The sequence below is a fragment of the Solanum stenotomum genome, chromosome 4 (assembly GCF_019186545.1).
Source record: "Solanum stenotomum isolate F172 chromosome 4, ASM1918654v1, whole genome shotgun sequence".
NCBI classification, from domain to species: Eukaryota; Viridiplantae; Streptophyta; class Magnoliopsida; order Solanales; family Solanaceae; genus Solanum; species Solanum stenotomum.
In genome coordinates this window covers 41,234,119-41,306,207 of record NC_064285.1, presented here as the reverse complement: position 1 = coordinate 41,306,207, position 72,089 = coordinate 41,234,119, and the positions used below count along the sequence as shown (strand labels likewise).

At 35.9% G+C, this 72,089-nt stretch overlaps 2 long non-coding RNA genes across 3 annotated transcripts; both read right to left on the bottom strand.

Annotated features, from left to right (window-relative positions):
* Positions 1 to 21,055: 21,055 nt before the first annotated feature.
* Positions 21,056 to 48,543, bottom strand: LOC125863093 (uncharacterized). Of its 2 annotated transcripts, none has more exons than XR_007446102.1 (4): positions 48,501 to 48,543; positions 36,737 to 36,854; positions 32,861 to 32,889; positions 21,056 to 21,134 (listed from the first exon to the last, which is right to left on the bottom strand). It is a non-coding gene; the product is annotated as an uncharacterized LOC125863093 (long non-coding RNA). The 2 variants fall into 2 exon arrangements; XR_007446101.1 differs by lacking the exon at positions 32,861 to 32,889 and adding an exon at positions 25,345 to 25,373.
* LOC125863096 (uncharacterized) lies at positions 42,665 to 48,335 on the bottom strand. The gene is made up of 3 exons (XR_007446105.1): positions 48,259 to 48,335; positions 46,651 to 46,679; positions 42,665 to 42,696 (listed from the first exon to the last, which is right to left on the bottom strand). It is a non-coding gene; the product is annotated as an uncharacterized LOC125863096 (long non-coding RNA).
* Positions 48,544 to 72,089: the final 23,546 nt, after the last annotated feature.

The following is a 72,089-nucleotide window of genomic DNA, read 5'->3' as shown; positions in this document are numbered from 1 at the left end:
TGGGGTATTATAGTCTTAGAGGTTTTCAACGGTTTAAGTTTTCTTAGGGTTTAGGGTTTTTTTATGTTTCATATGGTTTGGGGTTTAGGGATTAGTCCTATGGTTTAGAGTTAAGGATTTAGAGTTTCTTAACGAATAGGATTATGCGTTTAGGATGTCTTAGGGTTTGGGTTTAGGTTTTAGCACTATGGATTAGAGTTAAAGATTTAGAGTTTATTAGTGTATACGATTTGGCGTTTAGGATTTCTTAGGGATTGTTTTTTAAGGGTTTTTAGGGTTTAGGGTTTAAGATTTACTTGGGTGTTTTTAGGTTTAGGGTTTTTAAGGGATTTTAGGATTTTTGTGATTTTTTATGATTAAAGGGTTTTTAGGGACTAAAAGCCTCTAACTGACTAGAGATGCTGGGACATGCCCCCAGCTAACTCTAGCAAAACTTAAACTAAAATGGAAAACTGAATACAAAACATGTTAATCGTCCTCGAAGAATAAAGACTCACCGCTGATATTGCTGAATACGGATCGGGAACTGATCTCCATGTGATTTGCACGCTGAGGACATGATCCTACATCACGAGAAAATGTAGCGTAGAATATGTGTCAGTACTTGTAAGGTACTGAGCATTCATGATAGGATAAAGCTGAACAAATATATATAACTGAATAAAGCATATTGAACAATGATATAATATGAATATCATAAGGGTTTAGGTAATTGGTTTAAGGTATTTAGGTTAGGGTTTAAAGTTTAAATTTATCTAGGATTATTTTAGGTTGAGTGTTTTTTTCTATTTTGGATTTTAAAAGATATTTTAGGATCATTATTGTTTTTAAAGTTTAGCGGTTCTTAGGGCTTAGGGTTTTTAGATTAAGGATTTTTTTTAGGGTTTTTAATGTTAGTTTTAGGGAATTTTAGTTTTAGTGGTTTTAAAGGTTTTTAGAGTTTTTTTGTATGTAGGTTTTTCTTAAGATTTAGGGTTTCTTAGAGTTTCATAAGGCTTAGTGTTGGGGGTTTATCCCTAAGGTTTAGGGTTTATGTTTCTTATGGTTTGAGTTTAGCATTTAATGTCTCCTAGGTTTATTTTGGGTCTTTTAGGGTGTAGGATTTAGTGTTTAAGTGATTTAGGTTTAGGATTTTAAAAAGTTTTTAGGGTTTTTTTAGGGTTTCTTTACGTTTAGGGTTAAGGCCAAAGGTTTAGGGTTTAGGGTTTAGGCCCTAAGGTTACGGGTTTAAGGTTAAGAGTTTTTTAAGGTTTATGGATTTTTTAGGTTTATGGTTTCTTAGGTTTTTTTAAAATTTTGGATTTCTTAAGATTTAAGATTTCTTAGGATTTAGAGCATAGTATTTTAAGTTTAGATTTGTTTAGGGCTTATGGTTTTAAAGGGATTTATTGTGTTTTTTGGGGTATTATAGTTTTAGAGGTTTTCAAGGGTTTAAGTTTTCTTAGGGTCTACGATTTTTTTAGTGTTTCATATGGTTTGGGGTTTAGGGATTAGTCCTATGGTTTAGAGTTAAGGATTTAGAGTTTTTTAGGGTATAGGATTATGCGTTTAGGATTTCTTAGGGTTTGGGATTTTTAAGGGTTTTTAGGGTTTAGGGTTTTGGGGTTATGATTTTTAGAGTTTTTTTAGGTTTAGGGTTTTAAAGGGTTTTTATAGTGTCTCATAAGGTTTAGGGGATTTAAAGTTTTGTTTTTTAGGTTTTTTAGTGTTTAGGTTTTCATAGTGATTTTTAGGGTTTAGGGTTTCATAGGGATTAGGGTTTTTTTAAACTCATTTTTACGGTAAATTATGGTGTAGAGCTTATTGTTTTTTTAGGTTTATATAGGTTTAAAGTTTAGAGTTTCTTATGGTTTACGGTTTAGTGTTTCTTCGAGGTTTTCAAGTTTCTTAGCGTATGTTAGGGTTTCTTGGTTTAGGTTTTCTTAGGGTCTAGGGTTTAGGTTTTCTTAGGGTCTAGGGTTATTTTAGTGTCTCATAAGGTTTGGTGTTTAGGTTTTAGCCCTATGGATTAGTGTTAAAGATTTAGGGTGTCTTAGGGTATAGCATTTAGCGTTTAGGATATCTTAAGGTTCTATTTTTTAAGGGTTTTTAGGGTTTAGGGTTTAAGATTCTCTTGGGTGTTTTTAGGTTTAGGGATTTTAGGATTTTTGTGATTTTTTACGATTAAAGGGTTCTTAAGGACTAAAAGCCTCTAACTGACTAGAGATGTTGGGACATGCCCCTAGCTAACTCTAGCAAAACTTAAACTAAAATGGAAAACTGAATATAAAACATGTCAATCGTCCTCGAAGAACGAGGACTCACCACTGATATTGCTAAATACGGATCGGGAACTGATCTCCACGTGATTTGCATGCTGAGGGCCTGATCCTACATCACGAGAAAATGTAGCGTAGAATAAGTGTCAGTACTTGTAAGGTACTGGGTATTCATGATAGGATAAAGCTGAACAAATATATATAACTAAATAAAGCATATTGAACAATGATATAATATGAATATCATGAATAAGGGTTTAGGTAATTGGTTTAGGGTTTTTAGGTTAGGGTTTAAAGCTTAAATTTATCTAGGATTATTTTAGGATCATTATTGTTTTTACAGCTTAGGGTTTTAGATTAAGGAATTTTTTTAGGGTTTTTAAGATTTGTTTTAGGGAATTTTAGTTTGTGGTTTTAAAGGTTTTTGGAGCTTTTCTTAGGATTTAGGGTTTCTTAGGGTTTAGGGCTTCTTAGAGTTTCACAAGGCTTAGAGTTTCAAGTGTTTTAGGTTTAGGGTTAAGGTCAAAGGTTTAAGGTTTAGGGTTTAGGTCCTAAGCTTTCGGGTTTGAGATTTAGGGCTTCGGGTTTAAGGTTAGGAGTTTTTAGATTTATGATTTTTATGGTTAGGCTTTTTAAATGTTTTGAGGGTTTCTTTGGTTTTTTTTTAAGATTTTGGGTTTCTTAGGATGTAGGGCATAGTATTTTAAGATTAGGATTTTTTTGGGCTTAGGGTTTTAAGTTTATTGTGTTTTTTGGGGTATTTTAGTTTTAGTGGTTTTCCAGGGTTTTAGGGTATAAGGTTTTCTTAGGGTCTAGGGTTTTTTTTTAGTGTTTCACAACGTTTGGGGTTTTGGATTTAGCAATATGTTTTAGAGTTTAGGATTTAGAGTTTCTTAGGGTAGATAAGATTTAGCGTTTTGGATTTCTTAGGGTTTGGTTTTTTAATGATTTTTAGTTTTAGGGTTTTGGGCTTAAGATTTTCTAGGGTTTATTTTGGATTAGGGTTTTAAAGGGTTTTTACGATTAAAGGGTTCTTAGGGACTTAAAAGCCTCTAACTAGAGATGCTGGGACATGCCCCCAGCTAACTCTAGCAAAACTTAAACTAAAATGGAAGACTGAATATAAAACATGTTAATCATCCTCGAAGAACGAGGACTCACCACTGATATTGTTGAATACGGATCGGGAACCGATCTCCACGTGATTTGAATGCTAAGGACATGAACCTACATAACGAGAAGATGTAGCGTAGAATATGTGTCAGTACTTGTACTGAGCATTCATGATATGATAAAGCTGAACAAATATATATAACTGAATACAACATATTGAACAATGCTATAATCTGAATATGATGAATAAGGGTTTAGGTATTTGGTTTAGGGTTTTTAGGTTAGGGTTTAGAGCTTAAGCTTTTCTAGAATTTTTTTAGGTTAAGAGTTTTTTTCGATATATGATTTTTAAAGATATTTTAAGAATCATTATTGTTTTTATGGTTTAGGGTTCTTAGGTCTTATGGTTTTAGATTAAGGAATTTTTTTAGGGTTTTTAAGGTTTGTTTTAGGGATTTTTAGTTTTATGGTATTAAAAGGTTTTTAGGGTTTTTTAGTGGTTAGTTTTTCTTAGGATTTAGGGTTTGTGAGAGTTTAAGGCTTCTTAGAGTTTCATAAGGCTTAGGGTTGGGGGTTTATCCCTAAGGGTTAGGGTTTATGTTTTTAATGGTTTGAGTTTAGTATTTAAGGTCTCCTAGGTTTATTTTGGGTCTTTTAGGGTGTAAGATTTAGGGTTTAATTGTTTTAGGTTTAGGGTTTAGGTTTGTTAGGGTTATGAAATTTTAATGGTTTCTTAGGTTTAGAGTTTTTAATGTTTTTTTTTATTGTGATTTTTTAGGGTTTAGGGTTTCTTAGTGTTTTTTGGGGTTTAGGGTTAGAGTTTTCTTAGGGTTTGGGTTTTGGGATTATGGTTTTTTAACGGTTTACGATTTAGGGTTTCTTAGGGTTTAGGGTTCAGGGCATAGAGTTTGAGATTTAGGGTTTCTTAGGTTTAGGGGTTTTAAAGTTTTTTGTTTAGGTTTTTTAGGGTTTAGGTTTTCTTAGTGATTTTTAGGGTTTAGAGTGTTTTTTAAATGTTTTTTAGGGTAAATTATGGTGTAGGGCTTGTTGTTTTTTAGGTTTTTATAGGTTTAAGGTTTTTAAGGGTTCTAAAAGTGCTTTTTTTTTTAGAGTTTTAAAAGGTTTTTAAGGTTTCATATGGTTTAGGGTTTAGGGTTTCTTGTGTATAAGGTTTCCAAGGGTTTAGGACTTAGGTTTTAGGGTATTAGGATTTATAAGGGTTTAAGGTTTAGAGTTTCTTAGGGTTTACGATTTAGTGTTTCTTCAAGTTTCCTAGAGCCATACATTGTTGTATGTATTAGGATTTATAAGGGTTTAAGGTTTAGAGTTTCTTAGGGTTTACGATTTAGTGTTTCTTCGAGTTTCTTCATGTTTCCTAGAGCCATACTACTGTTCCTCTATACAACAGCAGTAAGATGTGAGCTAGAGCTACCACAAATTTAGAGAAAACATTGATTGGGAGAGCAAAAACCACCTGGAATATTTACTTGGCGTTCACAAAGTTTCCAGAACTTTTGAAGATTGGATTCATCTGGAGAGTACCCCAAAGCCAAAAAAAAAACTGAATTAATCAAAAGAGAACATAGAAGGCACTAACAGGAGAGCAGTGAACATAGAAGTTTGAAATAATGGTTACCATACATACAAGTTGACTTGCACGAAGACCTTCTGGAGATTTAGTAGTCAGTAAGGACTCAAGTAGTTCAAACAAGGCGCTGCGCTTGGAGATAAAGGAAGATATAGATTGTTCCAGGACTGATCAAGAGTTTATGATAGTGTAGCCTGACATGTAGATGCAAGTTAAGAAGCAGAAATCCAATAAGTTGAACAGTAAGTCAAAGCAGTTGAGTATTGGCAAGACTACAAAACAGAATTTCTCAAACTACAATATACCTACCTCATCATTAATACTTCTGAAGTTTTTGAAAGTCTTTGTAAGATCTTTATGGAAGCTTTCGATGGAAATTTATCTTGACAAATGAAGTTCATACACCTTTTCAAGTAAACAAGCAATGAATATTCATCACAATCCTACAAAAATGTAACAAAAATAGATCTTTCTATTAAATGAAATAAGAAGTGTTACCTGTATGACAGCCATCCACCAAGTTTCACTGCCAAAAATATCCTTTAGTGCCTAGGAAGTAGTTCAAGTTTTTCCCATTTCATCCATTGAGGGCAACCAGACTTCTCAGGTCCATATGTTTTTCTCAACTCCATATGCATGTAAATAAGGTCCTCCGTCATCAGTTTCCGTAGTCTAGAAGTTGCTTCCATTGCATATATCAGATGAGATTACCACATCAAAAAAGATTTTTACCAGCATAAGGTTCATTGTATTTATAAATGCAAGAAAATATGCTTTTTATCACCTATGTTCTGATGTCGTCGAGGTTGGTAAGAAATGGTCACCCTAGCATACCCATCGAACTTGAGATTAGTACCATATCTATGGAATAAATATTCCAAAGCTGCAAGTTTTTTACAGTTTCAAACCAAGGCTCAGCATGTATTAAACTTTCGAATCAAGAAGCTCTGAAACTTCCTACCTTACAGACTCCGAATTTGATGAACTTTGGCCTCTATGAATTGAAGCTTTCTCATCAAGCAGGGAAGAAATAACAATTGGATACAACTAGGGATGAAAGGTCCATAGGGTAGTCAAGTAACTCTCGAAACTCACATATATTAACTATGTGGCATGGTGGGAAGTAGTAGCCCGTGCCCTCACTTAAACATGCCTGCAAATGTTGGAATCAGTGAACATCATGTGAGTATGTACTCTAATAATATGCAGGAAAGGGAAATATGCAGGAAAGGCAAATATGCAGAAAAGGGAAGAGACTTACATACTTCATGGAATTGAAGAGTGCTAAAAATTTCTCAGCTACCAGGATATCTTACTGTTCCAAAGGATATCAGCCTATAAAAGAAAAAAATAATAAGAAAAAACGGGAACTTAAAAACATATATGGGCAGTATAAAAAAAGTTGTCAAACACATGTACAACCCGTTAAACTTGTCCTTAAATTTCATTTTGGCACTCCAACTCAACCTTGTTCCATTTTAACCGTTCAACTCCAATTTTTATGTTCCATTTTAACACATTTATTTTATTATGTGCATGTTAGACAAGTGAAAAAACATCCAATTACATACCTTCATGTGTTTTATTTTCTCCATATCATCCGGGTTAACCTAATTCTATTACAAATCCTTTAATTATTTCCCTCCAAAAATGAAAAGACTTTCGTAACCTACTCTTCGGAGAAACCTTTCAAAACAACAATCCTTCCTTAAATCCCCACCCTTAGAACATGCACTTCTGTGTACGTTGCACATAAATTTCAAGATAGGATTTTATCTCAACCTAACAAACTTTGGGAGATTCAGGAATTGGTAAGGGATCAGTTGGGTTTGTATGTAGGGAGGACTGTTTGTTATAGAGCCAAGTGCAACGTAATGAGTCAGTTCAATGGGTGATTGGAATTTGGAATTCTCTAGATTATGTGACTATGCTGACATTATTAAGAAGACAAATCTTGGAAGTCCTTGTTGGGTTAGGACAGACACAGTTACCGTCTATGTTCCGTGGTACATGAATAATCTGACTGCTCACTCTATTATCAAACTCCAACTATAATAAAACGTCTTAATATTATTAGAAAAATGTTAAACATGGTAACATGAAAATATACAAAAATGGCACCTCTTCCACTAAATTATACTATTAAGTAATCTGGATGTATTTGACCAACTGACCTGATTTAAGACAAGCATACAGGTCAAGAAAAAATGTAGCACAAAGACACCGCTAAAACAGTACAGATATACCAGGTTGCAGACATATCACCAACTTATTGTTTCACAAGCACTTTCTTGGAGTCCATTCTCAGGTGTAAACGATGAAGTTTGAAGCAAAAATATAACTTTAGTAAGATTCTCAGAGAGTATCAACAACAACAACTAAAGAACCTCACCTTTTGTGCTTTGGTGTGATACTTCTTTTTAATATAGTAGCAGGAACAATCTTCTCCAAAACTGCCTTCCTAGTTGACGCAAAAAGTAGCCGAATTAGGTTTGTTGAATCTTCATCACTTAATTCAGCCGATAGCTCTTCTTCCAAAAGCATAGACAAGATACGTTTCAATCCTATAAAGACATAATTTTCAAGTGAATATTTTCTTCAAACACAGAACAAACACAGGGATCCATGATAAGAAGGACAGAGACCTTTCTAATGTTTTCCTATGATAAAATAGGAATATAGCTGTCAAATCAATAAAAATAGAAAATGCCTATAAAGGCAAGTTGAAGAAAATAATAGTCTAACCAAACTACAGACAAAAAACCACAGGGAAATACGGGACAAATTCAGAAATTATACAGTAACTTATAACGTCTTTCAAACAAAGTTGAGCCACTAAAAGACTAGGCTCACTGAAAGTTGTAGGGAGATACTACTCTAACCAAAACTATATACAATTTTCATGTTGCGATGTAATGTTCCACTCTATTGAGCAGACAACTCATTTGCAAGAGCATATCCTTGTGTGTAGAAATGATTGAAGACTATGACAGACTTAAACTAGGATATCGAATTTAGGATGAAAAGGGTGTGTGCTTGTATTGGTGGGAAAAATTATGACATCCCTGCATCATGTGTTCCTCATTTTTTAAGGTACGCTATTTCTCTGTGGTTGTATCACCTAAAACATAAGTGGAAGTAGCAGAGTAGTTCTGGTAAGTTGGAACACACTAATTGATGAATCACAAGAAGTGTCACAAAAATAGATCTTTCTATTAAATGAAATAAGAAGTATTACCTGTATGACAGCCATCCACCAAGCTCTGTCATTTCACTGCCTAAAATAATATCTAGTGCCCTAGGAAGTAGTTCAAGTTTTTCCCATCTGATTCATTGAGGGGATACCAGACACTTCAGGTCCATAGGATTTTCTCAATTCCATATGCATGGAAATAAGGGCATCCATGATCAGTTTCCCAAGACTGGAAGCTGCTGCCGTTGCATATATCTGATGAGTACACCAAAGCTTCTAGCTCCGTGGATGATGCAAGGGTTGCTTTCCTGAACAACCACCACTGTTCTGATAAAATAACACAACTAGACCAAGAAAAACAACAAACTCAATTAACCAAAAGAGAACATAGAAGGCACTAACAAGAGATAAGTGAACCTAGAAGTTTGGAATAATGCTTACTCTACATGTAAGTTGACTTGCACGAACACCTTCCAAAGATTTAGTAGTCAGGAAGGACTCAAGTAGATCAAACAATGCACTGCGCTTGGAGATAAGGAAGATGAAGATTGTTCCATGACTGTTCCAGCGTTTAAGATAGAGTGTAGCCTGCAAACAGGCAGATGCATGTTAAGAAGCAGAAATCCAATAAACCTAAACAGTAAGCCAAAGAAGTTGGGTAATGGCAAAACTACAAAAAAAAAAAAAAAAAATTCAAACTACAGTATACCCACCTTCTCATCAATACTTCTGAAGTTCTCGAAAGTCTTGCACGATCTATTTTTTTATAACCGAGAAATCATTCTGTGACACTCCCTTTGGACCAATCATAGCCTTCTAAACTCAGTGGATAATGCTCCCTCTCCTCTACCCTTCTCCACTTAAATACCGGGCTTCGCTTTGGTGTGGGGATTGAACCTGTGACCTAAGCCTCAAATCCTCCACCTTTTCCCACTAGAGCTAATCCTTGGGAGGAGTTTCTGCAAGATCATTATGCAAGCTTTCGATGGAAATTTGCCTTGACATTTGAAGATCATCATCCAACCTTTTCAAGTTTACAAGCAGTGAAAATTCAGCATCACCATCCTGCAATAACAAAAATTGCACATTTAACAAAAACGCATCAATAAAACAAAGGGCACATACATCAACTTCTTTTATATGCATATTCATGTTTGAGAGGCTGAGTTAGGAGAGGTTGGAGCAGACAAAGGTTTTAAAGGTTTTAATGACATTAACAGGCTAAACAAACGAGACAAGTATGCTGGAAGATTGGGGGTGGAGAGATACACATTACTTCACATTAAAAGTGATGCAAAAGCCATGAAAATCACTCAACATTATTCGAATTATTTAACATATTCTATCATACAATAATAAATATACTTCATATGCTCTCTATTTGAGTTGATAAAAACAAAAGGAGATTCAATGCAGGCTATCATACAATGAATCAGTTTTAGTCTTGCGCTACCTCCTCATATGAAATGTTCTAAATTGAATTCTCATGGGGACGGCCTAGTGATTGTGACAGGGAACTTTGAGGTGCTTTGGACCAGAGCTAATTAATCACAATGAGGTCCAACTACTACTGTTGCTGCTGATGTTAATGCTTTCTTTGTTTTCCTAGAGGGCTGTTAGTTTTGGTAATGGAGAAATAATGCAAGAGGCTCAGATTATGTCATGGGGCTTTCAGTTCTTTGTGCCCAGCATAGCTGCAAATTCCCAGAAATTCAAATTGCCCCGCCAAGACACCAGCTACAGAACTCCAATGCCCGACTCAAAGAGCTCAGCAAAACTATCATCATAGCCTCATTGTTTCCTCTTGCTGACTTTATGAGTGTGTGACTCTGTTTGAATTGCATTGGAACACACCCAGTGAGGACCAAACTAGCACAACCGAAACATGTGCACAACGAATTATAGACACAAGAATTATGCATAAGCATAAACAGTCGTCTAGTTTAAATTTAAAGCAAAAATAAGTCACGATAATGTAGATGGTCATCCACACGGAGAAGTTCAACGCAAAGAGAAATCACTAGAACGTCCGAGCTGGTCATCCACACAGAATCATCTCTCACGGTATTATATTATTTTATAATTTTCTTGTATATTTCGAAGCACTGTTGGTCTTTTTAGTTATCAATGGAGAAATCATGGGCAGAGTAGAGAGGGGCAACCACCCTTTACAGAAAATCCCAATCTCTCTAATGCCTCGTTCTTCTTTCTTTCTTGGCTATGCTCAGCAGATACTGAACAAATAAGATTACACATTAAGACTGCAAAATGATTTATAGATTGTAGTAGAAAATCGCAGGTTCAACATATCTCAAAATTGAACCACGGAAAGATTCTCTCTCTTTCTTTTCAAGGAAATGGGGATCAGATGTATGCTATGATAAGGAAAAATAGAAGTCAATCCCGCAATGGCTGCAAACACCGGTTGCATGCAAGAGACAGAAGCAGCAATAACAACCCATACTGGATCATCATCACTGTTTCTTTATGTACATTTTATCAACAGTCAACAACGTAAAACAAACACACAGAAGAAACACAAAGATCTCAGAGTTTACATGTTAAATCCATTTTGGTTTTTACAGTGTTTGCTTTTTCATAAACAAGGGCTGTTGGTTTTTTTATAATGGAGGAAAATCAGTGGCGCAACAGAGGGGCAACCACCCTTTATAGAAATTCCACTCACTGTTTGCCTCATTTCAGGGGTAACCTTTTCCCATTTGGGGTAAATTCCGTGGCTTGACAGCTAAATCATTGGCATATCTGAGAAGACCCTAGAAATCCCCCAAAATAAGCAGGAACTTGACTAAAATGAACACTAAAATGAACTTTTTCATGTTCTCCCTATATCCAAAACTGACAAGAAACTGTAAATATTTCCAAGTCTTGAAATCTAATAACACACACATACATATATATATGTTAGTTTCCCTTCTTCTAACCATCTAAATAATGAAGAACACGTGGATCTGATCCGTATAAACTTGGAATAATACAAAGTTGAAAAAGAAAACCCATAAAATTTTGACAAAAAAAGTCCTCAATCTTCTACTGCTTGTCGGTCCAGAGGTAACTCCAAGAAACAAACAACAGAGATGAGAAAAGACCGAAAGGTAAATTTTGCAAATGCTCTCAGACACGAACTCCAAGGTAGAAAGTTAGAAGTCCCTTCCGGGCTTCTGATTCCACTCTGGCGGTCGTACACCGTCAGAGATATCTTTGTCCTTTCCGCCTTAGCTCTTTTCTTTGTGTTCGAGATGGAAAATAGCATTTTTTTCAAAATGGGGGGGAAGTCTTGTGAGATTATAGACTCTTTGACGGGCAACAGGGGTTTGGTTCGATTGGGTGGAGAGTTCGAAACACTCCAATAGCAGAGTGATCCTCAACAGAGGTACTTTGTTATGGCTATGCAAGAAGTTTCGCGAAGCATCAACAAATAGGGGGAAAAGTTTCAAGTCATGGAGATGCAAGGACATCACCACCTATATTTATTGTACTCAAAAGTTCAATAAATTTGGGATGTACATCTCAGTTATTACAGTAAAAGGACTCAGCAGAACAGTTATCATAGTTCCAGAGAACAAATTTAATGAAGGTTGGGAGAATCTAGCAGACAGGATGGAAGCTTTTATTACAAAATTCTCAAGCACACAAGGTGCATACATTACAGCAGGGAAAAGTAGCAAAACATTTACAGGAAAAGGGAACTACATAGGTGCCATTAAAAAAAGTAAATGGAGCCAGGAGGGGACTGCAGCAAGGAAGGAGAACCAGGAACAAACTAGAAGTGAAGACAATGCACTACTGCATAAATGCCTGGTTGGAAAGTTTACCGGTGGAGAAGAGGCCCCTCTACGCAATGAGGTGAGAAGATGGGCAATGCAGACCTGGAGAGGGATCCCAAATATCCAAGTATATGATATGAATGGATTCTACTTTCTCTTTGAGTTCCGAACAAGGAAAGTCGCTGAGTGTATTCATGGGAGAATGGAAAAGACAAGGTCAAGTTTTAGAACTCATATGGTGGTCGCCAACGATAAGTGCTCTGCCGGAATCCCTCCATCTTGATTGGTTCTGGATCAGAGTACTGGGCCTACCACTACATTTGTGGAACTCAGAGGTGATGAAGCAGATCGGAGATGCATGTGGTGGATGGCTGGAAAATGAAGAGACGGAGCTCAAGAATCATCTTAGATGGGCGAGAATTAGGGTTAGAGGTCCAAGACAGAAAATTCCATCAGAGATAGAAGTTGTTGACGGCAAGTCAGCAACTTCATCTATTCACTTCCGATATGGTGTGAAGCTCCGGCATTGTACCAGAAAATGAAGGTGAACATAGGATGCAACAGAGAGGACATACTAGGTTCTAGCTCTGTCCTTGACACAACAAAGAAACCAGCAGATAATCATGGAAAGGAATAGCCTTTATTGAGTAAGACTTTTTGAAATCTGACTTATATAAGGAAAGGGAAATAATAGCTGGAAAGGATCATGTGCCAAGAGGTGACCTTTCACTGCAGATGGGCCCCAGTTTGAGTGCATGTGAGGAAAGAGGAATAATAGCTGGCAAGGACTATGTGCCAATAGGAGATCTCTCACTGCAGATGGGCCCTAGTTTGAGTGCTTGTGACTTGCACATGGAAGCTTTAATTGTGGAAAAGCCTAATAACTTAGAAATTGGGCCTGTAGAGCCCAATAACACAAATTTGGACTCACTGCCCACAAAGGGGAAATTTATCTCAACCCCAAGGAGTCAGGATTCCAGTAAAACAAACAAGCTCTTTACAGAACCTTTTGTTGATCAATTATTCACAATGGCAGATGCTTTTGCGGGGAGGAATTTTGTCCTATTCAATGGAGAAAAGGAGAAAGGGCTCTGCATGGGGAAAAAGAAGAAGGGGGGAAGCTGACAGAGGGGTAACCAACTTTTACTAAAAAAAGCTAAGGGTGATGCTTCTACAAAGAGTTTGGTAATCCGTAAGGATGAAGTCAAGAAAAAACAAGGAGACGTTGTGGATGATGATTTCTCTGAAGCTTTAGAAGGCATGTATAACGAACATGAACCAATCCCATTACAGATTGATAATAGTGCAACTGAAGAGGAGGCTTCAATAGAAGCAACTAAATGGGTACAAGCCAACATGATCAAATTGAGTCAGCAATTTGGGGTGGATATCAGAAGGAAGCTTTGGAACTACTAATGAAGCTAGATCGAAGAAGGGAGGAAAGGAAGAATAAGTACTTCAGGGATCTCATCTCCAAAATATACCGTTCCAAAAGAAGTTAGGAACCTATTTTTTTATGTAAATTTCAAGAATGAGGAACCTAGAACTAGAGGGAGAATTCTAACTCTCACTCATCAATGAGAGTCAAGTTAATCTCCTGGAATGTTAGGGGGTTGAATGGGGGAAGTAAGAGGGAGTTGGTGAGAAAGCTTCTTCAACAGGGGGGGCTGATGTCTCTGTGTTGGTAGAAACAAAACTTGATGGTCAGATAGACAATGTTATTCAGAGTATATGGCACAATAGATGGATGGGAAAGATCCAAAAGGATGCTCAGGAGAACAGTGGGGAATCCTAATTCTTTGGGATAAAAGAATTTGGAATGGGGAGATGGTGGTGGATGGCAACCAATGCATAACTGGCAAGTTCACCAGTTTAATTGATAATTGAAGCTGGCATTTGACTGGTGTGTATGCTGACTGCAATAGAGTAACTAGGAGGACTCTGTGGCAAGAGTTGATCAATGTGAAAAGTACATGTGGCCATGGATAGTATGTGGTGACTTTAATGTCACTAGATATCCTTCAGAGAGAACAAACTGCCGCAGGTTAAGTGGGAGCATGGCTGAATTTTCCAATTGCATAGAGGAATTAGAATTAGTGGATCCTCCTTTATTTGGAGGATCCTACACTTGGAGAAGGGGTGAGGATTTTGATTGTGCCTCCAGAATTAATAGATTCTTACACACTGCAGAATGGGGGGAGAGCTTCTCTCAAATCAAACAAACCATTCTACCAAAGTTGAAATCTGATCATAACCCCATTTGCTGACTTGTGGAAACTGGGAATGGAAAAAATCTTATTTCAAATTTGAAACTTGGTGGCTAGAAGTTGATGGTTTCAAGCAAAAAGCCATAGAATGGTGGGTTTCTTTCAATATAAATGGCAGACCAGGCTATGCGTTGGCAGAAAAGCTGAAATTGCTCAAGGGGAAGTTGAAGGAGTGGAGTAGAGAACACGGGAAACTGGAGGCAAAGAAAAATATTTTGGCCCAAATATCAAACTGGGAAGCTGTGCAGGAAGTAAGACCACTCACTGATGATGAAGTGATGCAGAAGACTCACCTGGGTTTGGAATATGAAGACGTAGCAAAAAATGAGGAGATCGCTTGGAGATAAAGGTCAAGGATCCAATGGCTGAACAGGGAGACAAAAATACAAAGTTTTTCCATAGAATTGCTACTGCAAACAGAAGGTTCAATTCTATAGATCAACTAAATGTGGATGGCACTGAAATAAATGATCCTATCAGTATAAAAGAAGCGGTGTAGACTTTCTACAAAGAGCTATATAAAGAGACTGAGCAATGGAGACCAGATCTAAATCTACATGGAGGAACAAAAATTACTGACGAAGAACAGGCATGGTTGCATAGACCATTTGAAGAAGAGGAAATCCTGAAATACCTTAACATGTGTGCTATGGAGAAGGCTCCTGGTCCAGATGGTTTCCCAATAGTTTTCTTCAAAACTTTCTGGGACACCTTGAAGAAGGACATCATAGATACTGTCAATTTTTTCCACACCACCCAAACTTTTGAGAAAAGCTTCAATGCAACCTTCATAGCATTAATTCCAAAGAAACCAGGTGCCACAGAGTTAAAAGACTATAGACCTATTAGTCTAGTAGGGGGGATTTACAAAATCATAGCTAGAATTCTAGCTGAGAGTCTCAAAACAGTGGTAGATAAGCTAGTCAACAACCGTCAGATGGCATTCATACAGGGAAGACAAATCATGGATGCTGCATTATTAGCCAGTGAGTGCATAGATGCAAGAAGGAAAAATGGTATTCCTGGAATAATGTGTAACTTGACACACAAAAAGCTTATGATCATGTGAACTGGGACTACCTCCTCAATATTCTAAGGCAAATGGGATTTGGAGATAAATGGGTGAAATGGATGGAAGTTTGTATCAAAACAGTTAGATTCTCTGTTCTTGTGAATGGTGAGCCTATTGGGTTTTTTGCCTCTGAAAGGGGTTTGAGACAAGGAGATCCACTCTCTCCTTTCCTATTTATTTTAGCTATGGAGGGGTTTGACAGTATGATGAGGATTGCAATCCAAAAGAGATGGATCACAGGTTTCCAGAATGGGAGAGGGTAAGGAGATATGCCATCTATTGTATGCAGATGACACCATCATATTTTGTGAGCCAACAGTGGATCAAATTAGGTTTATCAGACTAATTTTAATACTCTTTGAGAGTGCTTCAGGGTTGAGAGTCAACTGGGGAAAGAGCAGCCTTTTTCAAGTTTTGGAGGTTCCTCAGGTTCAGAGCTTTGCCAACATACTAGGATGCAGAATAGAAAAGCGACCAACCTTTTTATTATAGCTATGGAGGTATTTGACAGTTTAATGAGAAAAGCGTTGAAAAATAATTGGATCAGAGGCTTCAATATAAGAAACAAGGCAAATGAGAGTATGGAGTTGACACATTTATTGTATGTTGATGATACAATAGTGCTTTGTGAAGCAAACTAGGAGCAATTATGCTATTTTAAGAGTGATTCGTGTAGTTTTTGAGGCTTGTTCTGGACTCAAGGTTAACTGGAGAAAAAGCAGTATCCTTCCTGTAAAAGAAGTTCAACAGATTCAAACACTAGCAAACATCTTGAGGTGCAAGGTAGAGAAGCTACCAACAGTTTATCTAGGCATGCCATTAGGGGCAAACCATAACGCCATTACTATTTGGGATGGAATTATTGAGAAGACTGAGAGGAAGTTGGCACTTTGGAAGTCTCAATACCTTTCATTGGGAGGTAGAGTCACTTTAATAAACTCTGTGCTAGATTCCTTACCAACTTATGTGATGTCCCTTTTCCCTATACCTGGTGAGGTGATCAAAATTCTAGATGCTTTGAGAAGGAATTTCCACTGGCAAGGAAATAAAATTGAGAGCAGTTTCAATTTAGTAAAATGGGTAGAAGTTCAACAAGGGAGGAATTATGGGGGTCTGGGAGTAAGGAAGCTCATGTTACATAACAAAAGTCTGCTAAGCAAGTGGCTATGGAGGTACAACCAAGAGGAGCATGCACTATGGAAAGAGGTTATACAACACAAATTCGGCCAAGAAGGGGAATGGTGTTCAGATGAAGTAACAACCACTTATGGAGTGGGAGTTTGGAGGACTATCAGAAGCTTTTGGCCGACTCTAGAAGTTAATACAAAAGTTAAAGTTGGGAGGGGGGATAAGGTTTTATTCTGGAAAGAAGACTGGATTGGTCAAGGATCTCTTCAAAGTTTGTTTCCTGGACTTTATTCTATCAGTATGCATCCGGATAGCAAAATTAGTGAGATGTGGTCTCAACAAGGGTGGAATTTGGTATTTAGAAGGTTGTTAAATGACTGGGAGATAGAAGGGGTAATTGAACTACTGAATATGATTGAAAGCTTTCCAGGCACTAATTTGGAAACAGCCAGTCTATTATGGAGACAACACCCAGATGGAAGTTTCTCTGTCAACAGATTGTACAAATGGGGTCTATCAGTAACTGGAGGAAGGAAAACAGGGCCATGGAGTGCTATTTGGAAGAGTGTGGCTCCCTTTGTGAAGTGTTTTGTCTGGCTTGTAGCTAGGAGAGCCTGTTTGACGCATGAAGCATTACAGAAAAGGGGCATCAGGATAGCCTCTAGATGCTTACTATGCAAAGAGGCACTGGAAACCAACAAACACTTATTTTTGCATTGCAAAGTAACAACACAAGTATGGGCTTTATTCATCAATTTAGCTAGCTTAAACTGGTGTATGCCAGAACACACAACAGATTTATTGAGTTGTTGGATCAGAAGGGGGGGCAGCAAGAGTCAAAAGAAGTGGTGGAGTACAGTACCTGCTTGTATCTGGTGGAATATTTGGAAGGAAAGGAATCAGAGGGTTTTTGAAGGAAAAGAATGCTCAATACAGAAGATTAAATGGAAAGTAATTACTTCCTTAAGTTTTTGGTGTAAAGAACAAAATATAGAAGAGGAAAACCAATTAGTTGATTTCGTAGGTTCTTTGTAAGTATTTATGTTTCTTTTATCTTCTTTTTTTCCTCTCTTCTTTGTTAGTACTTTTGGAGGTGGCCAGCATAGCCCTTAATGCTGAGGAATACAAGTTACCCATTTCAAAAAAAAAAAATACCAACCACTTATCTTGGTATGCCCCTAGACTATAAACACAAAGCACTAGAGATATGGGATGGGATTCTAGAGAAAACTGAGAGGAAGTTAGCTAAGTGGAAGGCCCAGTACCTATCAATGGGGGTAGATTGATCTTGATAAACTCTGTCCTTGATTCACTACCTACTTATGTGATGTCACTTTTTCCAATCCTAGCAAAAATGGTGAAAAAACTGGATAAGATGAAGAGGTAGTTTTTGTGGCAAGGGAATAAAGAGGGGAAGGGTTACTGTTTGGTGAAATGGGAGACAGTGTTGCTTAGTAAAAAAGATGGGGGTCTGGGAATCAGAAACATTAGGCTGCAAAATGAGAGTCTTCTATTGAAATGGTTATGGAGATACATCAATGAGGATAAGGCTTTGTGGAAGGAAGTCATTGTGTCTAAGTATGGTGAAGCTAGCCCATGGTGCACGAAAATTGTAACTGATACCTATGGAGTGGGAGTATGGAGAACAATTAGGAATTTATGGCAATTAATGGAAGACTATTTGCCTCAAGGTTGGCAATGGGGCAAAGACAAAATTTTGGAGAGATAGGTGGTTTGATCAAACTCCTTTAAAGGAGGCTTTCCCTGACCTATTTCTTATTTGTGTAAACCCTGAGGTGACAATCCAAGAGTGCTGGTCCACACAGGGGTGGGATATCTCTTTTAGGAGGCGTTTAAATGATTGGGAGATAGAGAGGGTAGCCCTGTTACTGGGAAAAAATAGGGCAAGTTTCTATTAGCAGTACAGAGGTTGATATACCTCTTTGGAAACACAATGGTAATGGGATTTTCTGTAAAGAGTGCCTACACAAGAGGTCTCCAGGTGACTAATACAAATACTCAATGCAATTGGCATTATTTCTGGAAAGCAGCATTCCTACCAAAGTTAAGTGTTTCACTTGGTTGGTTATCAAAAGGGCCTGCCTAACCCAAGAAGTGCTACAGAAGAAGAAAAGACAATTGGTTCCTAGGTGTTTTCTGTGTATGGTGACTGAGGAGACAAACAAGCACCTTTTTTTGCATTGCAAGTACACTGCTCAGTTGTGGAATTTGTTTCTCAACATTACTGGCTATAGCTGCGCCATGCCTGAGCAAACATCAGACCTTCTTAGCTGCTGGATGAAAAGAGGGGGAAGTAAGAGCCAAAAGAGATGGTGGAGATTGATTCCCTCATGAATATGGTGGTCAGTATGGAGGGAGAGAAATGCAGATGTTTCGAAGATGGGTCCAATCCCATTCATTAAGTCAAATGGAATTGTGTTGTATATTTACTCTTTTGGTGTAAACAATTATGTATAGAAGATACTGATAAGATTATAAATCTGATAGGGAGTCTGCAGTTTACCTTTTTGGTGGTGGCCAGCATATCCTTAAAGCTGAAGAATACAAACTTCCCTGTTCCAAAGAAAAAAAGATGAGGAAAGTTTGTTCAAACTCCACAGCAGAAACCCTAGATTTTGTTTACAGAGAAAGTAGAGGAGAAAAGGGTGAAATAGGAAAACTCACTCTTAGCTGTGCAATCTTATGCTGTAGACAACAAAGTGCAACTCGAACTTAAGCCTAATGAGAAGCACAGAATTAGAGTCAAATGTAAAAGCAAAATACTATGCAGATGGGAGATATATGCAAGCACTGACAGGAATTCTGGTGACTTTATTGTGAAGAAGTACCACCCATTTAATCGCTGCCCAATTAAAAACAAGAACAAGTTATGCACTTCTGTGTACGTTGCACATAAATTTCAAGATACAATTGTATCTCAACCTAACATAAAACTTTGGGAGATTCAGGAATTGGCAAGGGATCAGTTGGGTTTGTATGTAGGGAGGAGGACTGTTTATTATAGAGACAAGTGCAGGGTAATGAGTCAGTTCATGGGTGATTGGAATCTGGAATTCTCTAGATTATGTGACTATGCTGACATTATTAAGAAGACAAATCCTGGAAGTTCTAGTTGGGTTAGGACAGACACAGTTGCCATCTATGTTCCATGGTACAAGGATAATCTGACTGCTCACTCTATTATCAAACTCCAACTATAATAAAACGTCTTAATGTTGTAAAGATGGTAACATCAAAATATACAAAAATGGCACCTCTTCCACTAAATAATACTAGTAAGTAATCTGGATGTATTTGACCAACTGACCTGATTTAAGACAAGCATACAGTTCAAGAAAATTGCAGTACAAAGACACCCCAAAAACAGTACAGATATTCCAGGTTGCAGAAATATCACCAACTTATTGTTTCACAAGCACTTTCTTGGAGTCCTTTCTCAGGTGTAAACGATGAAGTTTGAAGCAAAAATATAACATTTAGTAAGAGTCTCAGAGAGTATCAACAACAAGAACTAAAGAACCTCACCTTTTGTGCTTTGGTGTGATATTTCTTTTTATTATTACTAGCAGGAACAATCTTCTCCAAAACTGCCTTCCTAGTTGACGGAAGAAGTAGCCGAATTAGGTTTGTTGCATCTTCATCACTTAATTCAGCTGATAGCTCTTCTTCCAAGAGCATAGACAGGATACGTTTCAATCCTGTAAAGACATAATGTTCAAGTGAATATTTTCTTCAAACTCGGAACAAACTCAGGGATCCATGATATTCTGACCCTTCTTAAGTTTTCCTATGATATACCTGTCACATCAATAAAAATAGAAAATGCCTGTAAAGGCAAGTTGTAGAAAATAATAGTCTAACCAACTACAGATAATTGTATTATAGCATTAATACTAAAAACAATAGGGAAATACAGAACAAATTCAGAAATTATACAGTAACTTATAACGTCTTTCAAACAAAGTTGAGCCACTAAAAGACTAGGCTCACTGAAATTTGTAGGGAGATACTACTCTAACCAAAACTACATACTATTTTCATGTTGCGATGTAATGTCCACTCTATAGAGCAGACAACTAATTGGCAAGACCATATCCTCATGTTCATAGAAATAATTAAAGACTATGACAGACTTACACTAAAATATCGAATTTAGAATGAAAAGGGTGTGTGCTTGTATTGGTGGGAAAAATTATGACATCCCTGCAACATGTGTTCCTCATTTTTTAAGGTACGTTATTTCTCGGTGGTTGTATCACCTAGAACATTTACATCTAAGCACAGCTAGCATTTTAAAACATAAGAGGAAGTAGCAGAGTAGTGCTGGTAAGTTGGAACACACTAATTGATGAATCACAAGAAGAGTGACAAAAATAAATCTTTCTATTAAATGAAATAAGAAGTATTACCTATATGACAACAATCCACTAAGCTCTGTCATTTCACTGCCTAAAACAATATCTAGTGCCCTAGGAAGTATTTCAAATTTTTTCCATCTGATCCATTGAGGGGATACCAGGCACTTCAGGTTCATAGGATTTTCTCAATTCCATATGCATGGAAATAAGGGCATCCATGATCAGTTTCCCAAGACTGGAACCTGCTGCCGTTGCATATATCTGATGAGTATACCAAAGCTTCTAGCTCCGTGGATGATGCAAGGGTTGCTTTCCTGAACAGCCACCACTGTTCTGAAAAAATAACACAACCTAGACCAAGAAAAACAATTCAATTAACCAAAAGAAAACATAGAAGGCACTAACAGGAGATAAGTGAACCTAGAAGTTTGGAATAATGCTTACCCTACATGCAAGTTGACTTGCACAAAGACCTTCCGGAGATTTAGTAGTCAGGAAGGACTCAAGTAGATCAAACAATGCACTGCGCCTGGAGATAAGGAAGATGAGGATTGTTCCAGGACTGTTCCAGAGTTTAAGATAGAGTGTAGCCTGCAAACATGCAGATGCATGTTAAAAAGCAGAAATCCAATAACTTAAACAGTAAGCCAAGAAGTTGAGTATTGGCAAAACTACAGAAAAAAAAGAATTTTTCAAATTACAGTATACCCACCTTCTCATCAATACTTCTGAAGTTCTCCAAAGTCTATGCAAGATCTTTTATTTTTGATAACCGAGAAATCCATTTGTGACCCACCCTTTGGACCAATCATAACCTTCTAAACTCGGTGGATAATGGGAACCGCCCCTCTACCCTTCTCCACTTAAATACCGGGTTTCGCTTTGCATGGTGTGGAGATTGAACTTGTGATCTAAGACACAAATCCTCCACCTTTTTCCACCTCCACCTTTTCCACTAGAGTAAGCCTTGGGGGGAGTTTCTGCAAGATTATTATGCAAGCTTTCGATGGAAATTTGCCTTGACAATTGAAGATCATCATCCAACCTTTACAAGTTTACAAGCAGTGAATATTCCGCATCACCATTTTGCAACAACAAAAATTGCACATTTAACAAAAACGCATCAATAAAACAGTCCCCTTCAATTTGTTAAGGGCACATACAATATCACCTCTACAGATGTATGCTATGACTGATCCCTTTGACCCTATAACTGGGAGGGAACGTGTCACATTAGAGGTGAACGATCAGAGGTGTCCTCTAATCACCACGACGAGGCGGGTCCCTCTTTTAGTAGACTCAGCTATGAATATTCATTCAGAAATGAATGCCGGGCTTTTTCTTTCACTGCTAACCCCATTTTCAACATGCTGAAACTTTCTGTTTCGTCGAGCCCCGAGCTTGTGGTCGTCCTTTGAGTGTGGGTTCAATTGAATGAATCTGTCAAGTCAAGGAAATCGTACGTAGCAGCAAGGATGGTGCACCGCCTATTTAAGGCTGCAAACACCGGTTGCATGCAAGAAACAGAAACAGCAATAACAAGCCATACCGGGTCGCCACACCAAGATCCATATTAGATAATATCAATGCACAAATTGATTACCCCAGAAATAGAAAAATCATCATCACTGTTTCTTCATGTACATACCATCAACAGTCAACAACGTAAAATAAACACATAGAAGAAACACAAAGATCTCAGAGTATACATGTTAAATCCATTTTGGTTTTTACAGTGTTTGCTTTTTCATAAACAGGGGCTGTTGGTTTTTCTATAATGGAGGAAAATCAGTGGCGCAATAGAGAGGCGCAACCACCCTTTACAGAAAATCCCACTCACTGTTTTGGGTAACCTTTTCCCATTTGTGGTAAATTCCTTGGCTTGACAGCTAAATCATCGGCATATCTGAGAAGACCCTAGAAATCCCCCAAAATAAGCAGGAACTCGAGTCTCGACTAAAATGAATACTAAAATGATCTTTTTCATGTTCTCTCTACATCCAAAATTGACAAGAAACTGTAAATATTTCCAAGTCTTGAAATCTAATAACACACACATATATATATATATGTCAATTTCCCTTCTTCTAACCATATAAGTAATGAAGAATACGTTGATCTGATCCGCATAAACTTGGAATAATACAAAACCTATAAAATATCGCCAAAAAAAGTCCTCATTCTTCTACTGCTTGTCGGTCCAGAGGTAACTCAAAGAAACAGACAACAGAGATGAGGAAAGTTTGTTCAAACTCCACAGCAGAAACCCTAGAAACCCTAGATTTTGTTTATAGTGGAAAAGAGGGATGAAATTAAAATGGAGGTCTGATTTGTTTTGGTTTTCTCTCAGCTTAGTACGGACAAAGAAAGAAAGGAAGAGAAATAAGTGTGTGTGTGGTGGTCGTGAAACCAAAGGAGGAAAAGGAGAAATAGGAAAAATTACTCTTAGCTGTGCAATCTTATGTTGTAGACAACAAAGTGCAACTCGAACTTAAGTCTAATGAGAAGTACAGAATTACAGTCAAATGTAAAAGCAAAATACTATGAAAATGGGAGATATATGCAAGCACTGACAGGATTTCTGGTGACTTTATTGTGAAGAAGTACCACCCATTTCATCGCTGCCCTGCTAAAAACAAGAACGAGTTATGCACTTCTGTGTACGTTGCACATAAATTTCAAGATAGGATTGTATCTCAACCTAACATAAAACTTTGGGATATTCAGAAATTGGCAAGGGATTAGTTGGGTTTGTATGTAGGGAGGAGGACTGTTTGTTATAAGAGCCAAATGCAGGCTAATGAGTCAGTTCATGGGTGATTGGAATCTGGAATTCTCTAGATTATGTGACTATGCTGACATTATTAAGAAGACAAATCCTGGAAGTTCTTGTTGGGTTAGGACAGACACAGTTACCATCTATGTTCCAAGGTAAAAGGATAATCTGACCGCTCACTCTATTATCAAACTCCAACTATAATAAAACGTCTTAATGTTGCTAGAAAAATGTTAAAGATGGTAAACTGAAAATATACAAAAATGGCATCTCTTCAACAAAATAATACTAGTAAGTAATCTGGATGTATTTGACCAACTGATCTGATTTAAGACAAGCATACAGTTCAAGAAAATTTTGCAGCACAAAGACATCGCTAAAACAGTACAGATATACCATGTTGCAGAAATATCACCAACTTATTGTTTCACAAGCACTTTCTTGGATTCCATTCTCAGGTGTAAACGATGAAGTTTGAAGCAAAAATATAACATTTAGTAAGAGTCTCAGAGAGTATCAACAACAAGAACTAAAGAACCTCACCTTTTGTGCTTTGGTGTGATATTTCTTTTTATTATCACTAGCAGGAACAATCTTCTCCAAAACTGCCTTCCTAGTTGACGCAAAAAGTAGCCGAATTAGGTTTATTGAATCTTCATAAAATAATTCAGCCGATAGCTCTTCTTCTAAGAGCATAGACAGGATACTTCTCAATCCTGTAAAGACATAATTTTCAAGTGAATATTTTCTTCAAACTCGGAACAAACTCAGGGATCCATGATATTCTGACCCTTCTTAAGTTTTCCTATGATAAAATAGGAATATAGCTGTCAAATCAACAGAAATAGAAAATACCTAAAAAGGCAAGTTGTAAAAAATAATAGTCTAACCAAACAACAGACAGAAAACCACAGGGAAATACGGGACAAATACAAAGTTTATACAGTAACTTATAACGTCTTCCAAACAAAGTTGAGCCACTAAAAGACTATGCTCACCAAAACTACATACTATTTTCATGTTGCGATGTAATGTCCACTCTATTGAGTAGACAACTCATTTGCAATAGCATATCCTCATGCACAGAGAAATGATTGAAGACTATGATAGGCTTAAACTAGAATATCGAATATAGATTGATAAGGGTGTGTGGTTGTATTAGTGGGAAAAATAATGACATCCCTGCATCATGTGTTCATCATTTTTTAAGGTACGTTATTTCTCTGTGTTTGTATCACCTAGAATATTTACAACTAAGCACAACTAGCATTTTAAAACATAAGTGCAAGTAGCAGAGTAGTTCTGGTAAGTTGAAATACACTTATTGATGAATCACAAGAAATGTGACAAAAATAGATCTTTCTATTAAATGAAATAAGATGTATTACCTGTATGACAGCCATCCACCAAGCTCTGTCATTTCACTGCCTAAAACAATATCTAGTGCCCTAGGAAGTAGTTCAAGTTTTTCCCATCTGATACATTTATGGGATACCATACTCTTCAGGTCCATAGGATTTTCTCAATTCCATATGCATTGAAATAAGGGCATCCAAGATTCGTTTCACAAGACTGGAAGCTGCTGCCGTTCCATATATCTGACGAGTATACCAAAGCTTTTAGCTCCGTGGATGATGCAAGGGTTGCTTTACTGAACAGCCACCACTGTTCTGAATAAATAACACAACCTAGACCAAGAAAAACAACAAACTCAATTAACCAAAAGAGAACATAGAAGGCACTAACAGGAGATAAGTTAACCTAGAAGTGTGGAATAATACTTACCCTACATGCAAGTTGACTTGCACGAAGACCTTCCAGAGATTTAGTAGTCAGGAAGGATTCAAGTAGATCAAACAATGTACTGCTCTTGGAGAAAAGGAAGAAGAAAATTGTTTTGAAGTTCTCGAAAGTCTCTGCAAGATCTTTTTTTTTAATAACCGAGAAATCCGTTTTTGATCCGCCCTTTGGACCAATCAAAGCCTTCTAAACTCGGTGGATAATGGGACCCGCCCTTCTACCCTTCTCCACTTAAATACCAGGCTTCGCTTTGCATGGTGTGGGGATTGAACCTGTGACCTAAGACACAAATCCTCCACCTTTTTCCACTAGAGCTAAGCCTTGGGGGGAGTTTCTGCAAGATCATTATGCAAGCTTTCGATGGAAATTTGCCTTGACAATTGAAGATCATCATCCAACCTTTTCAAGTTTACAAGCAGTGAAGATTCAGCATCACCATCCTGCAACAACAAAAATTGCACATTTAACAAAAACGCATCAATAAAACACACAGTCCCCTTCAATTTGTTAAGGGCACATACAACATCACCACTACAGATGGATGCTATGATAAGGAAAAACAGAAGTCAATCACGCAATGGCTCCAAACACCGGTTGCATGCAAGAAACAGAAGCAGCAATAACAAGCCATATCGGGTCGCCGCACAAAGATACGTATTGGATAATCTCAATTCCCAAATTCATTAGCCCAAAACTAAAAAAATCATCATCCATTCTTTATGTACATTTCATCAACAGTCAACAACGTAAAACCAACACAAAGATCTCAGAGTATACATGTTAAATTCATTTTGGTTTTTACAGTGTTTGCTTTTTCATAAACAAGGGCTGTTGGTTTTTTATAATGGAGGAAAATCAGTGGCGCAACAGAGAGGGGCAACCACCCTTTACAGGAAATCCCACTAACCGTTTTGCCTCATTTCAGGGGTAACCTTTTCCCATTTGGGGTAAATTCCTTGGCTTGACAGCTAAATCATTGGCATATCTCAGAAGACCCTAGAAATCCACCAAAATAAGCAGGAACTCGAGTCTCGATTAAAATGAACACTAAAACGAACTTTTTCATATTAACTCCACATCCAAAACTAACAAGAAACAGTAAATATTTCCAAGTCTTGAAATCTAATAACACACACACACATATATATATATGTTAGTTTCCCTTCTTCTGACCATCTAAATAATGAACAACATGTGGATCTGATCCGCATAAACTTGGAATAACACAAAGTTGAAAAAGAAAATCCATAAAGTTTCGACAAAGAGAGTCCTCAATCTTGTATTGCTTGTCGGTCCAGAGGTAACTCCAAGAAACAGAGAACAGATATGAGGAAAGTTTGTTCAAACTCCACAGCAAAAACCCTAGATTTTGTTTAAAGTGGAAAAGAGGTATGAAATTAAAGTGGAGGTTTGATTTGTTTTGGTTTTCTCTCAGCTTAGTACGGACAAAGAAAGAAAGGAAGAGAAGTGAGTGTGTGTGGTGTTCGTGAAACCAGAGGAGAAAGGGGCGAAATAGGAAAACTCACTCTTAGTTGTGCAATCTTATGCTACAACAACGTGCAACTCGAATTTATGCCTAATGAGAAGCACAGAATTAGAGTGAAATGTAAAAGCAAAATACTGTGCAAATTGGAGATATACGCAACCACAGACAGCAATTCTGGTGACTTTATTGTGAAGAATTACCACCCATTTCATAGGTGCCCAACTAAAAACAAGAACAAGTTATGCACTTCTGTGTACGTTGCACATAAATTTAAAGATAGGATCGTATCTCAACCTAACATAAAACTTTGGGAGATTCAGGAATTGGTAAGGGATCAGTTGGGTTTGTATGAAGGGAGGGGGACTGTTTGTTATAGAGCCAAGTGCACGGTAATAAGTCAGTTCATGGGTGATTGGAATCTGGAATTCTCTAGATTAAGTGACTATGCTGATATTATTAAGAAGACAAATCCTGGAAGTTCTTGTAGGGTTAGGACAGACACAGTTACCGTCTATGTTCCATGGTACATAGATAATCTGACCGCTCACACTATTATCAAACTCCAACTATAATAAAACGTCTTAATGTTGTTAGAAAAATGTTAAATATGGCAACATGAAAATATACAAAAATGGCATCTCTTCCACTAAATAATACTAGTAAGTAATCTGGATGTATTTGACCAACTGACCTGATTTAAGACAAGCATACAGTTCAAGAAAAATTGCAGTACAAAGACACTGCTAAAACAGTACAGATACACCAGGTTGCAGAAACATCACCAACTTATTGTTTCACAAGAACTTTCTTGGAGTCCACTCTCAAGTGTAAACGATGAAGTTCGAAGCAAAAATATAACATTTAGTAAGAGTCTCAGAGAGTATCAACAACAAGAACTAAAGAACCTCACCCTTTGTGCTTTGGTGTGATATTTCTTTTTATTATCAATAGCAGGAACAATCTTCTCCAAAACTGCCTTCCTAGTTGACGCAAAAAGTAGCCGAATTAGGTTTGTCGCATCTTCATCACATAATTCAGCCGATAGCTCTTCCTCCAAAGGCATAGACAGGATACTACTCAATCATGTTAAGACAGAATTTTCAAGTGAATATTTTCTTCAAACACGGAACAAACGCAGGGATCCATGATATTCTGAACCTTCTGAAGTTTTACTATGAAAAAATAGGAATATAGCTATCAAATCAATAAAAATAGAAAATGCCTAAAAAGGCAAGTTGTAGAAAATAACAGTCTAACCAAACAACAGACTAAAAAACACAGGGAAATACAGGACAAATTATGAGTTTATACAGCAACTTATAACGTCTTACAAACAAAGTTGAGCCACTAAAAGACTAGGCTCACTGAAAGTTGTAGGGTGATACTACTCTAACCAAAATTACATACTATTTTCATGTTGCGATGTAATGTCCACTCTATTGAGTAAACAACTCATTTGCAAGAGCATATCCTCTTGCACATAGAAATGATTGAAGACAATGACAGACTTAAACTAGAATATCGAATTTAGAAAGAAAAGGGCGTGTGCTTGTATTACTGGGAAAAATTATGACATCCCAGCATCATGTGTTCCTCATTTTTTAAGGTACGTTATTTCTCTGTGTTTGTATCACCTAGAATATTTACATCTAAGCCCAACTAGCATTTAAAAACATAAGTGGATGTAGCAGAGTAGTTCTGGTAAGTTGAAACACACTAATTGATGAATCACAAGAAGTGTGACAAAAATAGATCATTCTATTAAATGAAATAAGATGTATTACCTGTATGCCAGCCATCCACCAAGCTCTGTCATTTCACTGCCTAAAACAATATCTAGTGCTCTAGGAAGTAGTTCAAGTATTTCCCATATGATCCATGGACGGGATACCATACTCTTCAGATCCATAGGATTTTCTCAATTCCATATGCATGGAAATAAGGGCATCCATGATCAGATTCCCAAGACTGGAAGCTGCTGCCATTGCATATATCTGAAGAGTACACCAAAGCTTTTAGCTCCGTGGATAATGCAAGGGTTGCTTTCCTGAACAGCCACCACTGTTCGGAAAAAATAATACAACCTAGACCAAGAAAAAGAACAAACTAAATTAACCAAAAGAGAACATAGAAGGCACTAACAGGAGATCAGTGAACCTCGAAGTTTGGAATAATGCTTACCCTACATGGAAGTTGACTTGCATGAAGACCTTCCAGAGATTTAGTAGTCAGGAAGGACTCAAGTAGATCAAACAATGCACTGCGCTTGGAGAAAAGGAAGAAGAAAATTGTTCCAGGACTGTTCCAGAGTTTAAGATAGAGTGTAGCATGTTTGGATGTTAAGAAGCAGAAATCCAAAAACCTAAACAGTAAGCCAAAAAAGTTGAGTATTGACAAAACCACAGAAAAAAAAGAATTTTTCAAACTACAGTATACCCACCTTCTCATCAATACTTCTGAAGTTCTGCAAAATATCTGCAAGATCATTTATTTAATAACCGAGAAATCCGTTTGTGACCCGCCCTTTGGACCAATCATAGCCTTTTAAACTCGGTGGATAATTGTACCCGCCCGTCTACCCTTCTCCACTTAAATACCGGGCTTCGCTTTGCATGGAGTGGGGATTAAACCTGTGACCTAAGCCACAAATCCTCCACCTTTTCCACTAGAGCTAAGCCTTGGGGGGAGTTTCTGCAAAATCATTATGCAAGCTTTTGATGGAAATTTGCCTTGACAATTGAAGATAATCATCCAACCTTTTCAAGTTTACAAGCAGTGAATATTCAGAATCACCATCCTGCAACAACAAAAATGGCACATTTAACAAAAACGCATCAATAAAACACACATTCCCCTACAATTTGTTAAGGGCACATATAGCATCACCTCTACAGATGTATGCAATGATAAGGAAAAACAGAAGTCAATCACGCCATGGCTGCAAACACCGGTTGCATGCAAGAGACAGAAGCAGCAATAACATGCCATACCGGGTCGCCACACCAAGATACGTACTGGATAATATCAATGCACCAATTGATTACACCAGAAATAGAAAAATCATCATCACTGTTTATTTATGTACATATCATCAACAGTCAACAACGTAAAACAAACACACAGAAGAAACACAAAGATCAGTATTCATGTTAAATCCATTTTGGTTTTTACAGTGTTTGCTTTTTCAAAAACAAGGGCTGTTGGTTTTTATAAAGGAGGAAAATCAGTGGCGCAACAGAGAGGGATAACCACCCTTTACGGAAAATCCCACTCACTGTTTTGCCTCATTTCAGGGATAACCTTTTCCTATTTGCGGTAGATTCCTTGGCTTAATAGCTAAATCATCGGCATATCTGAGAAGACCCTTGAAATCCCCCAAAATAATCAGGAACTCGAGTCTCGACCAAAATGAACACTAAAATGAACTTTTTCATGTTCTCCCTACATCCAAAACTGACAAGAAACTGTAAATATTTCCAAGTCTTGAAAACTAATAATACATATATATATATATATATATATATGTTAGTTTCCCTTCTTCTAACCAACTAAATAATGAACAACAGGTGGATCTGATCCGCATAAACTTGAAATAACACAAAGTTGAAAAAGAAAACCCATAAAATTTCGCCAAAAAAAGTCCTCAATCTTCTACTGCTTGTCGGTAGAGTGGAAACTCCAAGAAACAGACAACAGAGATGAGGAAAGTTTGTTCAAACTCCACAGCAAAACCCCTAGATTTTGTTTACAGTAGAAAAGAGGGATGAAATTAAAATGGAGTTTTGATTTGTTTTGGTTTTCTCTCAGCTTCGTACGGACAAAGAAAGAAAGGAAGAGAAGCGAGTGTGTGTGGCGTTCGTGAAACCAGAGGAGGAAAGAACGAAATAGGAAAACTCACTCTTAACTGTGCAATCTTATCCTGTAGACAACAACGTGCAACTCGAACATAAGACTAATGAGAAGCACAGAATTAGAGTCAAATGTAAAAGCAAAATACTGTGCAAATGGGAGATATATGCAAACACTGACAGGAATTCTGGTGACTTTATTGTAAAGAAGTACCACACATTTCATCGCAGCCCAACTAAAACCAAGAACAATTTATGCACTTCTGTGTACGTTGCACATAAATTTCAAGATAGGATTGTATCTCAACCTAACATAAAACATTGGGAGATTCAGGAATTGGTAAGGAATCAGTTGGGTTTGTATGTACGGAGGAGGACTGTTTGTTATAGAGCCAAGTGCAGGGTAATGAGTCATTTAATGGTTGATTGGAATCTGGAATTCCCTAGATTATGTGACTATTCTGACATTATTAAGAAGACAAATCCTGGAAGTTCTTGTTGGGTTAGGACAGACACAGTTACCGTCTATGTTCCACGGTACATGCATAATCTGATTGCTCACTCTATTATCAAATTCCAACTATAATAAAACGTCTTAAAGTTGTTAGAAAAATGTTAAATATAGCAACATCAAAATATACAAAAATGGCACCTCTTCCACTAAATAATACTAGTAAGTAATATGGATGTATTTAACCAACTGACCTGACTTAAGACAAGCATACAGTTCAAGAAAAATTGCAGCACAAAGACACCGCTAAAACAGTACAGATATACCAGGTTGCAGAAATATCACCAACTTATTGTTTCACAAGCACTTTCTTGAGGTCCATTCTCAGGTGTAAACGATGAAGTTTGAAGCAAAAATATAAAGTAAGATTCTCAGAGAGTATCAACAACAACAACTAAAGAACCTCACCTTTTGCGCTTTGGTGTGATACTTCTTTTTAATATAGTAGCAGGAACAATCTTCTCCAAAACTGCCTTCAGCCGAATTAGGTTTGTCGCATCTTCATCACATAATTCAGCCGATAGATCTTCTTCAAAGAGCATAGACAGGGTACTTCTCAATCCTATAAAGAAATAATTTTCTCGTGAATATTTTCTTCAAACACGGAACAAACTAAGGGATCCATGATACTCTGACCCTACTTAAGTTTTCCTATGATAAAATAGGAATATATCTGTCAAATCAATAAAAATACACATTGCCTATAAAGGAAAGTTGTAGAAAATAATAGTCTATCCAAACTACAGACTAAAAACCACAGGGAAAAAGGGGACAAATTCAGAAATTATACAGTAACTTATAACGTCTTTCAAACAAAGTTAAGCCACTAAAAGACTAGGCTCACTGAAAGGTGTAGGGAGATACTACTCTAACCAAAACTACATATTAATTTCATGTTGCGATGTAATGTCCACTCTATTGAGCAGAAAACTCATTCGCAAGAGCATATCCTCATGTTCATAGAAATAATTGAAGACTATGACAGACTTAAACTAGGATATCGAATTTAGGATGAAAAGGGTGTGTGCTTTGTATTGGTGGGAAAACTTATGACATCCCGCATCATGTGTTCCTCATTTTTTAAGGTACGTTATATCTCTATGGTAGTATCACCAAGAACATTTACAACCACAACTAGCATTTTAAAACATAAGTGGAAGTAGCAGAGTAGTTCTGGTAATTTGGAACACACTAATTGATGAATCACAAGAAGTGTGACAAATATAGATCTTTCTATTAAATAAAATAAGAAGTATTACCTGTATGACAGTAATCCACCAAACTTTGTCATTTCACTGCCTAAAACAATATCTAGTTCCCTAGGAAGTGGTTCAAGTTTTTCCCATCTGATCCATTGAGGGGATACCAGACACTTCAGGTCCATAGGATTTTCTCAATTCCATATGCATGAAAATAAGGGCATCCATGATCAGTTTCCCAAGACTGGAAGCTACTGCCGTTGCATATTTCTGATGAGTATACCAAAGCTTCTAACTCCGTGGATGATGCAAGGGATGCTATCCAGAACAGCCAACACTGTTCTGAAAAAATAACACAACCTAGACCAAGAAAAACAACAAACTCAATTAACCAAAAGACAACATAGAAGGCACTAACAGGACATAAGGGAACCCAGAAGTTTGGAATAATGCTTACCCTACATGCAAGTTGACTTGCACGAAGACCTTCCGGAGATTTAGTAGTCAAGAAGGACTCAAATAGATTAAACGATGCACTGCGCTTGGTGATAAGGAAGATGAAGATTGTTCCAGGACTGTTCCAGAGTTTAAGATAGAGTGTAGCCTGTAAACATGCAGATGCATGTTAAGAAGCAGAAATCCAATAACCTAAACAGTAAGCCAAAGAAGTTGAGTATTGGCAAAACTACAGAAAAAAGAGAATTTTTCAAACTACAGTATACCCACCTTCTCATCAATACTTCCGAAGTTCTCCAAAGTCTCCGCATGATCTTTTTTTTTTCATAACCGAGAAATCCGTTTGTGGCCCGTCCTTTAAACCACTCATAGCCTTCTAAACTCGGTGGATAATGAGACCTGCCCCTCTACCCTTCTGCACTTAAATACCGGGCTTCGCATTGTATGGTGTGGGGATTGAACCTGTGACCTAAGCCACAAATCCTCCACCTTTTTCGACTAGAGCTAAGCCTTAGGGGGAATTTCTGCAAGATCATTATGCAAGCTTTCGATGGAAATTTGCCTTGAGAATTGAAGATCATCATCCAACCTTTTCAGGTTTACAAGCAGTGAATATTCAGCATCACCATCCTGCAACAACAAAAATTGCACATTTAACAAAAACGCATTAATAAAACACACAGTCCCCTTCAATTGGTTAAGGGCACATACAACATCACCTCTACCAATGTATGCTATGATAAGGAAAAACAGAAGTCAATCACGCCATGGCTGCAAACACCGGTTGCATGCAATAGACAGAAGCACCAATAACAAGCCATACCGTGTCGCCACACCAAGATACGTACTGGATAATCTTAATTCCCAAATTGATTAGCACAGAAATAGAAATATCATCATCACTGTTTCTTTATGTACATTTCAACAACAGTCAGCAACGTAAAACAAAAACACAGAAGAAACACACAGATCTCAGAGTATACATGTTAAATCCATTTTGGTTTTTACAGTGTTTGCTATTTAATAAACAGGGGCCGTTGGTTTTTTTATAATGGAGGAAAATCAGTGGCGCAATAGAGAGGGGCAACCACTCTTTACAGAAAACCCCACTCACTGTTTTGCCTCATTTCAGGGGTAACCTTTTCCCATTTGCGGTAAATTCCTTAGCTTGACAGCTAAATCATCGGCATATCTGAGAAGACCCTAGAAATCCCGCAAAATAAGCGGGAACTCGAGTCTCGACTAAAGTGAACACTAAAATGAACTTTTTCATGTTCTCACTACATCCAAAACTGACAAGAAACTGTAAATATTTCCAACTCTTCAAATCTAATAACGCATATATATATGTTAGTTTCCCTTCTTCTAACCATATAAATAATTAAGAACACGTGGATCTGATCCGCATAAACTTCGAATAATACAAAACCTATAAAATTTCAACAAAAAAAGGTCCGCATTCTTCTACTGCTTGTCGGTCCAGAGGTAACTACAAGAAACAGACAACAGAGATGAGGAAAGTTTGTTCAAACTCCACAACAGAAACCCTAGAATTTGTTTACTGTGGAAAAGAGGGATAAAATTAAAATGGAGGTCTGATTTGTTTTGGTTTTCTCTCAGCTTAGTACGGACAAAGAAAGAAAGGAAGAGAAATGATTGTGTGTGTGGTGGTCGTGAAACCACAGGAGAAATAGGAAAAATTACTCTTAGCTGTGCAATCTTATGCTGTAGACAACAAAGTGCAACTCGAACTTAAGTCTAATGAGAAGTACAAAATTAGAGTCAAATGTAAAAGCAAAATACTATGAAAATGGGAGATATATGCAAGCACTGACAGGAATTCTGGTGACTTTATTGTGAAGAAGTACCACCCATTTCATCGCTGCCCTACTAAAAACAAGAACAAGTTACGCACGTTTGTGTACGTTGCACATAAATTTCAAGATAGGATTGTATCTCAACCTAACATAATACTTTGGGAGATTCAGGAATTGGTAAGGGATCAGTTGGGTTTGTATGTAGGGAGGAGGACTGTTTATTATAAGAGCCAAGTGCAGGATAATGAGTCAGTTCATGATTGATTGGAATCTGGAATTCTCTAGATTAAGTGACTATGCTGACATTATTAAGAAGACAAATCCTGGAAGTTCTTGTTGGGTTAGGACAGACACAGTTACCGTCTAAGTTCCATGGTAAATGGATAATCTGACCGCTCACTCTACTATCAAACTCCAACTATAATAAAACGTCTTAATGTTGTTTGAAAAATGTAAAAGATGGTAACATGAAATTATACAAAAATGGCATCTATTCAACTAAATAATACTAGTAAGTAATCTGGATGTATTTGACCAACTGACCTGATTTAAGACAAGCATACAGTTCAAGAAAAATTGGAGCACAAAGACACCGCTAAAACAGTACAGATATACCAGGTTGCATAAATATCACCAACTTGTTGTTTCACAAGAACTTTCTTGGAGTCCATTCTCAGGTGTAAACGACGAAGTTTGAAGCAAAAATATAACATTTAGTAAGAGTGTCAGAGAGTATCAACAACAACAACTAAAGAACCTCACCTTTTGTGCTTTGGTGTGATATTTCTTTTTATTATCACTAGCAGGAACAATCTTCTCCAAAACTGCCTTCCTAGTTGACGCAAAACTAGCCGAATTAGGTTTGTTGCATCTTCATCACATAATTCAGCCGATAGCTATTCTTCCAAAAGCATAGACAGGATACTTCTCAATCCTGTAAAGACAAAATTTTCAAGTGAATATTTTCTTCAAACACGAAACAAACGCAGGGATCCATGATATTCTGAACCTTCTAAAGTTTTACTATGAAAAAATAGGAATATAGCTGTCAAATCAATAAAAATAGAAAATGCCTAAACAGGCAAGTTGTAGAAAATAACAGTCTAACAAAACAACAGACTAAAAACCACAGGGAAATACGGGACAAATTCAGAGTTTATACAGTAACTTATAACGTCTTACAAACAAAGTTGAGCCACTAAAAGACTAGGCTCACAGAAAGTTGTAGGGTGACACTACTCTAACCAAAATTACATACTATTTTCATGTTGCGATGTAATGTCCACTCTATTGAGTAGACAACTCATTTGCAAGAGCATATCCTCATGCACATAGAAATGATTCAAGACAATGACAGACTTAAACTAGAATATCGAATTTAGAATGAAAAGGGCGTGTACTTGCATTAGCGGGAAAAATTATGACATCCCTGCATCATGTGTTCCTCATTTTTTAAGGTATGTTATTTCTCTGTGTTTGTATCACCAAGAATATTTACATCTAACCACAACTAGCATTTTAAAACATAAATGGAAGTAGTAGAGTAGTTCTGGTGAGTTGAAACACACTAATTGATGAATCACAAGTAGTGTGACAAAAATAGATCATATATTAAATGAAATAAGATGTATAACCTGTATGACAGCCATCCACCAAGCTCTGTCATTTCACTGCCTAAAACAATATCTAGTTCGCTAAGAAGTGGTTCAAGTTTTTCCCATCTGATCCATTGAGGGGATACCAGACACTTCAGGTCCATAGGATTTACTCAATTCCATATGCATGGAAATAAGGGCATCCTTGATCAATTTTCCAAGACTGGAAGCTACTGCCTTTGCATATTTCCGATGATTATACCAAAGCTTCTAGCTCCGTGGATGACGCAAGGGATACTATCCTGAACAGGCACCACTGTTCTGAAAAAATAACATAACCTAGACCAAGAAAAACAACAAACTCAATTAACCAAAAGAGAACATAGAAGGCACTAACAGGAGATAAGTGAACCTCGAAGTTTGGAATAATGCTTACCCTACATGCAAGTTGACTTGCATGAAGACCTTCCGGAGATTTAGTAGTCAGGAAGGACTCAAGTAGATCAAACAATGCACTGCGCTTGGAGATAAGGAAGATGAAGATTGTTCCAGGACTGTTCCAGAGTTTAAGATAGAGTGTAGCCTTCAAACATGCAGATGCATGTTAAGAAGCAGAAATCCAATAACCTAATAAGTAAGCCAAAGAAGTTGAGTATTGGCAAAACTACAAAGAAAAAAAAGAATTTTTCAAACTACAGTATACCCACCTTCTCATCAATACTTCTGAAGTTCTCCAAAATCTCTGCAAGAACTTTTTTATTTAATAACCGAGAAATTCGTTTGTGACCCGCCCTTTGGACCAATCAAAGCCTTCTAAACTTGGTGGATAATGGTACCCGCCCGTCTACCCTTCTCCACTTTAACACCGGGCTTCGCTTTGCATGGTGTGGGGATTGAACCTATGACCTAAGCCACAAATCCTCCACCTTTTTCCACTAGAGCTAAGCCTTGGGGGGAGTTTCTGCAAGATCATTATGGAAACTTTCGATGGAAATTTCCCTTGACAATTGAAGATCATCATCCAACCTTTTCAAGTTTACAAGCAGTGAATATTCAGCATCACTATCCTGCAACAACAAAAATTGCACATTTAACAAAAACGCATCAATAAAACACACAGTGCCCCTACAATTTGTTAAGGGCACATACAGCATCACCTCTACAGATGTATGCTATGATAAAGAAAAACAGAAGTCAATCACGCCATGGCTGCAAACACCGGTTGCATGCAAGAGACAGAAGCAGCAATAACAAGCCATACCGGGTCGCCACACCAAGATACGTATTGGATAATATCAATGCACAAATTGATTACTCCAGAAATAGAAAAATCATCATCACTATTTCTTTATGTACATAACATAAACAGTCAACAACGTAAAACAAACACACAGAAGAAACACAAAGATCTCAGAGTATTCATGTTACATCCATTTGGGTTTATACAGTGTTTGCTTTTTCATAAACAAGGGCTGTTGGTTTTTTATAATGGAAGAAAATCAGTGGTGCAACAGAGAGGGGTAACCACCCTTTACGGAAAATCCCACTCACTGTTTTACCTCATTTCAAGGATAACCTTTTCCCATTTGCAGTAAATTCCTTGGCTTGACAGCTAAATCACCGGCATACCTGAGAAGACCCTAGAAATCCCCCAAAATAAGCAGGAACTCGAGTCTCGACTAAAATGAACTTTTTCATGTTCTCCCTACATCTGAAACTGACAAGAAACTGTAAATATTTCCAAGTCTTGAAATCTAATAATACATATAGATATATTAGTTTACCTTCTTCTAACCAACTAAATAATGAACAACAGGTGGATCTGATCCGCATAAACTTGAAATAACACAAAGTTGAAAAAGAAAACCCATAAAATTTTAACAAAAAAAGTCCTCAATATAATACTGCTTGTCGGTACAGAGGTAACTCCAAGAAACAGACAACAGAGATGAGGAAAGTTTGTTCAAACTCCACAGCAGAAACCCTAGATTTTGTTTACTGTGGAAAAGAGAGATGAAATTAAAATGGAGGTTTGATTTGTTTTGGTTTTCTCTCAGCTTAGTACGGACAAAGAAAGAAAGGAAGAGAAATGAGTGTGTGTGTGGTGGTCGTGAAACCAGAGGAGGAAAAGGAGAAATAGGAAAAATTACTCTTAGCTGTGCAATCTTATGTAGTAGACAACAAAGTGCAACTCGAACTTAAGTCTAATGAGAAGTACAGAATTAGAGTCAAATGTAAAAGCAAAATACTATGAAAATGGGAGATATATGCAAGCACTGACAGGAATTCTGGTGACTTTATTGTGAAGAAGTACCACCCATTTCATCGCTGCCCTACTAAAAACAAGAACAAGTTATGCACTTCTGTGTATGTTGCACATAAATTTAAAGATAGGATTGTATCTCAACCTAACATAAAACTTTGGGAGATTGAGGAATCGGTAAGGGATCAGTTAGGTTTGTATGAAGGGAGGAGGACTGTTTGTTATAGAGCCAAGTACAGGGTAATGAGTCATTTCATGGTTGATTGGAATCTGGAATTCCCTAGATTATGTGACTATGCTGACATTATTAATAAGACAAATCCTGGAAGTTCTTGGTGGGTTAGGACAGACACAGTTACCGTCTAAGTTCCATGGTAAATGGATAATCTGACCGCTCACTATATTATCAAACTCCAACTATAATAAAACGTCTTAATGTTGTAAGAAAAATGTTAAAGATGGTAACATGAAAATATACAAAAATGGCATCTCTTCAGCTAAATAATACTAGTAAGTAATCTGAATGTATTTGACCAACCGACCTGATTTAAGTCAAGCATACAGTTCAAGAAAAATTGGAGCACAAAGACACCACTAAATTAGTACAGATATACCAAGTTGCTGAAATATCACCAACTTATTGTTTCACAAGCACTTTCTTGAGGTCCATTCTCAGGTGTAAACGATGAAGTTTGAAGCAAAAATATAACATTTAGTAAGAGTCTCAGAGAGTATGAACAACAAGAACTAAAGAACCTCACCTTTTGTGCTTTGGGATGACATTTCTTTTTATTATCACTAGCAGGAACAATCTTCTCCAAAACTGCCTTCAGCCGAATTAGGTTTGTTGCATCTTCATCACATAATTCAGCCAATAGCTCTTCTTCCAAGAGCATAGATAGGATACTTCTCAATCCTGTAAAGACATAACTTTCTAGTGAATATTTTCTTCAAACACGGAACAAACTCAGGGATCCATGATACTCTAACCCTACATAAGTTTTCCTATGATAAAATTGGAATACACCTGTCAAATCAATAAAAATAGACAATGCCTTTAAAGGAAGGTTGTAGACAATAATAGTGTAACCAAACTACAGACTAAAAACCACAGGGAAAAATGGGACAAATTCAGAAATTATACAGTAACTTATAACTTCTTTCAAACAAAGTTAAGCCCACTAAAATACTAGGCTCACTGAAAGGTGTAGGGAGATACTACTCTAACCAAAACTACATATTATTTTCATGTTGCAATGTAATGTCCACTCTATTGAGCAGACAATTCATTTGCAAGAGCATATCCTCAAGTTCATAGAAATAATTGAAGACTATGACAGACTTAAACTAGCATATCGAATTTAGGATGAAAAGGGTGTGTGCCTTGTATTGGTGGGAAAAATAATGACATCCCGCATCATGTGTTTCTCATTTTTTAAGGTACGTTATTTCTCTATGGTAGTATCACCTAGAACATTTACAACCACAACTAGCATTTTAAAACATAAGTGGAAGTAGCAGAGTAGTTCTGGTAATTTGGAACACACTAATTAATGAATCACAAGAAGTGTGACAACTATAGATCTTTCTATTAAACGAAATAAGATGTATTACCTGTATGACAGCCATCCACCAAGCTTTGTCATTTCACTACCTAAAACAATATCTAGTTCCCTAGGAAGTGGTTCAAGTTTTTCCCATCTGATCCATTGAAGGAATACCAGACACTTCAGGTCCATAGGATTTTCTCAATTCCATATGCATGGAAATAAGGGCATCCATGATCAGTTGCCCAAGACTGGAAGTTACTGCCGTTGCATATTTCTGATGAGTATACCAAAGCTTCTAGCACCGTGGATGATGCAAGGGATGCTATCCTAAACAGCCACCGCTGTTCAGAAAAAATAACACAACCTAGACCAAGAAAAACAACAAACTCAATTAACCAAAAGACAACATAGAAGGCACTAACAGGAGATAAGTGAACTTAGAAGTTTGGAATAATGCTTACCCTACATGCAAGTAGACTTGCATGAAGATCTTTCGGAGATTTAGTAGTAAGGAAGGACTCAAGTAGATCAAACAATGCTCTGCTCTTGGGGATAAGGAAGATGAAGATTGTTCCAGGACTGTTCCAGAGTTTAAGATAGAGTGTAGCCTGCAAACATGCAGATGCATGTTAAGAAGCAGAAATCCAATAATCTAAACAGTAAGCCAAAGAAGTTGAGTATTGGCAAAACTACAAAAAAAAAGAATTTTTCAAACTACAGTATACCCACCTTCTCATCAATACTTCTGAAGTTCTCCAAAGTCTCTGCAAGTTCTTTTTTTTTCATAACCGAGAAATCCGTTTGGGACCCGCCCTTTGGACCACTCATATCCTTCTATACTCGGTGGATAATGGGACAAGCCCATCTACCCTTCTCCACTTAAATACCAGGCTTCGCTTTGCATGGTTTGGGGATTGAACCTGTGACCTAAGCCACAAATCCTCCACCTTTTTCCACTAGAGCTAAGCCTTGGTGGGAGTTTCTGCAGGACAATTATGCAACCTTTCGATGGAAATTTCCCTTGACAATTGAAGATCATCATCCAACCTTTTCAAGTTTACAAGCAGTGAATATTCAGCATCACCATCCTGCAACAACAAAAATTGCACATTTAACAAAAAACGCATCAATAAAACACACAGTCCCCTTCAATTTGCTAAGGGCACATACAGCATCACCTCTACAGATGTATGCTGTGATAAGGAAAAACAGAAGTACATCACGCCATGGCTGCAAACACCGGTTGCAAGCAAGAGGCAGAAGCAGCAATAACAAGTCGCCACTCCAAGATAGGAATTGGATAATCGGATTTCCCAAATTGATTAGCCCAGAAATAGAAAAATCATCATCACTTTTTCTTTATGTACATTTTCATCAACAGTCAACACCGTAAAATAAACGCACAGAAGAAACACAAAGATCTCAGAGTATACATGTTTAATCCATTTTGGTTTTTACAGTGTTTGCTTTTTCATAAACAAGGGCTGTTGGTTTTTATAATTGAGGAAAATCAGTGGCGCAACAGAGAGGGTCAATCACCCTTTACAAAAAATCCCACACACTGTTTTGCCTCATTTCAGGGGTAAACTTCACCCATTTGGGGTAAATTCCTTGGCTTGAAAGCTAAATCATCGGCATATCTGAGAAGACCCTAGAAATCCCCGAAAATAAGCAGGAACTCGAGTGTCGACTAAAATGAACTTTTTCATGTTCTCCCTACATCCAAAACAGACAAGAAACTCTAAATATTTCCAAGTCTTGAAATCTAATAACGCATATATAGTCTAACCAATCTACAGGATAAAAACCACAGCGAAATACGGGACAAATTCATATATTATACAATAACTTATGACATCTTTCAAACAAAGTTAAGCCACTAAAAGACTAGGCTCACTGAAAGTTGTAGGGAGATACTACTCTAACCAAAACTACATATTATTTTCATGTTGCGATGTAATGTCCACTCTATTGAGCAGACAACTCATTTGCAAAAGTAATTCCTCATGTTCATAGAAATAATTGAAGACAATGACAGACTTAAACTAGGATATCTAATTTAGGATGAAAAGGGTGTGTGCTTTGTATTGGTGGAAAAAATTATGACATCCCTGCATCATGTGTTCCTCATTTTTTAAGGTACGTTATTTCTCTGTGGTCATATCACCTAGAACATTTACAACCACAACTAGCATTTTAAAACATAAGTGGAAGTAGCAGAGTAGTTCTGGTAAGTTGAAACACACTAATTGATGAATCACAAGAAGTGTGACAAAAATAGATCTTTCTATTAAATGAAATAAGATGTATTACCAGTATGACAGCCATCCACCAAGCTCTGTCATTTCACTGCCTAAAACAATATCTAGTGCTCTAGGAAGTAGTTCAAGTTTTTCCCATCTGATCCATTGATGGGATACCATACTCTTCAGGTCCATAAGATTTTCTCAATTCAATATGCATGGAAATAAGGGCATCCACGATAGTTTCCCAAGACTGGAAGCTGCTGCCGTTGTATATATATGAAGAGTACACCAAAGCTTTTAGCTCCGTGGATGATGCAAGGGTTGCTTTCCTGAACAGCCACCACTGTTCTGAAAAAATAACACAACCTAGACCAAGTAAAACAACAAACTCAATTAACCAAAAGAGAACATAGAAGGCACTAACAGGAGACAAGTGAACCTAGAAGTTTGTAATAATGCTTACCCTACATGCAAGTTGACTTGCACGTACACCCCTTCCAGAGATTTAGCAGTCAGGAAGGACTCAAGTAGATCAAACAATGCACTGCGCTTGGAGAAAAGGAAAAAGAAGATTGTTCCAGGACTGTTCCAGAGTTTAAGATAGAGTGTAGCCCATAAACATGGAGACTCTTGTAAAGAAGCAGAAATCCAAAAACCTAAACAGTAAGCTAAAGAAGTTGAGTATTGAGAAAACTACAGAAAAAAAAGAATTTTTCACACTACAGTATACCCACCTTCTCATCAATACTTCTGAAGTTGTCCAAAGTCTCTGCAAGATCTTTTTTTATTTATAACCGAGAAATCCGTTTGTGACCCGCCCTTTGGACCAATCATAGCCTTCTAAACTCGGTGGATGATGGGACCCGCCCTTCTACCCTTCTCCACTTAAATATCGGGCTTCGCTTTGCATGGTGTGGGGATTGAACCTGTGACCTAAGCCACAAATCCTCCACCTTTTTCCATTAGAGCTATGCCTTGGGGGGAGGTTCTGCAAGATCATTATGCAAGCTTTCGATGGAACTTTGCCTTGGCAATTGAAGATCGTTATCCAACCTTTTCAAGTTTACAAGGAGTGAATATTCCGCATAACCATCCTGCAACAACAAAAATTGCAGATTTAACAAAAACGAATCAATAAAACACACAGTCCCCTTCAATTTGTTAAGGGCACATACAGCAACACTTCTACAGATGTATGCTATGATAAGGAAAAACAGAAGTCAATCCCGCCATGCCTGCAAACACCGGTTGCATGCAAGAGACAGAAGCAGCAATAACAAGCCATACCGGGTCGCCACACCAAGATACGTATTGGATAATATCAATGCACAAATTGATTACCCCAGAAATAGAAAAATCATTATCACTGTTTCTTTATGAACATTTCATCAACAGTCAACAACGTAAAACAAACACACAGAATAATCACAAAGATCCCAAAGTATACATGTTAAATCCATTTTGGTTTTTACAGTGTTTGCTTTTTCATAAACAAGGGCTGTTGGTTTTTTATATTGGAGGAAAATCAGTGGCGCAACAGAGAGGGGTAACAATCCTTTACAGAAAATCCCACTCACAGTTTTGCCTCATTTCAGGGATAACCTCCCATTTGGGGTAAATTCTTGACAGCTAAATCATCAGAATATCTGAGAAGACCCTAGAAATCCACCAAAATAAGCAGGAACTCGATTCTCGACTAAAATGAACACTAAAATGAAATTTTTCATATTCTCTCTACATCCAAAACTGACAAGAAACTGTAAATATTTTCAAGTCTTGAAATCTAATAACACACACATATATATGTTAGTTTCCCTTGTTCTAACCATCTAAATAATGAACAACACGTGGATCTGATCCGCATAAACTTGGAATAACACAAAGTTGAAAAAGAAAATACATAAAATTTTGACAAAAAAAGTCCTCAATCTTCTACTGCTTGTCGGTCCAGAGGTAACTCCAAGAAACAGACCACAGATATGAGAAAAGTTTGTTCAAACTCCACAGCAGAAACCCTAGATTTTGTTTAAAGTGGAAAAGAGGGATGAAATTAAAATGGAGGTTTGATTTGTTTTGGTTTTCTCTCAGCTTCGTACGGACAAAGAAAAAAAGGAAGAGAAGTGAGTGTGTGTGGTGTTCGTGAGACCAGAGGAGAAAAGGGAGAAATAGGAAAACTCACTCTTAGCTGTGCAATCTTATGCTGTAGACAACAAAATGCAACTCGAACTTAAGCCTAATGAGAAGCACAGAAATAGAGTTAAACGTAAAAGCAAAATACTGTGCAAACGGGAGATATATGCAAGCACTGACAGGAATTCTGGTAACTTTATTGTGAAGAAGTACCACGCATTTCATAGCTGCACATCTAAAAACAAGAACAAGTTATGCACATCTGTGTACGTTGCACATAAATTTCAAGATAGGATTGTATCTCAACCTAACATAAAACTTTGGGAGATTCAGGAATTGGTAAGGGATCAATTGGGTTTGTATGAAGGGAGGAGGACTGTTTGATATAGAGCCAAGTGCAGGGTAATGAGTCAATTCATGGATGATTGGAATCTGGAATTCCCTAGATTATGTGACTATGCTGACATTATTAAGAAGACAAATCCTGGAAGTTCTTGTTGGGTTAGGACAGACACAGTTACCGTCTATGTTCCATGGTACATGGATAATCTGATTGCTCACTCTATTATCAAATTCCAACTATAATAAAACGTCTTAATGTTGTTAGAAAAATGTTAAATATGGCAACATGAAAATATACAAAAATGGCACCTCTTCCACTAAATAATACTAGTAAGTAATATGGATGTATTTGACCAACTGACCTGACTTAAGACAAGCATACAGTTCAAGAAAAATTGCAGCACAAAGACACCGCTAAAACAGTACAGATATACCAGGTTGAAGAAATATCACCAACTTATTGTTTCACAAGCACTTTCTTGAGGTCCATTCTCAGGTGTAAACGATGAAGTTTGAAGCAAAAATATAACATTTAGCAAGAGTCTCAGAGAGTATCAACAACAACAACTAAAGAACCTCACCTTTTGTGCTTTGGTGTGATATTTCTTTTTATTATCACTAGCAGGAACAATCTTCTCCAAAACTGCCTTCCTAGTTGACGCAAAAAGTAGGCGAATTAGGTTTGTTGCATCTTCATCACATAATTCAGCCGATAGCTCTTCTTCCAAAAGCATAGACAATCCTTCTCAATCCTGTAAAGACATAATTTTCTAGTGAATATTTTCTTCAAACACGGAACAAACTCAGCGTTCCATGATATTCTGACCCTTCTTAAGTTTTCTTATGATAAAATAGGAATATAGCTGTCAAATCAATAAAAATAGAAAATGCCTAAAAAGGCAAGTGGTAGAAAATAATAGTCTAACCAAACAACAGAGTAAAAACCACAGGGAAATACGGGACAAATTCAGAAATTATACAGTAACTTATAACGTCTTTCAAACAAAGTTGAGCCACTAAAAGACTAGGCTCACTGAAAGTTGTAGGGAGATACTACTCTAACCAAAACTACATATTATTTTCATGTTGCGATGTAATGTCCACTCTATTGAGCAGACAACTCATTTGCAAGAGCATATCCTCATGTTCATAGAAATAATTGAAGACTGTGACAGACTTAAACTAGGATATCGAATATAGGATGAAAAGGGTGTGTGCTTTTCTATTGGTGGGAAAAATTATGACATCCCTGCATCATGTGTTCCTCATTTTTTAAAATATGTTATTTCTCTGTGGTTGTATCACCTAGAACATTTACAACCACAACTAGCATTTTAAAACATAAGTGGAAGTAGCAGAGTAGTTCTGGTAAGCTGGAACACACTAATTGATGAATCACAAGAAGTGTGACAAATATAGATCTTTCTATCAATTGAAATAAGAAGTTTTACCTGTATGACAGCCATACACCAAGTTTTGTCATTTCACTGCCTAAAACAATATCTAGTTCCCTAGGAAGTAGTTCAAGATTTTCCCATCTGATCCATTGAGGGGATACCAGACACTTCAGGTCCATAGGATTTTCTCAATTCCATATGCATGAAAATAAGGGCATACATGATCAGTTTCCCAAGACTGGAAGCTACTGCCGTTGCATATTTCTGATGAGTATACCAAAGCTTCTAGCCCCGTGGATGATGCAAGGGATGCTTTCCTGAACAGCCACCACCGTTCTGAAAAAATAACACAACCTAGACCAAGAAAAACAACAAACTCAATTAACCAAAAGAGAACATAGAAGGCACTAACAGTAGATAAGTGAACCTAGAAGTTTGGAATAATGCTTACCCTACATGCAAGTTGACTTGCACAAAGACCTTCCGGAGATTTAATAGTCAAGAAGGACTCAAGTAGATCAAACAATGCACTGCACTTAGAGATAACGAAGATGAAGATTGTTCCAGGACTGTTCCAGAATTTAAGATAGAGTGTAGCCTGCAAACATGAAGATGCATGTTAAGAAGCAGAAATCCAATAACCTAAACAGTAGGCCAAAGAAGTTGAGTATTGGCAAAACTACAGAAAAAAAAAAATCTCAAACTACAGTATACCCGCCTTCTCATCAATACTTCTGAAGTTCTCGTAAGTCTCTGCAAGATCTTATTTTTTTTATAACTGAGAAATCCGTTTGTGACCCGCACTTTGGACCAATCATAGCCTTCTAAACTCGGTGGATAATGGGACCCACCCCTCTACCCTTCTCCACTTAAATACCGGGCTTCGCTTTGCATGGTGTGGGGCATTAACCTGTGACCTAAGCCACAAATTCTCCACCTTTTTCCACTAGAGCTAAGCCTTGGAGGGAGTTTCTGCAAGATCATTATGCAAGCTTTCGATGGAAATTTGCCTTGACAATTGAAGATCATCATCCAACCTTTTCAAGTTCTCCCTACATCCAAAACTGACAAGAAACTGTAAATATTTCCAAGTCTTGAAATCTAATAACACATATATAGTCTAACCAAACTACAGACTAAAAACCACAGGGAAATACGGGACAAATTCAGAAATTATACAGTAACTTATAACGTCTTCCAAACAAAGTTGAGACACTAAAAGACTAGGCTCACTGAAAGTTGTAGGGAGATACTACTCTAACCAAAACTACATATTATTTTCATGTTGCAATGTAATGTCCACTCTATTGAGCAGACAACTCATTTGCAAGAGCATATCCTCATGTTCATAGAAATAATTGAAGACTATGACAGACTTAAACTAGGAAATCGAATTTAGGATGAAAAGGGTGTGTGCTTGTATTGGTGGGAAAAATTATGACATCCCTGCATCATGTGTTCCTCATTTTTTAAGGTACGTTATTTCTCTGTAGTTGTATCACCTAGAACATTTACATCTAAGCACAACTAGCATTTTAAAACATAAGTGGAAGTAGCAGAGTAGTTCTGGTAAGTTGGAACACACTAATTGATGAATCACAAGAAGTGTGACAAAAATAGATCTTTCTATTAAATGAAATAAGAAGTATTACCTGTATGACAGCCATCCACCAAGCTCTGTTATTTCACTGCCTAAAACAATATCTAGCGCCCTAGTTTTTCCCATCTGATCCATTGAGGGATACCAGACACTTCAGGTCCATAGGATTTTCTCAATTCCATATGCATGGAAATAAGGGCAGCCATGATCAGTTTCACAAGACTGGAAGCTGCTGCCGTTGCATATATCTGATGAGTATACCAAAGCTTCTAGCTCCGTGGATGATGCAAGGGATGCTTTCCTGAACAGCCACCACTGTTCTGAATAAATAACATAACCTAGACCAAGAAAAACAATTCAATTAACCAAAAGAGAACATAGAAGGCACTAACAGGAGATAAGTGAACATAGAAGTTTGGAATAATGCTTACCCTACAGCAAGTTGACTTGCACGAAGACCTTCTGGAGATTTAGTAGTCAGGAAGGATTCAAGTAGATCAAGCAATGCACTGCGTTTGGAGATAAGGAAGATGAAGATTGTTCCAGGACTTTTCCAGAGTCTAAGATAGAGTGTAGCCTGCAAACATGTAGATGCATGTTAAGAAGAAGAAATCCAATAACCTAAATAGTAAGCCAAATAAATTGAGTATTGGCAAAACTACCCGAAAAAAAAAGAAATTTTCAATCTACAGTATACCCACCTTGTCATCAATACTTCTAAAGTTCTCGAAAGTCTCTGCAAGAAATCCAATAACCCAAATTGATTAGCCAAGAAATAGAAAAATCATCATCACTGTTTCTTTATGTACATTTCATCAACAGTCAACAACGTAAAACAAACACCGTAAAACAAACACACAGAAGAAACATAAAGATCTCAGAGTATACATGTTAAATCCATTTTGGTTTTTACAGTGTTTGCTTTTTCATAAACAAGGGTTGTTGGTTTTATATAATGGAGGAAAATCAGTGGTGCAACAGAGAGGGGCAACCACCCTTTACAGAAAATCCCTCTCACAGTTTTGCCTCATTTCAGGGGTAACCTTTTCCCATTTTGGCTAAATTCCTTGGCTCGACGGCTAAATCATCGGCATATCTGAGAAGACTCTAGAAATCCCCCAAAATAAGCAGGAACTCGACTAAAATGAATACTAAAATGAACTTTTTCATGTTCTCCCTTCATCCAAAACTGACAAGAAACTGTAAATATTTCCAAGTCTTGAAATCTAATAACACACACACACACACACACACATATATATATGTTAGTTTCCCTTTTTCTAACCATTTAAATAATGAAGAACATGTGGATCTGATCCACATAAACTTGGAATAATACAAAGTTGAAAAAGAAAACCAATAAAGTTTCGACAAAAAAAGTCCTCAATCTTCTACTACTCGTCGGTCTTGAGGTAACTCCAAGAAACAGACAACAGAGATGAGGAAAGACCGAAGGGTAAATTTTGAAAATGCTCTCACGCACGAACTCCAAGATAGAAAGTTAGAAGTCCCTTCCGGGCTTCTGATTCTACTCCGGCGGTGTACACCGTCGGAGATATCTTTCTCCTTTCTGCCTTAGCTCTTTTCTTTGTGTTCAAGATGGAAAATAGCATTTTCTTCAGAATGGGGGGGGGGATTCTTGTGAGATTACAGCCTCTTCGACGGCGACAGGGGTTTGGTTCGATTGGGTGGAGAGTTCGAAACTCTCTAATAGTAGAGTGATCCTCAGCAGAGGTACTTTGTTATGGCTATGCAAGAAGTTTCGCGAAGCATCAACAAATAGGGGAAAAAGTTTCAAGTCATGGAGATGCAAGGACATCACCACCTATATTTATTGCACTCAAAAGTTCAATAAATTTGGGCGGTACATCTCAGTTATTACAGTAAAAGGACTCAGCAGAACAGTTATCATAGTTCCAGAGAACAAATTTAATGAAGGTTGGGAGAATCTAGCAGACAGGATGGAAGCTTTTATTACAAAATTCTCAAGCACACAACTTGCATACGTTACAGCAGGGGAAAGTAGCAAAACATTTACAGGAAAAGGGAACTACATAGGTGCCATTAAAAAAAGTAAATGGAGCCAGGAGGGGACTGCAGCAAGGAAGGAGAACCAGGAACAAACTAGAAGTGAAGACAATGCACTACTGCATAGATGCCTGGTTGGAAAGTTTACAGGTGGAGAAGAAGCCCCTCTACGCAATGAGGTGAGAAGATGGGCAATGCAGACCTGGAGAGGGATCCCAAATATCCAAGTATATGATATGAATGGATTCTACTTTCTCTTTGAGTTCCAAACAAGGAAAGTCGCTGAGCACATATTCATGGGAGAATGGAGAAGACAAGGTCAAGTTTTAGAACTCAAATGGTGGTCGCCAACGATAAGTGCTCTGCCGGAATCCTTCCATCTTGATTGGTTCTGGATCAGAGTACTGGGCCTACCACTACATTTGTGGAACTCAGAGGTGATGAAGCAGATCGGAGATGCATGTGGTGGATGGCTGGAAAATGAAGGAGAGACGGAGCTCAAGAATCATCTTAGATGGGCGAGAATTAGGGTTAGAGGTCCAAGACAGAAAATTCCATCAGAGATAGAAGTGGCTAACAGCGACTTCATCTATTCACTTCCAATATGGTGTGAAGCTCCGGCATTGTACCAGAAAAGGAAGGTGAACATAGGATGCAACAGAGAGGACAACTAGGTTCTAGCTCTGTTCTTGACACAACAAAGAAACCAGCAGATAATCATGGAAAGAGTATTGCCTTTATAGAGGAAGACTATAAGTGCAATTCAGATGGAGCTTCAAAAGGAAAGTAAAGTGGTGAAGTGGAAACTACCTAACGAAGGTGTCTATAAGCGCAATTCAGATGGAGCTTCAAAAGGAAATTCGGGACCTAGTGCAAGTGCTTTGTGCATTAGAAATGATGCAGGAAAGTTTATATTTGCTGAAGCTAGAAGCTTGGAAAGTGCTACCAGTTTAGAGGCAGAAGTAGTGGCGTCGAGAAGTGGACTGGAATTTTGTATTTTAAGCAATTTGCTTCCTGTTATCCATGAAATTGATTCTTTCACAATCAAACAGATACTAGATGGAATATGGGAAGTCCCATGGAACATGGATTATGAAATCAAGATGATAAACAGATTAAGGGCTCATAGAGATGTGGAAATCGAGCATACACTAAGGGAGGGCAACATTCTAGCGGATTCAGAATCAAATACCCAATATAAGGCTAACAAGATGTCAAAATGAGAACTTCAGAATGCTACAGTAATGATTTCCGAACATACGAAACTGCTTTAAATACACACAGAGGCCTGTATCATTTGGATTTCCGAACATACGAAACTACCTATCATATTTTAGCACACATTATGAAGTTAAGCAAACAGTTAATGACTATAAAAATATACTAACACCAAACTCGAAAGAAACTAGTACAAACCTCATGCAAACTAATACAAGACAAATGACAGGGAAAAAACATGTTATGAAGCTTACATTTAAGACTCCAAACAGTAGGCATTTTTTTACTACATTTTAACGAAAGGAAGGCGTAAACTTAACAGCACAGCATGCCAAACAGTAAAAGGAGAATAAAATCAGAACAGGGAGAAAGAAGTAGCCAAATATCGGCAACTGGAAACTAACTTAGGAACAATCATCAAGAAATCAGTTTTGGCATGATTTGAAGATAAGATAAAGCAGAGACATACAACAATAGACTTGTCATAGAAGAAGAAAACGGAATAGGGCAAACCAACACAAAAACTAACATGAAAAGAACTCATACTATGCAAAATATCATAGACATCAAGTAAGATTATCAGGCAGAGTTTAGACAAGTATAAAGGTTGCAGCCGAAGAATTACATACACTATGATTTAGAGCCAACTAGATCACATTTCGAAAGTAAACGGCATAACGACTTAAACTAAAACAACGCCAAAAGAGATGGCAGATTAAGACACTTTCATGACAGCCAAGAGAACAATACAAAGAAATCCCTATAATTTAAAGCGAAACTACTGAGACCCAGTTTTGTATAATTCAAGATTTTTACACAGAAGCACAATTCAAGATCAGACCCAGCTACCCATTGAATCTGAAGTCATAAACCAAGTTGAATTAAAGTTGGAAAAAATAACATCTGGGTTAGGAAAAGGGGAAGTATCAGCCGAATGACATAAAACAAAGAGAACCAGAAGGAAAAGGGGAAATTGTGAAACCTGAATTGTTAATCTCCCTCCATTGCTAATCTTCTTGAAAAGGAAAATGACACCCAAAACCTCCATTGCTAATCTTCTTGATACTACTGAGAATGATTGAAAGAGACGGAAGAATGGAAATCGATTAAGGGCTAATCCAGTTTTCTGTTTTGTAGAACATGGCATGTGAAATCAAGATGATAAACAGATTAAGGGTTCATAGAGAGGTGGAAATCGAGCATACACTAAGGGAGGGCAACATTCTAGCGGATTTTTTTGCTAATCAAGCTTTCTGTTTTGTAGGTACTCAAAGATTAACATATAATTCAATACAAGAAGTCCTAAATGAAGGAAAAGCTATAATAAACATGGATCGGAATCAAATACCCAAAATAAGGCTAACAAGATGTAAAAATGAGAACTTCAGAATGCTACAATAACGATTTCCGAACATACGAAACTGCTTCAAATACACACAGAGGCCTGTATCATTTGGATTTCCGAACATACGAAATTACCTATCATATTTTAGCACACATCTTGGAGTTAAGCAAACAGTTAACGGCTATAAAAATAGACTAACACAAAACTCGAAAGAAACTAGTACAAACCTCATGCAATCTAATACAAGACAAATGACAGGGAAAAAACATGTTATGAAGCTTACATTTAAGACTCCAAACAGTAGGCATTTTTTTACTACATTTTAACGAAAGGAAGGCATAAAATTAACAGCACGGCATGCCAAACAGTAAAAGGAGAATAAAATCAGAACAGGGAGAAAGAAGTAGTCAAATATCAGCAACTGGAAACTAACTTTGGAACAATCATCAAGAAATCAGTCTTGGCATGATTTGAAGATAAGATAACAGAAACATACAACAATAGACTTGTCATAGAAGAAGAAAACGGAATAGGGCAAACCAACACAAAAACTAACATGAAAAGAACTCATACTAGGCAAAATATCATAGACATCGAGTAAGATGCTACATGTTGTGTCAAACTCAGACCTCTTTTTAATGTTGTCCCTACTTTTATAATGTGGCAAACTTGGAGAAGGAGGAATATGATAAGGCATGGTGGTAAGATGTATGTGCAAGGTATGATGATGGAGATAAATAGGAACCTTCACTACTATGCAATTACAAATGTATCCTTGGTTGAGGAACATCCCTGATAGTTGGCCTCTGATAGTGAAATTCTTTGAAGCCTATACCCCATTAATTGAATGTAAAGTGGTGAAGTGGAAACTACCTAACGAAGGTGTCTATAAGTGCAATTAAGATGGAGCTTCAAAAGGAAACTCGGGACCTAGTGCAAGTGCTTTGTGCATTAGAAATGATGCAGGAGAGTTTGTTGAAGCTAGAAGCTTGGAAAGTGCTACCAGTTTAGAGGCAGAAGTAGTGGCGTTGAGAAGTTACTGGAATTTTGTATTTTAAGCAATTTGCTTCCTGCTATCCTTGAAACTGATTCTTTCACAATCAAACAGATACTAGATGGAATATGGGAAGTCACATGGAACATGGCTTGTGAAATCAAGATGATAAACATCAGATTAAGGGCTCATAGAGATGTGGAAATCGAGCATACACTAAGGGAGGGCAACATTCTAGCAGATTATTTTGCTAATCAAGTTTTATGTTTTGTAGGTACTCAAAGATTAACATATAATTCAATACAAGAAGTCCCAAATGAAGGAAAAGCTATAATAAACATGGATCGGAATCAAATTCCCAATATAAGCGTTAACAAGATGTCAAATGTTACTAGTATCAAGAAAAGGCTAACAAGATGTCAAAATGAGAACTTCAGAACGCCACAATAACGATATTATGCCAGAAACTGTAAGGGCTCACAAAGATTTTCACTGAAGGTAGAGAAACAGACTTACTAGATCGTGTGTGAAAGTTGCAATTGGATCTGAATTTTTCTCTTAGTTCTCTGTGAGCTCAACCTGCGGAGAAAGGGAATTACTCAGAAATGATTTCAATTCACGAAATTCAGTTTTGTACAATTCAAGATTCAACCCAGAACACAATTCAAGATTTTAACACAGAAGCACAATTCAAGATCAGACCCGGCTACACATTGAATCTGAAGTCATACGAAACTGCTTCAAATACACACAACTCATGCAAACAGGTAACGACTATAAAAATATACGAAACTAAGTATCATATTTTAGCACATATCTTGAAGTTAAGCAAACAGGTAACGACTATAAAAATATACCAACACAAAACTCGAAAGAAACTAGTACAAACCTCATGCAAACTAATACAAGACAAATGACAGGGAAAAAACATATTATGAAACTTACATTTAAGACTCCAAACAGTAGGCATTTTTTTACTACATTTTAACGAAAGGAAGGGATTAACTTAACAGCACAGCATGCCAAACAGAAAAAGGAGAATAAAATCAGAACAGGGAGATAGAAGTAGCCAAATATCAGCAACTGGAAACTAACTTAGGAACAATCATCAAGAAATCAGTCTTGGCATGATTTGAAGATAAGATAACAGAGACCTACAACAATAGACTTGTCATAGAAGAAGAAAACGGAATAGGGCAAACCAACACAAAAACTAACATGAAAGGAACTCATACTAGGAAAAATATCATAGACATCGAGTAAGATTATCAAGCCAATTTTAGACAAGTATAAAGGTTGCAGCCGAAGAATTACACACACTATGATTAAGAGCCAACTAGATCATATTTCGAAACCAAACGGCATAACGACTTAATCTAAAACAACGACAGAAGAAATGGCAGATTAAGACACTTTCATAACAGCCAAGAAGCACAATTCAAGATAGCTACACATTGAATCTGAAGTCATAAACCGAGTTGAATTAAAGTTGGAAAAAATAACATGAAACGACACCCAAAAGAAGAAGAAAATCGAGATTTTGGATTAGAGGAAAAGGGAAAATGGGTGAAGGTAAAAAGCATCAGCCGAATGACATATAACAAAGAGAACCAGAAGGAAAAGGGGAAATTGTGAAACCTGAATTGTTAATCTCCCTCCATTGCTAATCTTCTTGAAAAGGAAAACGACACCCAAAACCTCCATTGCTAATCTTCTTGAAGGAAATCCACACCCAAAACCTCCATTGCTAATCTTCTTGAAAACGAAATCGATTCCCAAAATCGAAAATCCAAGGCTTGAATAGTACGATTCTTCAACGAAAAAATGAAGGGAGCCGTTTGCTGATGTTGTTGTCGCTTGTGAATGTTGGAGCTGAACGTCGTTGTTAACGTTGAACTGGAATTGGGGCTTCTTTGTTAACGTTCAATGAATTGGGTCGGGTCGAGTTAAAGGGGGATTGGGCTGCTGGGTCGCTCGACTGAAGTTGGGCTCTGCGTAGCTGGGAAATATGGAGTAGAATTGGGCCTGGTATTGGAATGCTGAAAATTCAACAAGGGCCCAAACTTGGATTGGTGAAACTTGGCTAAAATTGTGATAGAGTTAATTAACAATTTAGCCAAACGCATTTAAAAAGTAATCAAAAGATTTAATTTTCGTATATTCGGCAAGAGTTTCAAATAGGATCAATTAATTTACAACCTTCTTAATCTTAACAAAATAAAATTATTAATTCAAATATGCTAACTATTATTATATAACTAAACTAATTACTAAAATATTCAAACAAAACAAAATCTATTTTCACATGATTTTCAAATATTTATAAAATATACAAATTTATATAAAAACATATGTATTACTTAAAAATTATAAAATTAATTAAAAGTAACTTGAAAATATTTTAAACTTTATAAAAACTATTTTTTCAAATCGTTTGGGATTAAAGAAGCTCGGTGATTAATCTATATTGTGGAGGTCTAAAATTGGGTGTCTCAACAGTGACGTGACAGAGTGAGTTGTCTCACTCTCCTAAATGAGCGTAAAGATATTAAAAAAAACTAAATTTATAAAATCATACACATGTCCTTTTTTATAGGTTCAATATATAATTAGTATCTTAAATATTATTTTCTTTAAATATTAACCTTTTAAAAATATGTCAATTTTTTTTGTAGAAGAGGATGATGACCCATGCTAGGCATTTTAACCCCTGGGATGCTGTCCTCATAATTCCACAAATTGAGATCGGCCCATGCTATGCTTTCGCCCCTAAGTTGCACCCATAATTATACAAATTGCTTCAATTAGATTTTTTTTTATCTCTGAGATTGTTGTTTTGATGTTCATAACCCTTTTGAAATTGTTCTTTTGATGATCATAACTCTTTTGAGATTGTTGTTTTAATGGTCATAATCATTGTTGAGATTTGGAACTATGGACCAGTAATAGAAGACATATGAATATGGACTTACGATAATAACAATGACATGGGGAGCAAATGTGATGTAACAGCACGTATTATGCATATGTTTGTTCTATTCTTGTGATACTTGAGATAGCCTTTTAGTATAGGTGAGGGACCATGTTTCTTATATGATTAGTGTTGGTTTAAACTAGATCGGAAGGTTATGTGATGCCTTGCATGTTTCAGCATGTGTACCGCAAGTTAACTCCAACGGGAGTATTTAAACTTGAGATAGTAAGGTGGTAATTGAGCTTAGAGTTGAAAGTTAAGTGCTAAGTTAAAGCAAAAGGGATTAATATTTAGAAAATGGAACAAAATAAGTGAGTTGTTTGCTTGACTTAACTAAGCTAGTAGGTGCATCACCTACTTTGACTTATTGACCAGTCCAAAGGACAAAGTAGGCGCATCACCTACTTGAGCTATATAGATCTAAAAAGGACAAGGTTTATGGATCAGATTTGGGCCTATGCTAATGGACTCACTTGAGGCCCAAACTAAGTTAAATAAAAGGAAAATGAAATTAAAGCCTAGCAGCCAAATCTGCCAAGGCCCAATATAATTAAGCCCAAGTGAAAGATAGTAGGTGCATCACCTAGTTTAACCTTTTGAGCTGATTGATGTACATAAGCAGGTGCATCACCTACTTGACCAATTAGGGGCTGAAAATGAAGCTAAAAAGAAGAAGGTTCTAGAAGAATTCTTAAAGGTGAAGAAAGCTCAATATAAGATTTATTGGTTGCTATTCTCATTCATTTTAAAACACAATATTGAGAATCAACTCCAGCTCTCTCTCTCTCTCTTTTCTCTTAAGAATTAGAACAACAGCCTTAAAGTTCTTCTAGGGTTCTTGAAGAAACCCTCATATCTGCAAACCAAGGTAAGAGAAACACTTGTGGATTTAGATTAATTTTCTCATGGAAGACTAGAAAACATGTCATCCATGCTTAATTATAAGTACAAGGCAGAAGTTCCCACAAGCTACTGCTCACTTTCCTTAATTATTAAGATACTTTTATCTTCTTCTTTGGTTTAAGTGTGAAGAGAAATTCAAGCTCTAGAGGAATTCAAGTTATAAGGAGAAGTTGCAGAAATTGAGGTAAGGTGATGCTCCATTTTCTTCCTCCTTATGTATGAGTTTGAGTGAGGAATTATGGGTGTGATGTCATAAAGAACTCAAGGGGGTGGTTAGTTCAATAATTGGTTGTATGATAAATAACATTTGACGTTGTTTTATGTGTATTGTTGTTGGTGCAGCTTGGGTAATCTTGGAAAAGGATATATAATGTATGTATTGGGCAGATAAGGAGGATGTGATGATACACGTTATTTTAAGGGCCGTATGGGCTCATTATCCATCAAAGTTAGCTACTTGATAGCAGCAAGGTTAAGGAGATCACAAATAGAGAATTGAATATTAGAATGCGGAAGCACAAAGAAAAGAAACAAAAAAGACTAACTAAAGATATGGGAAATTTGAAGGAAAGATCCACGAATTTCCAAGGATTAGATGTTCTAAGGTCTTGAAAAGATCCAAGTAACAACGTATAGATTTATGGAAGAAATCTAAACGCTTTTACTTGAGAAAACGAATCAAAACGATAGATTCTGATCTTGACCGCTTTATGAGTAACTAAAGACAATAATTAGTATGTAGAAACTAATCACCTTCTAAAGAATACCAAAAAGAAACCAAAGATATNAAAACGATAGATTCTGATTTTGACCGCTTTATGAGTAACTAAAGACAATAATTAGTATGTAGAAACTAATCACCTTCTAAAGAATACCAAAAAGAAACCAAAGATATCACAAGAAGAAGTTACTTTATACCTTAAACTATGAAACTAGTAAAGGTTTAAAGATAAATTCTCAAAGAAGACACCTTTGGATCAGTGATTGAAGCCCGTTGAGCTTATCATTGAACTCTTTGGTTTGAGATCTTGTTATGGGCCTCCTTGGAATTTCTAAAGCTTCATCCTTGTCCTTCAATGGAGTAGAGCTTCCTTGGATGCTATCACTACTATTTTACGAGGCTCATGGTGTGATAGCTGCTAATTTTAGTTTATCATGACTTATATTATAGATTAAAACCTAAAAAGGGAGGCTGAATCATGATAGTTGTATTGGTCAGAGAATAAGGTATATAAGGCTATTCGATTCAATATTCTTCGGCATGAAATCTGATACTTGCGATTAATATCAATAAGTGAATTGCCTAAGTTCTATTCCTAGTAACGGAAACATAGTGGCAGCGTACGATCTCCAAATAGCTAACAATATTTCCCCCTCTCCCTAGTGTATAGAATTGCTTCATTATATGTTCCGTACTTTATACTTGTGTAATTATCCTCTTATGTGCTGATATAGAAATGGTATTTGCATAAGCAAGTTTGGTGAATCCTCCTCTTAGTCAGTTGAAGTCAACTGTGTCATTTAAGCTCACAAGTAATGCATTGATATTACATAGCCCCCTTATGTCATTGTTACTGCCTTGAAGTATTATTTTCATGTATTCTACTACTGGTCTATAGTTCCAAATCTCAAAAATGATTATGACCACCAAAACAACAATCTCAAAGACTAAAGAATCTAAGTGAAGCAATTTGTATAATTATGGGTAGCAGCCTAGGGGCAAATGCCTAGCATGGGTCGATCACAATTGGTATATAAGGGTGGCAGCTTAGGGGCGAAAGCCTAGCATGGGCCGATCACAATTGGTATAGAAGGGTGGCAGCTCAGGGGCGAAAGCCTAGCATAGGCTAATCCCAATTTGTGTAATTATGAGGACCGCATCCCAAGGGTTAAAATGCCTAGCATGGGTCATCCTCTTCTACCACTGATCAACTGGTCATTCGTATCACATGCCTTATAAAGATCATAACACACAGAAAGGTAAAGACAAGAATGTAACATACATAATCCCACAAGATTTAACAAATGTGGTCTTCTGTTCCGATTTATGCGCACATATATTGATACTTGGTTTCATTCGAACTCTTACTTATATATGTTATTGCCTTACATATTTAGTATATCTTTTCATATTGACGTCCTTCGCGGGGGAAGCTGCATTTCATGTTGCAAGCACAAGTACTCTAGCTAGTAGACCTCTTCAATAGGAGCACACGACACTCAACTACTTTTGGTGGTTGATTCGAAGTTTTACTGAGTCCTTGGTACATTCATTTTGGTATTGTATCGTAGTTAAGGGTAAGGCAGGGCCTGTCCCAATCTACTCTAAAGTTTTCTATTTTTTAGAGGCTTTGCAGACTTATGTATATGGTTCAATTGCGTCTTAACAAGTGGTAGCCTCAACGGCCAAGTCTTGTATATAAGTTTTGGGTCTACTTATGTTGGTTCGTATCGTTGCATCCTATGTGAACTGGTCACAAGATTGTCATAGTTATAAGCACAGGTTACATGTTGGTTCTCTCGGGCCTTTAGGGCATCGGGTGCCTGTCCGTCTTAATGGGATTTGAGGCGTGACATGTGATACCAACGTAATACTTAGGAGCTTATATGACTTATGTTGACACCCAATTTTGATCGACCTATAACATTTTCGGAAGTGTTATTCGATTAATTACGTATTTTTAAAACATATTTCGAGTTTAAAATTTTAATCGATTTTATCTAAAAAATTATATATTTTAGTATGCTTGATTTATAAAAATTATTGTAATCATTAAATTATTTTACTTAAATATTTTTAAAACTTAGATGTGTTTAATTATATGAAAATATTTTAATATGTGTAGTATTTTATTAATTGAATAACATTTCCTTAATTTTCCTCCAAATCGTTTCAATTTTAGTCTATTCTATTCTAATTCCTTTCAATTTACGGCCTATTCAATTCCAATTTAATTTCAATAGTAACCACCCTTTCATTTCAATTCTAGCCAAATTTATTTCAATTTTGGTCATTCCAAATCCAATCCAATATGATTTAAGATCCCATCTTTCAATCTCAACCGTCCGTCACTCGAAAATAAAATCTTAGCCTCGCATCTCAAAATGATTTAACGTTCAGATTGGATCTCCCATCTTTCCTTTTTTAATACTACCAAAAAGAATCAGCCCTAAAATGATTTTTCTCATCTATTCTTCTCTCTCTCTCTTTGGGATCTGCCGTCCCCTCCCCTTTTCTATTTTTTGCTCCAGCGAGGACGGCGCACCCAGCCACCCACGAGAGGCGGCGCCGTCCTCTCCTATGTTCTCCCCTAGCTCCTTATCCTCTTTTCCAATAGCGAACAACCGGCGAAACACAACAGCTCCGCAACGCCACTAGCCAGCGAAACGGCGAACAACAACAACCGCTCGACGCAACGAGCAAATCGAGCCATCTCAAGCAACTGCTCCGACAGACGCCAGTAGCTTCGCGAAGCAGCAACCAGCAGCTCCGGTCAACAGTTGCGAGTAAAAACAACTATCAAGCAGCAGCCTCACGAGACTCCGGCAACTCGAAGTTCTGTAGTTTTTGTACAAGACGGATCTCGACAGATCCATCCGGATTTGTCCTTGTTTAAATTACTATTCCCTTTTTAATTTCATCTATGATTCACTACAACAAATTTGATTATTAGTGACAAATAATTTTGTCACTAGAAACTCACATTTCGTCACAAAAAGAATTTTGTGACAAAAAATAATTCGTCAGTCATTCGTCCCTAAACCATCGGTCACTAAATGTATACAGAGACAATTTAGTGTTTCGTCACTAAATAGAATCTAATAACTACGAAAATATTTTTTGTCCCTAAATGCTTCGTATTTATGACAAATTTGTTCGTCATAAAAATTATTAAAATTTGTAGGTAAAGATATATTTTTGTCNTTCACTACAACAAATTTGATTATTAGTGACAAATAATTTTGTCACTAGAAACTCACATTTCGTCACAAAAAGAATTTTGTGACAAAAAATAATTCGTCAGTCATTCGTCCCTAAACCATCGGTCACTAAATGTATATAGAGACAATTTAGTGTTTCGTCACTAAATAGAAATCTAATAACTACGAAAATATTTTTTGTCCCTAAATGCTTCGTATTTATGACAAATTTGTTCGTCATAAAAATTATTAAAATTTGTAGGTAAAGATATATTTTTGTCACTAAATATGTTATTATAGCCGACGAAAATGATGTGTCACTAACTATTTAGTTTAATTAGTGACGATGCAATTTGTCTCTAATATTTTATGTATTTCGTAGTTAAGCAAATAATATTTCATCACTAAAGATTACATTTTACATACTATTTTTTCGTTGTCCCTAAAGGTAAAAATTAGTGACAAGTTTATATTAAAATAATTTTGTAGTTGAAACAATCATGTCGTCACTAAATAATTCTGTTACCGACAAAATAAAAATGTCACTACAAATATCATAAATAAGTAGGCAATTTTGGGACAAAAAATATTTTTGTCATGGAATGTCATACTTTAATGACGAAAATGTTATCGTCTTAAAAAGACAATGTATTCATCCCTAAAAAATGAGCTTTTGAAGATAAAATGTTGTCACTAATGACATTTAAACTTGTAGCAATACTATTTACCATTTGTATTAAGCTAGGTCTCTGTAAATTTAAAAATTTATTAAAATTATTAAATAATACAAATATATTAAACTTAATAGCATGGAGTAGTGATTTTAATAATGAGTATCATACACTACAAAAATTAAAATTAACAACATACTAAAAGAAGCAAGATAATAATAAAACAATTACACCGTCATTTATTAATTAAGAACATCTAAAATGACATTTATAGATAATAAAAAAAAAATTACACTGTCATATATTAAATAAGAACATCTAAAATGACATTCATGAGATAATATCTCAACATTCCCCTCAAGGAAAAAATATATTAAGTAAAAAATATCCAACTTGAAAGTCTAACTAAGATATAGGCAGTAGAATAGAGGTTGCTTCTCAAAATACCAGTGCAAAAACACTTCCCTAGCCACTAGTCCTGATTTCCACCTTCCACAACCTGTCTAAAAGAAAAAAATTGATTTCATACTTTATGATATCATGATATACAACATATCCAAGTGTAATCCCACAAATGGAATATGGGGGATAGAATGTAGAAAGACCTTACCTCTACCCTTGTAGGATAGAGAAATTGTTTTCAATAGACTTTCGACTCAAAAGAAATGTAAGCAACGCAAAAAAAGTAAGAAAGAAAAAGAAACAACAAGAGTCGTCATGGCTCTTTCTAAACACCCAACAAGATGAAAACATCACTCCTTAAGCTGCAGTTAGTCCTCATAAACACCATCACTAAATTTTTTCACCTCTCACACAAGAAACTTTAAAAGAAAAAAACACTATTAGAGTCAAGAGACTGACCTCGAGTCCAATAAATTTTGATAATTCACGGCTTGCAGGAGTATTAGCATCTCCATACAAGTAAAGTAGACTCTGATTATCAAGATCTAAAATAATGCACTAAATTTTATTCCCACAAGAAATACAAACTGATTGTTCCCAGCAAATTTACAAGATTATAAATCCCCAAGTGATAAGAATAGTTGAATACTCGCTATGATCACTTGGACTAACAATAGACAAAACATCTAGATTTAAGTCTTGTTACAAAAGTAACAATTGAAAAGGATATTTTAATTAAGGAAGATACATCTAAGTGCATGACAACTTGTGCTTACAAAAGAACTCTTCCTTTGCTACCCAGGCACGAACTTCTCAGGAACTTTAATTCAAAAACTGTTAAGCCATAAAACCATAAATTTACTACATGAGATTAGTGATATACTATCAAGACACTAAAATAATCTGTTAATTATCAGAATCCTTAAATCAAGTAATTAGCCAATTTTTTTGTAAAATTAAATCCAAATATAACATAATCAATTAGGTACCAAAGTTAATTAATAGAAAGAAACACAAGAAAGGGGACAGTTTGTAGAACACCATTATGAACTCATGCTTGAATAAGATTTTGCTACCATTACTTTTATAAACTAAACATACAAAAGCAAACATTCAAATCAGCAAAACTCAAGCTAAAACGGGAATTTGTTAGCTAAAACGAGATGATAATTGAAAAAGGGAGCAGACCTGGACGGATCTGTATAGATCCGTCATCTGTATAGATCCGTCTTTAACAAACTTTTAATTTCGCCGGAGTTCTGCTTTGCTCACTGCTGCTGCTGTTGGTGTTCACGCCGCTGCTTTGCCGGAGCTCTTCGCTGGTCGCAGCTGCTACTGGTTTCACGTTCTCGCTGGTGGCTCGCGTCGTTGGAGTTGCTTGTTGTTTCGTCGGTAGCTGGCTGCTGCTTTCTCGCCGAACTGCTGGCTTCACCGGCCGGAGAGAAGATAGAACAAAGAGGGAGAGATGGAGAAGAGGAGAGAGGAGAGGGGAGGGGCGTCGACTGGTGGTCCTCCGCCTTCTGCTTCTCGCCGGAACGAGGAAAAATGGAGAGGAGAGGGCTGCAGCGCTTTGGAGATGGGAGGAAGAATGAGAGTGAAAAAATAGGGTTGAGTTCTTTTTAGATTAAAATAGGAAAGAGTTAGGAGAAACGATCTCGTCCGTTGATTTAATAAGAGATGAAAGGCTAGGATTCGATTTAGAATTTAATTTAAGGATGGACGGATGAGATGAGAGTTGGAATGGGTTTAGAATGGCCAAAATTGCAATAAAATTGATTAGAATTGAGACGGAAGAATGGCTATAATTGAAATACAATTGGAATTGAATAGGCTGGAATTGAAATGGATTAGAATCGAATAGGCTACAAATTAAATATTTTAGAGGAATTTTAAGGAGATGCTATCCAATTAAAATACTACATAAATTAAAATAATTTTATGTAATTAAACTCACTTAAATTTTAAACTATTTGAGCAAAATAATTATTTCGAGTTCAACTATTGATAAATATAATAATTTAATAATAATGAAAATAATTTAATAATAATTACAATATTGTTTTTTTATGAGTCATGTATACTAAATATATAATTTTTAGACACAATCGATTAAAATGTTACACTCAAAATATTTTTAAAAAGATACATAGTTAACCGAATAGCACTTTTGAAGGTTGGTTAAAATTAGGTGTCAACATCTACGTATGTAATTCTTGTCTGTATTTAAATGTATTTCTAGACTGTGCTAAAAACACCAAAAGGAATATTAATAAAAGTAACAAATAAAATGAGTATTAAAAAATGTAACAAATAAAATGAATGACATGTAAAATGCAATTTTTTAAAATAATGATTTAATTAAATTGAACATATTCAACCGATTGTGACAAAAGTAATGTAATCAAAATTAACTAATAAAAATTCTAAAATTTTGAGAAATAAAGATAAGGACTGATAAACTTATTTAAAATTATAAAAAATGTATTTTGAACTATTGAATAAATAAAACTTAAAAGGTATGAATTTTGAAAATGTTAGGCCAAAATTGGATGTCAACAATAAAAATAAAAATTAAAAAAAATAATTTTATAAATTACGAATGTTAAAGTATATAATTATGTAGATAAAATTAAAGATAAATTCAAACATGTTATAAGAGAAATAGATTTTAAAATACATATTTAATCAAATAGCAATTCGGAAAGAGTTATAGGTCAGTCAAAATTGGGTGACAACAATCACAATAATTAAAAATTAAAAGACTTATAAAAGATTAAATTAATTATAAGATTTTTATCAGTATCCCATAAATTGAACAATGGAAATAATATATACTTTTTAAAAATTATGTAAAAAGTATTATAAATCTCACTAATTAACAACTTAAAATATCTAAACATCATATTAAATTTAATTGACTTTCTAGATTTTATCAATGTCATATAAATTGAGACAAAAAAAATAACAGATATTGGGCCCGTGATAGCACATACAGCTATATCAAGTGCTCAAGCAGACAACATGTCAACATGCCTGCTTAAGCACTTTGAAGGTATTTCTTTATTATTTTTTTCATGGTTCTTCCATTTTAATTTATTTGTCTTTTTTTTTAGTTTTTTATACATTTAAAAATTGCATAAAAAATATTATAAATCAGGATAATTAAAATATTTTTTTTTAAAAGTCATTATTATATGTTGTTAATTATTACGATTTAGTTTATGTTAAGCGATAAATGCAAATATATAAATTATTAAAAATGTATTTTTAATTATTGGAAATTTCTTTACTCTATTTGTCCCAACTTATGTGGAATGGATAGAATTTGGAAAGTCAAATCCAATTTTTATTTTTACCCTGAGTCTTTTATTTAATTTTTATAATTATTTTAAATTATAAATTATTGTGATTTATAATACTTTTTTACGTAATTTTGAAATATATAAATTACTAGAAATTCATTTTAATACTTTCATAGTCAAATGAAAAAAATGACCTTCAATTTAATTGAAATTCCACAAAGCACACATGTCGACCATGACATGTGTCCTCATAGAGTCTTACATACTACTAGTGGCAAAACACCGTGCTTAGTTTGCATGGACCCAATATTTATTTATGAAGTTATTCTTCAATTTTAAGCATTTTAATTATATAATTTTAGATTTTTTAAAATCTAAATAAGATATATATATATATATATATATATATATATATATAGTATAACATTTGTAAATTTTAAGTGGTGTTGATTAAATTAATTTAAAACTTTTAATCTAAAATAAGTTATTTATATTTGTGTGGTAGTAAATCTTTTCTAAATAAGATCTATAAATGTAATTTTATGTAGTAAATGATCTCATTAAGGGTAAAACAAATACATACAAATATTATCAATATTGTAATAGTGTTAATTTAAAAATTTTGGTGTGAGGCCAAGAATCTGAAATAACTCCTAATTTGGTGAGAGTTATTAGGAAATACTCCCTCCGTTCCTTTTTACTTGTCAATTTTTTACTTGACATGCCTATTAAGAAAAACAATGATTGATATAGTAAATTTATCATTTTACCCCTTTTAATTGATAGAATCTTAAACATATTTACTCAATAAATTTTCCAAAGACATTAACTCAATGTTATAAATTGAGGATATAATAGGGAGAAATTTTATATTTAACTATGAAATTACTATACTTTATTTGTCACATGTAATCATAAAAAAGCGTAATCAAAGATTATTATATTTAGCTATGAAATTTTTTTCGTCACAAATAGTTAAATTGTTTAGCAATAAATTTTAAATCGTCGTTATTTAAACATTGCATATTTGATGACAAAACTATGTTGTCACTACATCGCACATTGATTATAGACAATAAAACTATCATCACTGATTGCTTATAGTATTAGTGACAAAAACTTAGGTCACAATTAAATATAAAAAATTGTGGCTAAAGCTTACAATATTTAATGACGAACTCTAATTTGTCTCTATTTCAACAAAAATAATTTGTGACAACACTTTTTTGTGTCCAAAATTGTAACTAATTTTAAGACAAATAATAATTTGTCACAAATTGGATACATTTTTAGTGACAAAATAATGTGTCACTGCTAAATTAAAATTTGTCGCTAATGGTATTTAATAAATGGCGCCAAATTATATTTTGGTGGGAAATTCTATTGGACAAAATTTTGCTACGAAATTTTATGTTTCATCATTAAAAGTATGTGGTTCATACATTTTAATACGAAATGTAATTTTTGTCACCAAAAGTGAATAATTAGTGACGAATTATTTATCGTACCTAATAATTTCGTAGCTAAATATCATGTTTGTTGTAGTGATTTTTGTGATATTTTTATCAATAATAGTTGTCAATCTTATTCTAAGCATGAATCGTTAAGACCCTCCGAACATTTGCTAGTTTTACTTTATTATTTGCAGATTTAGGTTGATCTAAATTTGTGCTCATATTGCCATCATTGTGTTATATGTTTGTGTTCTTTATAAATGGGTGTTAGCATCTAATAAATTGGTAGCGATTGCTTTCCTGTGATTTTGATAGACCCCCCTCAAATTAAGCTTTCTTTTGCTGATTATTTTTTATGCTTTAATTCTGTGCATTCTCTGTTTATGGTAAATGGTTGCTAGAACAATTGGATAAATTGATTGATGATTGATTCCCCTAATTTTAATTGCTCATGAACTGATTACTCCTTTACAATTATGGGATGTTACTAATCAATCATTCTTGGCTTAGTTTTAAAAAGTAGACATATTTTATATGGTAAGTATATGTATTCGATGGTTGGTAAAAAGTTGGTTGATTTTACATGTTTATTTGACTAATATTAATTGATTCATCTTACCTTAATTAAGTTAAGAACATATTCTTACTTGTGACATTATGGTAAGTAAATATATAATTTGATCTCTAATGTGTATGTAAATAATTCTTTCCTTACCGGATTTTACATTGCATTAATTGGTTAACCTTAATTGCTTATTTGCTTGTCTTAAATAAATTGAAACATATTCTTACTTGTTTTATTTTGGTAAAATTGTGTCTGATTAAGGTAAAAGATTTTAATGATTGATACTCTTTTGGTAAAGGAAATATAATTTCCCGTAATTGCTCTTTGCTTATTATTTTGTGCTCCTCATTCACTATATAATCAGAAGTGTTCTCATTCACTTGGGATCACGAAAAACACACTGACTTCTTTCATGCTTACCCCACTTTAAGAATTAAAAAATATACTCTCTTCTCAAAAAGAACAAGAATTTTGATAAAGCTTTGGATCACTCATTTGTTGTTTTTGTGTGTTGTTGTTTCGATGGATATCAGTTTAAAATACTCCATTATTGATAAAATAATTTGCTTAACTGGTTAGTATTTTTTCCAAGTTAATATTTTGTCTTGCTAATGCACCATTTAGTTTATGTAATTTATAATGCATAAAGAAGGCATCCAAGTTAGTTTTCTTTCTCTCTTCTTCTATGTGATGTAATACTCGATGTTTTGTTATATGCTCTCAATGAAGTATTTCTGCTCTTTGAACCAATTTGTATTAATGTGCTGGTGTTTAATCTTATTATTATGTATTGTGCTCCTATATATTTTTTATGCTTTAGCAGGATCTTGATTTTAAAGTTCAAGATATGGAGAGTCGCCATGGAACGGACAACTAACGTATTGATTTTGTTTAACTTATGTTTCGTATATTATTTAATCTCTATTATTATTTTTGTAATAATTTGTAAACTCTAATTTGTGATATAACATGGAGGATAGTCTGAGGGGGGGGGGGNGGGGGGGGATATAAGTGCTAAATGTTTTTATTTTATTTAATTATATTATGTGTGAGTGTTATAAAATTTGTCTATGTTGCTTAAATCACTTGAAGCATGAAGTCTTTAACAATCTGTCTAAAATCAACCAATTTGCTTGTAGTTATGTCTTATTTTAAAATCAACCTATATGTGATAAATAACCCGTTTTACAATCTGATTTAATTTCTGCATTTAGAAATCAGTTTAAGTAATCAAAGCTAACTCTTTCCATTTCAGAATGCTAACGAATTTTAAAAGGAGTGAAGTTTGAATCTTTAAATGCTGATTTGCCCTAATTGTTAACTACTAATATGCGCTTTCTTAATAAATTTCAGCATGTTCACACTTAAAATTATAGCTATAGGATTTAACGAATTAATTCGTTTAAATAATTTATGCATATTTTAATAACTTAAACATGTTAGTTAATAAATCAAGTCTTAATCAATTTTAGATTGCTAATAAAATTAATCACTTAGATAGTATGTCTATAGGTAAATCAGTTAACTATTTCTAGCATGTTGTAACTACTACAATAATTTTTATGCATGACTATTTTCTGCATTTCACATCTTTTTGCCACTGTTAAATATACTGCGATATTATTGTTTCTGCTACTTAAAATAAAGTTAATAAATCTACTCCTGCATGTTTTTTAATTCTTAAAATCTGCCCTGATAAAATCATGTCCGATATAATTAACTGTTGCCTCTACTAAACTGCTGCCCCGATTAAATCTGCCATTGCTTTTACTATTTCTACCCATATGATTCTTTTAAAACTAATTTGTAATTAATTAAAATCTACATTTTGTAATAGCTTTCTGCCACTCTTAATTAAGTAATCATGATGCTGTTGTATTGCATGGTATAATGTATTTGTATGTTCACACACTCAAGTATGAGACCTTTCACTAATTATATGTGTTTGCTAGCATGCTAATAATTAAAACCTAGAGGCCAACTTGAGATTTATGTGCTAAGTGCTAGTCCTATTTGTTTTTTGCTTGGTGTCTAGGGGGACTAATTAGGAGCCTATATTTTATTTTAGTCTAAAACCACCTTAATTGCAGTCCAATGCCTCTTGGACACTAAGCGGGGATGCTAGGCACCTTTTTAGGACGAAATGCATGCGAAAGGTGGGGTAGGGGTAGTTAGGCCCTTACAGAGATGATGAAAATCGACTCTGGCTTAAAACGACAAATATTGGTTTTGTTTGTCCGAATATTAAGGTGATCGAATAATAAAGCCGGACACTGATCCGTAAAGTCTGTGGGTTTTGGAGTCTCCCTTTCCCTTTTTTCCCTTTTGTTTGTTTATAATTATAATTTTTTTGGGGTAGTTTTAATAAAATTAAAGTGATTTTTGCCTATCTAATTGTGCAATTTATGTCTCCTCGCTCATCTCTTTATTATTTGTTTAATTAATGTTTGTTTAGTTATCACCTAGCAAGCATGTTTAAATTAAATAAATAAATGAAGTGACCTTAATTGTATGTTAGTAATCACATAGTAATTAAGAATGTTTAAAATAAATAACCAATAAATGAAGTGACCTTAATTGCTACTCGTAACCCCCACATAAATTGCATGAGATACGGTCGGGAACCACATTTGTGGACCTCGATGGATTCTTAACACCTTCCCCTCGAGGTAATTTGAATCCTTACCCGATCTCTGGTTTGTTGACCTTTAATTAGATTAGTTAGGTTAGATAGGTGCCCTAATGCGCCTTAATTCTTTAGGTGACGACTCTTCAATCACCCAAAATCTAAAAGAGTTGTTAGGTCGTGCACCTAAACCCATTTTACGAAAAATGGGGCACGACAGAATGTCGACTTGGCTGAGGATTCTAGGTTCTAACCATTACGTGTTTCATTGATTTATGTGGGGTTTACTTTATTTGTTTATTATGTTGCTTGTTTGGTTATTATCATGTCTAAATTGTTATTTGTTTTCCTTAATTATTTGTTTATTTGTTGATTCTCTTACGTGTTTGTGTGGTTATTTTCTTTATTTATGTATCTATTTATTTACTATTTTTCTTAAATTGTATATTTGTTACCGCTTTCCATATACATGCTAAATACTACCATTTTGTTAACTGACATTCCGTTCATACTTCCCCAATTGGGACCCTCTTCCTTTTTATTAAAATTTTATCGTGATGTTGTGTCTTTGCACCTCTCACAAATACTCCAATTCTCTTCAAATACCCATAATAGAGAGTCGGCATATGTGTGGACGGAATAAATAGTATTACTACCGAAAAATCATGAGCCTTCTCGCATAAAATTCCTTTCAAGTCCGTGTCTACCCAACTCTTAGAAATCTCAATTAGGTATACATGTTGCATAAGTCCTATGTGGTTTGACCATTAGTGTCAATCCGCACAACTAATAGCCACTCTATTGTCTAAAAGGCCCTAACACCCTTTAGACAATTTGCATATTATGTATCAATGTGATCGTAATAATTAAATCAAGCCATTACATCAAAATAGAGGTAAAGAATTTTCTTTGACTCCAAGCTTCAATTTGGCAAGGTATGACTTGAATCAATTATGTGACATTTATATTCCGTCACTCATTTGAATTTAAATTTTGGCTTGTTATATGTTACCATGAGCTTGTGTTTGATTTACTTCCTTTGTTTAAATGTTGTCTAGTACTTGGACTTTGACTCAACTAAGAATCTGCAATATGACAAATATATTCAACCTTCGAAAAAATTATCCCTCTTCTCATCCAACACAAAGTACCTTTTGGACTATCTCTCCTCATTCTGTTCCTGCTCACACCCTCTCTCAACAAATATCTCCGACTCACATTAATTTTGATGTTTTGCGAAGTGAGAGAATACATGATATAATGGAGAAGACTAAGCTAGATCCACTACAACAAAAAATGCATGACTTATAGGAGAGGGTGAATGGAAGACTAGACTCAAAACCTGCTCATGACATGAGGTATAAGAAATTATGTCTACAACCAGGAGTTGAATTGCCATCGGGATTTAAAATTCCAAAATTCAACATGTTCGACGGGCATAGGGACCCAATGGCACATCTCATGGATTTTTGCAGCAGATTAGTTGGCTTAGAAAATAATGAACCTCTCCTCAAAGCCTTCGCCTAGTATGTCAAGCAAAACTTTAACAAATGGCTCGCATGGGAAGACATGCCTTGAGACTTTGTAGAACAATACAAGTTCAATAATAAGGTTGACCCTACAATGTTTGATTTACTCAAAGTGAAGAAATTGAGTCATGAATCTTTTGAGGAATATGTCATACTATAAAGAATGAAAGCTTGCAAGATACGTCAACTACTGCATGAAGAAGAGTTGGTCCAAACTCTCATCAGATCACTTGATAATATATACTACAAAACTCTGTTCTTTGCGGGTATTCAAAGCTTCGATAGCCTAATTCGAATATGGCATCCAGTCTGGGATAATTATTGATGTACAAATTCCTCTTCAAGTACTAAAAAATTA